This window comes from Panulirus ornatus, chromosome 25 (genome assembly GCF_036320965.1).
Source record: "Panulirus ornatus isolate Po-2019 chromosome 25, ASM3632096v1, whole genome shotgun sequence".
Lineage (NCBI taxonomy): Eukaryota > Metazoa > Arthropoda > Malacostraca > Decapoda > Palinuridae > Panulirus > Panulirus ornatus.
In genome coordinates, this window is record NC_092248.1 from 22,728,498 (window position 1) to 22,800,586 (window position 72,089).

The following is a 72,089-nucleotide window of genomic DNA, read 5'->3' on the forward strand; positions in this document are numbered from 1 at the left end:
AGCTGTAGCACTTCTTCCAGGATATTGACATGATGAATCTTAATGATTAATATAATTTCATAGGAGACCAAGTTGGAGCAAAACCAAAAGAGTATTGGGCCAAAGTTTGCAGATTCAGGCTCTCTGCTTGGTTTTTAGTGTTATGTTATTAAGTAGGTTAATTTTCAGAAAATTTCTTTAATCTCACAGCACAGTAATGTATTACTCAAATAACTGTGATGCCAGCTGCCATGTTCATTGGTGTGCCTAATGATTTTTCCACTCTATAGAGTGTCTTCTAAGGTTTAACTGTTATTTGATTGTTGTATTTTCACAAAACCTAGTGAGGAAAGAGTACATTTTATAAAAGCTGCTTATGATTTGGCCTCTGACAGTGAAAATTATTAATAAATTTGCTCTCCCTCTCATGCTGGTTGTCAAAACTTTGTATATCTCCGATCATTAAGCATAATCATTGCTAAAAACTTTTATGCACTGGAAATGTTTGCTTTCTCATAAGAAGATCCATCATAATGAATCTCAGAGTAAGTGAAATTTTAAAACCATAACTAGCAAATGAATTAGTGACATATTTATGTTACAGAAGGAAATGTTAGAGCCGAAAGACCAGTATATATATATATATATATATATATATAATATATATATATATATATATATATTATATATATATATAGTATATAATTCTTTTCTATCTTTCAAACTATTCGCCATTTCCCGCATTAGCGAGGTAGCGTAAAGAAAACAGAGGACTGGGGCCTTTGAGAGGAATACCCTCACCTGGCCCCAATTCTCTGTTGCCTAAGGAGAAAAACTGGAGGAAAGTGAGTGTTTTCTAGATAACAGGGAGGGATCTGGCAGTGGTGGAACATGGAAGTCGGAAGTGATCATAGGGTGGGGGATGGGGCGAAAGTCTGCGGGCCTTGAAGAATGTGTGGAATTCGAGAACATTATCTCGTAAAGGCAAAAAGGTATCGTTTGAAGGAAAGTGTTCACCAATGTTGTATGGTTGCGCAGGCGTGGCTATGGATAGAGTTGTGCACAGAGGATGGAATGTGCTGGAAATGAGATGTTTTTGAGGACAATGTGTTTGTGAGGGGGTTTGATCGAGTAAGAAACGTAAAGGGTAAGAGAAATGTGTGGAAATAAAAAGAGCGTGGTTGAGAGAGCAGAAGAGGTGTTTTGAAGTGTTTTGGCACATGAGAGGGAAGAGTGAGTGAAAGATTGACCAAGAGGATATAATGTTGTCGTAGGGAAGGGAACGAGGAGAAGAGGGAGACAAATAGAGTGGGAAAGAGTGGAGAGAAAAAGAATTTTGTGGATCGGGGCCTGAACATGCAGAGGGTGAAAGAGGCAAGGAATAGAGCGAATTGGAGCGATGTGGTATACCGGGTGTGACGTGCTGTTCAGTGGATTGAAATCCAAGCATGTGAAGCGTCTGGGGTAAACCATGGAAAGCTGAGTATTACGTATCTTTGCATGTGTTGGACGTATTTATAATACATGTGTATGGGGGGGGGCTGGGCCATTTCCTTCGTCTGTTTTCCTGCCGCTACCTTTCGCAAATAGCGGAGACAGCGACAAATTAATAAAAAAAAAAAAAAAAATAATAAGATATATAATAAATATATATATATATATATATAATAATTATATATAAATATTTTTTTTTTTTTTTTTTTTTTAAACTATTCGCCATTTCCCCTGCGTTAGCAAGTATAGCGCAAGAGAACAGAGGACTGGGCCTTATTTGGAATATCCTCAACTGGCCCCCTGTTCCATCTTTTGAAAATTTAAAATAAAAAAAAACAGAGTGAGGATTTCCCAGACCCCACCGCTCCCTCACCCTTTTAGTCGCCTTCTACGACCCGCAGGTAATACGTGGGAAGAAATTCTAATCCCTTATATAGACCCCTATCCCCAGGGATTTATAAATCTTCAGAAGCAAACACCTGATCCACACTCCTCTAACCACTTCTGAAACACACTGCTCATCCAAACTGATGCACTGTACATGCCTTCAACCCTCTCAATCAATCCCTCCCATATAATTACCATGAATAACTCAACAAACTTATACCTCTGTAATTGAAGCACTCACTCTTATCCCCTTGCCTTTGTACAATGCACAATGCACGCATCCGCCAACCTCAGAGAGCACCTCACCATGAGTCATAACATACATTAAATAACCTTACCAACCAGTCAACAATACATGTCCACCCCCTTTTTTAATAAATTCCACTGCATAAACCATCCCAAACCTGCTGGCTTAGTCGGCTTTCATCTTCCGCAAAGCTTTACTACCTCTTCTCTGTTTACACAAATCATTTTCCCTAACCCTCTCTCTTTTGCACACCACCTCGACCCAAACGACCAATAATCAGCTACTCTGATCACAACACTTCAACAAACTTCAAATACTCACATGTCCATCCTCTCTCACATCCACCGACCTACTTGTTATCAGACCTCACCCATTTACGCCTTCACGTGAGTTCCATATGCTCTTTTGTCTTACCACCCTATTTCCTCCTTCCAGCACATCTTTTTATTCTCCCAAAAATTACTGATAGTCTCTCACCCCAACACTCATTTGCCCTTATTTTCACCTCTTGCACCTTTCTCTTGACCCTTCCTGTCCTCTTTCTTTTATACTTCTCCCACTCATTGCATTTTTCCCTGCAAAAATCGTCCAATGCCTCTCGTCATTCACCTTCACTAATACCTTACTTCTACATCGCCACGTCAACTCCATTGTACCACATCGAACGCAATTTCAACTCTATTCCTTGCCCTCCTTCACCCTCCTGCATGTTCAGGCCCCTATCACTCAAAATCTTTTTCACTCCATCATTCCACCTCCAATTTGCCCCCCCCCTCCCCCCCCCCCCCGCTGGGTCTCCCAATGTCTCGTTTCCCATCCACCTCCGACACATAATATACCTGTTGGTCAATCTTTCCTCACGCATCCACTCCATGTGCCCAAACCATTTCAAAACAAGGCCCTCTTCTGCTCTCTCAACCATGCTATTTTTTTTATTTCCACAACAACACTCTTACCCTTACATTACTTACTCGATAAACCACCTCACAACCACACATTGTCCCTCAAACTATCTCATTTCCAGCACAACCACCCTCCTGCGCACAACTGCTATCCAAGCCCACGCCTCCAACCATACAACATTGTTGGAACCACTATTTCCTTCTAAACATACCATTTATGCATTCCGAGATAATGTTTCATCTGACTTCCACACATTCTTCGAAGCCCCCAGAATTTTTCGCCCCCTCCATCCCCCACCCTATGATCCACTTCATCCCCGCATCCATGTTATCCATCCACTGTCATATCCACTCCCAGATATCTAAAACACTTTACTTCCTCCAGTTTTTCTTCCATTCAAACTTACCTCCCAATTGACTTGACCTCAACCCTACTGTACCTAATAACCTTGCTCATATTCACATTTACTCTTAACTTTCGTCTTTCACACACTTTACAAACACAGTCACCACTCTGCAGTTTCTCCACATGAATCAGCCACCAGCCTCTATCCCATGAAACACCAACTGTCTGCATCTTCCCAAGCTCTCTCATCCACATCAACTTCATAATTGCCCCTCTTTTCAAAACCACTTGCAGTCCACCTCCCTAAACTACCCCATCCATAAACAAATTAAACAACCATGGAGACATCACGCACCCTATTCCCGCAAACCTACATTCACTGAGAACCAATCACTTTCTCTCTTCCTACACGTACACATGCCTTACATCCTCGATAAAAACATTTCACATGCTTCTAACAACTTGCCTCCCACACCATATATTCATAATATCTTCACAAGCACTCTGTCAACTCTATCAATGCCTTCTCCCCGATCCTATAAAAGCTACAAAGACAAATCCTTTGCTTTTCTAAGTATTACTCACATACATTCTTCAAAGCAAACACCTAATCCACACATCCTCTACCACTTCTGAAACCACACTGCTCTTCCCCAATCTGATGCACTGTACATGCCTTCACCCTCGTCAATCAGTAACCCTCCCATATAATTTACCAGGAATACTGAACAAACTTATACCTCTGTAATTTGAGTCACTCACGCTTATCCCCCTTTGCCTTACAATAGCACTATGCATGCATTCCGCCAATCCTCAGGCACCTCAACCATGATCATACATACATAAAATAACCATACCAACCAGTCAACAATACATCACCCCCATTTTAAAATAGATTCCCCTGCAATACCATCCAAACCTTCTTGCATGCCGGCTTTCCATCCTCCGCAAAGCTTTTGTATTACCTCTTCTTCTTTACCAAATCATTTTCCCTAACCACTATAAATAAATGATAATATATATATATAATATATATATATAATATAATAAATATAAATATATATTAATATATGTACAAGCAACAAATGGGGAAGAGCAGTGTGGTTTCAGAAGTGGTAGAGGAAGTGAGGATCAGGTGTTTGCTTAGAAGATGTATGTAGAAATACTTTAAAAAGCAAATGGATTTGTATGTAGCATTTTATGGTTCTGGAGAAGGCAATGGAAAGAGATTCATAGAGAAGCTACTGTGGAAGGTATTAAGAATATAAAGGGTGTGGGAGGTAAGTTGTTAGAAAGCAGTGAAAAAGTCTTTTATCAGTGATGTAAGGCATGTGTACGTGTAGGAAGAGAGGAAAGAGATTAGGTTCTCAGTGAAGTAGGTTTGCAGCAGGTAGGTATGTCTCCATGTTTGTTAAATATGTTTATGGATGTGGTTGTTAGGATGTGAATGCAAGAGGTTATTGAAAGAGGGGCAAGTATAAGTCTGTTGTGGATGAGAGAGCTTGGAATTGATCAGTTGATGTTCGGCTAGATGATCCAGCGCTGGTGGCTGATCTTGTGAGAAACTGCAAAGCTGTGACTAGTTTGTTAAAGTGTGTGAAAGAAGAAAGTTAAGAGTAAATGTTAATAAGAGCAAGTAATTAGGTACTAGTAGGGTTGAGGTCAAGTCAATTGGGAGGAAAGATTGGAATGAGAAAAACTGGAGGAATATAGTGATTTAGAATCTGGGAGTGGATCTGGCAGCGGATTAACCATGGAAAAGTTGGAAGTGATCATAGGGTGAGGGAGGAGGGCGAAAGTCATGGAATTCTTGAAGAAAGTGTGGAAGTCGAGAACATTATCTCGGAAGCAAAAATGGGTATGTTATGAAGGAATAGTGGTTCCAACAGTGATGTATGGTTTGCGAGGTGTGGGCTATGGATAGAGTTGTGCGCAGATGGTGATGTGCTGAAAAGAGATGTTTGAGGACAATGTGTTGGCGTGATGTGGTTTTGACGAGTAAGTAATTAAGTACGGTAAGAGAGATGTGTTGAAATAAAAAGAGGAAGCGTGTTGAAGAGCAGAAGAGGTGTTTTTAAATGGTTTGGCACAAGGAGAGAATGATGAGTGAAAATTGGACCAAGAGGATATATGTGTCTGGAGGTGGAGGGACGAGGATAAGTGGGAGACCAATAGGAGTGGAAAGATGGAGTGACAAAGATTTAGAGTGATACGGGCCTGAGCAAGCAGGAGGAGAAAGGCTGGCCAGGTATAGATGAATTGGATCCGAGGTGGTATACCATGTGACGTGCTGTCATGGATTGAATCAGGCATGTGAAGCGTCTGGGGTAAACCAATGAAAGTTGTGTGGGGCCTGATGTGGAAAGGAGCGTGGTTTTGGGCAGTTAATGCCATGACAGCTGGAGACTGAGTGTGAATGAATGGGGCCTTTGTTATCCTTTTCCTAGCTCTACATTCGCAACGAACATAGAGGGGGAGGGGGATGTTATTCCATGTGCTAGCGAGGTGGCGATGGGAATGAATAAAGGCAGACAGTGTGAATTGTGCTCATAGGGGTTTAAATAGTATTGCTCTGTGAAGTGTAATAAAAATTGTACATAAATATATGTATATTTGCGTTGTTGACGTGTGTGTTTATACATGTGGTATGGGGGTGGGTTTTGCCATTTCTTTCTTCTTGTTTCTTCCATTGCGCTCCTCTCAAAATTACGGGAGACAGCGACAAAGGAAAATAAATAAATAACGTAAAATATATATATATATATATATAGTCTATTCTTTCATCTTTTAGACTATTCGCCATTTCCCCCCGCGTTAGCGAGGTAGCGCTAAGAAACAGAGAACTGGGCCTTTTTTGGAAAATCCTCAACTGGCCCCCACTGTTCCTATCTTTTGTAGGAAAATTTAGAAAAAAAAAAACGAGAGGGAGGATTCCAGCCCCCCGCTCCCTCCCCTTATATACCGCCATCGAAGACAACTCAATGAAACCAGACAAAACAGAAAAAAAGAAAGAATGCCCCCCCCCCATACACAATGTATGTATAAACAAACGTCCACACACTCAAATAAACAAACAAACATGAGCATTTCCATGTTTACCCCAGACGGCTACACAGCCTTGATTCAATCCACTGACAGCACGTCAACCCCGTATAAATACCACAACGGATCCAATCACTCTAACCTAGCCCTCTTTCACCCTCCTGCAAGTTCAGCAAGTAGCCCCGATCACGACAAAATCTATTTCACTCCATCTTTCCACCTCCAATTTGGTCTCCCACCAACAACACCCCCCCCATTTATGGGGGGGGGGGGGGGGGGGGGGGGGGGGGGGGGGGGGACAAAAAATTTGTTAAAAACCAAAAAAAAAAAAAAAAAGGGGGGGGGAAAAAGGGGAAAAAAAAAAAAAAAAAAAGAAAAAAAAAAAAAAAAAGGGGGGGGAAAAGATGAGAAAGAGAAAGAATAAGAAGTATACTGTAAGAGGGAATTGAGTAAGAAGATGGATAGAAGTAATTTTAATAGGATTTTATAAAGAGGAGAGAGAGATTAAAATTTTAGATATTTTTGGGATATATTATATATTAAAAGGTAGGTATAATATATATTTAATAATATATAATATATGTGAATATTAGAGATGTTAATGATATTATATAAAGAGAATATTATATATAATTTAATAGAATAGAAAATTTAAAATTTTTTAAAATTTGAATTAAAAAATAAATTGTTTTGAGTTAATATTAGTTATAAATTAAAAAAATTATTCAAGCCCCCAAATTTTAGCCACATAACCACCAATATCTCTAAACTTACATGTTAATTACATAAAATAAAATAAAATATATAAAAATATTAAATTCCTCCATTTTTCTCCATTCTAACTCACTCCCAATTGACTTGACAATCAACCCTACTGTACCTATTAAACTTCTCTTATCAAATTACTCTTAACTTTCTTCTCCACAAACCTTACCAAACTCATCACCACTTCTGCAGTTTCTCACATGAACAGCCACCAGCCTGTATCATCAGCGAACAACAACTGACTCACTCCCAAGCTCTCTCATCCCCAACAGACATTCATATGCCCCTCTTTCCAAAACTCTGCATTTACCTTCCCTGAACAAACACCATCCATAAACAAATTAAACAACCATGAGACATCACACACCCCTGCCGCAAACCTACATTCAACTTGAGAACCAATCACTTTCCTCTCTTCCTACACGTACACATGCCTTACATCCACGATAAAAACTTTTCACTGCTTCTAACAACGTTCCTCCCACACCATATAATTCTTATACCTTCCACAGAGCACTCTATCAACTCTATCATATGCTTCTCCAGATCCATAATGCTACATACAAATCCATTTGCTTTTCTAAGTATTTCTCACATACATTCTTCAAAGCAAACACCTGATCCACACATCCTCTACCACTTCTGAAACCACACTGCTCTTCCCCAATCTGATGCTCTGTACATGCCTTCACCCTCTCAATCAATACCCTCCCATATAATTTACCAGGAATACTCAACAAACTTATACCTCTGTAATTTGAGCACTCACTCTTATCCCCTTTGCCTTTGTACAATGGCACTATGCACGCATTCCGCCAATCCTCAGGCACCTCACCATGAGTCATACATACATTAAATAACCTTACCAACCAGTCAACAATACAGTCACCCCCTTTTTTAATAAATTCCACTGCAATACCATCCAAACCTGCTGCCTTGCCGGCTTTCATCTTCCGCAAAGCTTTTACTACCTCTTCTCTGTTTACCAAATCATTTTCCCTAACCCTCTCACTTTGCACACCACCTCGACCAAAACACCCTATATCTGCCACTCTATCATCAAACACATTCAACAAACCTTCAAAATACTCACTCCATCTCCTTCTCACATCACCACTACTTGTTATCACCTCCCCATTTGCGCCCTTCACTGAAGTTCCCATTTGCTCCCTTGTCTTACGCACCTTATTTACCTCCTTCCAGAACATCTTTTTATTCTCCCTAAAATTTAATGATACTCTCTCACCCCAACTCTCATTTGCCCTTTTTTTCACCTCTTGCACCTTTCTCTTGACCTCCTGTCTCTTTCTTTTATACATCTCCCACTCAATTGCATTTTTTCCCTGCAAAAATCGTCCAAATGCCTCTCTCTTCTCTTTCACTAATACTCTTACTTCTTCATCCCACCACTCACTACCCTTTCTAAACAGCCCACCTCCCACTCTTCTCATGCCACAAGCATCTTTTGCGCAATCCATCACTGATTCCCTAAATACATCCCATTCCTCCCCCACTCCCCTTACTTCCATTGTTCTCACCTTTTTCCATTCTGTACTCAGTCTCTCCTGGTACTTCCTCACACAGGTCTCCTTCCCAAGCTCACTTACTCTCACCACCCTCTTCACCCCAACATTCACTCTTCTTTTCTGAAAACCCATACTAATCTTCACCTTAGCCTCCACAAGATAATGATCAGACATCCCTCCAGTTGCACCTCTCAGCACATTAACATCCAAAAGTCTCTCTTTCGCACGCCTGTCAATTAACACGTAATCCAATAACGCTCTCTGGCCATCTCTCCTACTTACATAAGTATACTTATGTATATCTCGCTTTTTAAACCAGGTATTCCCAATCATCAGTCCTTTTTCAGCACATAAATCTACAAGCTCTTCACCATTTCCATTTACAACACTGAACACCCCATGCATACCAATTATTCCCTCAACTGCCACATTACTCACCTTTGCATTCAAATCACCCATCACTATAACCCGGTCTCGTGCATCAAAACCACTAACACACTCATTCAGCTGCTCCCAAAACACTTGCCTCTCATGATCTTTCTTCTCATGCCCAGGTGCATATGCACCAATAATCACCCACCTCTCTCCATCAACTTTCAGTTTTACCCATATTAATCGAGAATTTACTTTCTTACATTCTATCACATACTCCCACAACTCCTGTTTCAGGAGTATTGCTACTCCTTCCCTTGCTCTTGTCCTCTCACTAACCCCTGACTTTACTCCCCAGACATTCCCAAACCACTCTTCCCCTTTACCCTTGAGCTTCGTTTCACTCAGAGCCAAAACATCCAGGTTCCTTTCCTCAAACATACTACCTATCTCTCCTTTTTTCACATCTTGGTTACATCCACACACATTTAGGCACCCCACTCTGAGCCTTCGAGGAGGATGAGCACTCCCCGCGTGACTCCTTCTTCTGTTTCCCATTTTAGAAAGTTAATACAAGGAGGGGAGGATTTCCGGCCCCCCGCTCCCGTCCCCTCTAGTCGCTTTCTACGACACGCGAGGAATACGTGGGAAGTATTCTTTCACCCCTATCCCCTGGGATATATACATATATAATATTACTATACACAAACACACACACATACATATATATACATATGAAAAATGTAAGAAACAATTTTCGAAAACAACTTTTAAGCTTGAAATGAATGAAAAAATGAATGTACATAATGGTTCAACCTCTGGCTATGGAAAAGGAAATGTCAATTTATTCACACAAACGTCAATAGCAGTTCTCATCAATTTTTCACACTGTACCCAAAAAGCTTCAATGTCTAAGCTCCCATTTTTCCCCAAATTTTCACTATTTTCTTGTCAAAAACACCATGCTTTGAAAACTATCACTCCGTAACCAAATATAAACTTTTTTACTTCCCCTTTAAAAGTTCGGGGGGAATTTTGTTTTTCCATACACTGCGGCGAGGGCGGCGCGCTGACCCCCAATCACTTTTTAAAAATTTTAAATTTCTGCCCCCTCAAGTAAATTCTCTCGCCACGTGCAGGCCTTCATCGTCAAAAATGGGTTTTTGTTTTCCCAGACGTCTTTTCGGGTGTTTTGCTCTCGTTAGTTTCCTCTTTTAAAACCCTTCTTTAAAACCCTCACCGTCCTCTTCTTGCCCCAAAAAAACTTTTTTGTCCAAAAGTGTCCCGCAGTAAAGGGGTTTGTTAAGCAATTTGGAAGGGGGGGGATATCGGTGGAGGGGGCCCTTTAAAGGGATCTGAGGGGTATGATTGCTGCGGGGTTGGGTTTGGGGGACTTTAGTGGTGCAGGGGGGTTGGCCAACGACTTTCCTTTAAAAGGGCCCAGTTTGTACGGGGTTGGCTGCCGATCGTTTTTACAAGTCCCGGGGGCGTTTCCGTGAGCCGGGGAATTTACCCAAAGAAGCCACGTAAAACTTTTAAAAAGGGAAATACTGAATCCCGGGGATAAAAAAAGAAGAAAATTGAAAAAGCATAATCTTTTTAAAACGGGGGGGTGAAACAGATCAGCATTTCGACCGAAATGCTTATTATTATTTATATATTTTTTTTTTAATATTTTGGGGGAGAATGAGTGAGGAAAGTTTGCCCAAAAAGAGGATTTATGTGTGGGAGGTGGAGGGAAAACGGGAAAGAAGAGGGAGCCAAAATTTTGGAGGGTTGGAAAAAGGTTGGAGTGAAAAAGATTTTGTTTTTTGGGGGCCCGGGAAAAATGAAAGGAGGGTAAAAAGGAGGGAAAGGGAAAGGAGGTGAATTGGAGCGATGTGGGTTATCCCCGGGGGTTTGGCTTTTGCTTTTAAGGGATTAAAAGGGGGGGGGGGGCAGGTAAAAGGTCTTGGGTAAACCATGGAAAGCTGTGTGGGGATGTATATTTTGTTTATTATATTTTATTTTTTATAAATTTAATATATAACAACACAAAACACAACCCAAAACACCACCCCCCAAAACCACCCCACCCCAATAAAGGCCCATTTTTCCCAAAAGGTTTTAACTTACATATACTTATAAAATTTTTACTTTCTTAAAAACATAATTACACAAAACATTGCATATTTTGAACCTGTACATTATCGTATTTTGTTGCCCTTTTTCTTTTCCCCCTGTGCTACACACCCCCTCGGGGGAAACCCCCATTGCCCCCCCCCTGCTTCGGGAAAAGGTTTAAGTGTCAGGAAAACAGAAAAAAAAGGCCACATTCATTTTACCTCAGTTTTTGCTATGGTTTCATTGCACTTTAGCGCTTATCTTTGTGTTTTGCCCGTATAATGTACAATAGGCTTCTGAAAGGCAAAAACTTCAAGAAATTTTTGCTGAAATTTTGGGAAATTTTAAAATAAGATAAAACTTTAAAAGAAAGGAAGGGCCCTTTGGGAAATTTAAGGGGTATTTAAATTTAAACATTTAAATTTTAAAACAGAAGTGATTCAGCATGTGAAAGCGTTTTGTATTTTAAATGCTGAGATTGTGGGGTTAAACCCCATAAATTTCCCAAAAAACCTCTACCGGGAAACAGCAAGAAGCAAAAGGGATTATTCTTGGGGGATTACTTTTTTTAATGTTTTTTATTAAAAATGAAACAGTGAAATTTTAAGGGGGCTTTGCTTTAAACATTTTTTTTTACCTTGTTCATTGGCAGTTTCAGTGCTAAAGGGGTCAAAATTTCCCTTTTCCCGGGTATATTGAAAAGATAAAAGATTTTGTTTGGTTGGATGAAATTTTTAAAAGGGTTTCCTTTTAAAAAAGCCAGTTCTTTTGAAGAAAAGTAATCAACCAAAAAAATGTTTTGTATGCAATTATTTAATTTTTTGTGCCGTGTGTGTGTGTGTGTGTTTTTGTGTGTGCGTGTGTGTCTGTACAGATTCAAAAAGACTAAGCTTGGGGCTTGAGCTCCTTGTTTAGTGACAGGCCCCCCTTTTTTTTGGATGGGGCTTTTCTAGCCCGGCTTTGGTGTATTATGTGGGCCCTTTTTTTGGCCAAAAGGGGCAGCCCATGTGTAACTTTATTGTAGTGGGCTTTAGGTTGTTTTTGGTTTTTGTGTAAAATGTGTTTAAATTTGTTCATCCCAAAAAAAAAAAAAAAAAAAAAAAAAAAAAAAAAAAAAATTTTTTCAAGGGGTTTTTGGGGGAAAAAATGGTTTTGATTTATATTTAAAATTTTGAACAAAAGTTTTTGATGTAATGGCCGCACTTTACATTTTGTATTTTTTTCCCCATCAATTTTGGGTTTTCTGATTAAAGGTTTTTTGGTTTGCCCTTTTTTATTTTTGCAGTATGATTTTTTTTTGGTTTAAATTTTAAATAAGGAAAAAGTTATTTCAAATTAGGGGTTTTTTCGAAATGTTTTGAGGTTTGGGCTGCCCCTTTGGGTTTCCCCAAATGGTGTTGTCCAAAAAAATTTTTAACCACTGAAACCAATTTACTTCCTTTTATCTCAGTTGAAATGGTGATTTATGTGCCCCTTTTATTTTTAAAATTTAAAAAGGGTTTTATTTAAAGGTGAAAGTTTTCCAAAGGGTTGTGAATGGGTTGCTTTTTAGCCAAAATTTTTAGTATGAGTTTTAAAAAAAAGTTTAAATTTTTAAGTTTTTGATTCTTCTTTTTGCAGGTGAGGGAAGGGTTTTTTTTAATTTTTACATGCGGGCGTTTTTTCATTTTCCTTTTTTTCACAAAGGTTTTTTTTGGGGGTTAAGTGTGCCAAAAGTAATTTTTGCCATATTTTGGTAATTTAAAATTTCAGTAATGTGCCAAATTTTAAATTTTAAACTTTATTTTTGGGTGCTGTGCAAAAATTTTTTGAGCCCAAGGGTTTTTTATTTGAAGAAAAAGGGAAAATTTTTTTTAAAAAGACAGTTAACCCCGAATTTCTGCTGCTAGATTTTCTTGTTCCCGAAATTTTTCTCTAAGGAAAAAGACTTTTTGGATAATTTGCCCCCAAACTACTGCAAATTGTAATCACTGTTTTTTTATCTTCGGGTGGAAATCAAAGAACCACATGTTATCTACAGCTCAGCACTAAGCATGCAAGACTAAGTAGGACATTGTAGCTGTAGCTCTTTCTCCAGGGATTATGGACATGAAGAATCTTAATGGATTAAGAATATTTTCATAGGCGGAGAGACCAAGTTGGAGGCACAGAGTTATTGGTCTCAAAGTTTTGGCGATTCTGGACTCTTGCTTGTTTTAGTGTTATGTTATTAAGTAGGTTTTTTTTCAGAAAAATTTCCTTTATTCACAGACAGTAATGGTTATTACTCAGAATAATGTGATGCAGCTGCCTTTTCATTGGTGTGCCTTAATGATTTCACTCTAGAGAGTGTCTACTAAGGTTTACTGTTATTGTTGTATTTTCAAAAAACCTTGTGAGGAAAGTTACATTTTATAAAAGCGGCTTTTGTTTTGGCTCTGACAGTTGGAAAAATTTATAATAATTTGTTACTCTCATTCTGGTTGTCAAAAACTTTGTATATTCTCAGTACATTAAGCATAAATCATTGCTAAAACTTTTATGCACTGGAAATGTTGCTTTCTTCATAGGAAGTCATCATATGAATCTCAGATTAGTGAAATTTAAAAACCATACTAGCAAAAATTAGTGACATTATTTATGTTACTGAAGAAATGTAGCAGCAGATATGACCAGTATATATATATTATATATATATTATTCTATATTATATATATATATATATATATATATATATTATTATATATATAATATTCTTTTTCTTTCTTTCAAAATATTCGCCATTTCCCGCATTAGCGACGGTAAGCGTTAAGAACAGTGGACTGGGCCTTTGAGGGAATACCCTCACCTGGCCCATTCTTGTTCCTATATGGAGAAAACACTATGGTGGAAAGTGAGTGTTTTAGATATCTTGGGAGTGGATCTGGCAGTGGATGGAACCATGGAAGCGGAAGTGTATACATAGGGTTGAGGGGAGGGGGCGGAAATTCTGGGGGCCTTGGAAGAATGTGTGGAAGTCGGGAAACCTTATCTCGGGAAGGCAACATTGGGTAGTTTGAAGGAATAGTGGTTCACAATGTTGTATGGTTTGCGAGGCGTGGGCTATGGATAGAGTTTGTGACAGGAGGGATGGGTGTGTGGAAATGAGATGTCTTGAGACAATGTGTGGTTGTGAGTGGTTGATCGCGTAAGTATTACGTAAGGGTAAGGAGTGATGTGTGGAAATAAAAAGATCGTGGTTGAAGAGAGCGAAAGAGGTGTTTTGACAGTGGTTTGGGCAAATGGAGAGGATGAGTGAGGAAAGATTGGACCAAAGAGGATCTATGTGTCCGGAGGTGGAGGAACGAGGAGAAGAGGGAGACCATATTGGTGGTGGACAAGGATGGAGTTGAATAAAAGATTTTGCGTGATCTGGGGCCTGTAACTGCAGGAGGGGGTGAAAGGCAGGGCTAAGGAAATTGAGTGATTGGAGCGATGTGGTATCCGGTGGTGACGTGCTGTCAGTGGATGGTGGATTGAAGTCAAGGCATTGTGAAGCGTCTGGGGTAAACCATGGAAAGCTGTGTAGGTACGTATATTGACCTGTGTGGACGGATGTATATACATGTGTATGGGGGGGGCTGGGCCATTTTCCTCGTCTGTTTCCGTGCGCCTACCTCGCAAATGCGGGAGACAGCGGACCCAAGTATAAACAATAAAAAAAAATATATATATTATATATTTCTATATATATATTATATATATATATATTTATATATATTTTTTTTTTTTTTGTTTTTAAACTATTCGCATTTTCCCGCTGTTAGCAAGGTTAGCGCTATTGAACAGAGGACTGGTCCTCCTTTTTTGGATTTCCTTCAACTGGCCCCCCTCTGTTCCTTCTTTTGGATATTTAAAAAAATCAAAACGTGGGGATGATTTCCAGCCCCCGCTTCCCTCCATTTTTGTCGCCTTTACGACACGCAGGGAATACTGGGGGATAGTATCCTTAATCCCTAATCCCCAGGGCTATATATTCTTTCAAGCAAAACACCGTGATCCACACATCCTCTACCAACTTCTGGACACACTGCTCTTCCCCAATCTGATGCTCTGTTACAAGGCTTTCACCCTCTCAATCATACCCTCACATATAATTTTAGCCAGGATACTCAACAACTTTATACCTCTGTAATTGTGACTCACTCTTATCCTTCTTGCTTTGTACATGGCACTATGCACGCATTCCGCCAATCCTCAGGCACCTCACCATGAGTCATACATACATAAATTAACCTTACCAACCAGTCAACAATAACAGTCACCCCTTTTTTAATAATATTCCACTGCGAAGATCCATCCAAAACCTGCTGCCTTGTCGGCTTTCATTCTTCCGCCAAAGCTTGTACTACCTCTTCTCTGGTTACCAAATCATTTTCCCTAACCCTCCCTTTGCACACCTACTCGACCCAAACACCCTATATATCTGCCATCTGTCATCAGGAACATTCAACTAACTTCAAAATACTATTCCATTCTCCTTCTCACAGCACCTCTACTGTAGCACCTCCCTGTTACGCCCTGTCAGTGAAGTTCCATTTGCTCTTGTGTTTTCCTTACGCACCCGATTTACCTCCTTCCAGAACATCTTGTTCATTCTACCCTAAAATTTACTGCATCGTCTATCTCCCACCAAACGCTCATTTCGCCTGGGTTTCTCCTCGGGCAACCTTTCTCGTGACCTCTGTCTCTTTCTTTTTACTTCTCACCCAATTGCATTTGTTTCCCTGCAATATCGTCCTAAATGCCTCTCTCTTTCTCTTTGCACTAAGACTCTTCATCGTCATCTGCCCACGTACAACCCCAGCGTTCCACATCGAGCAATTCATCTCTATTCCTTGCCCTCCTTTCTCCCTCCTGCATGTTTAAAAAACCCAAGGAAATGGGGGAAGGGGAATCATAGGGTGGGGGGGGGGGAAAAAAAGTAGGGGGGCATTGAAAAAATTTTTGTGGAAGTCGAAAATTTTTATCTGGGGAAAACCCAAAAAGGGTTTTTGTTTAAAGGGAAATTTGGGTTCCAACAATTTTGTAGGGTTTTGGGGAGGCGTGGGTTGGATAGAGTTTGCACAGGAGGTGGAGGGGTGCTGGAAATGAGATTTTTTGAGGAAAAATGTGGGGTGTGAGGGGGGTTTTGATCGGTAAGAAAATTTTAAAGGGGAAAAGGAGATGTGTGAAATAAAAAGAGCGGGGTTGAGAGAGCAGAAGAGGGTGTTTTGAAGTGGTTTGGGCACATGGAGAGGATGAGTGAGGAAAGATTGACCAAGAGGATATATGTGTCGGAGGTGGAGGGAACGAGGAGAAGAGGGAGACCAAATTGGAGGTGGAAAGATGGAGTGAAAAAGATTTTGTGTGATCGGGGCCTGAACATGCAGGAGGGTGAAAGGAGGGCAAGGAATAGAGTGAATTGGAGCGATGTGGTATACCGGGGTGACGTGCTGTCAGTGGATTGAATCAAGGCATGTGAAGCGTCTGGGGTAAACCATGGAAAGCTGTGTAGGTACGTATATTTGCATGTGTGGACGTATGTATATACATGTGTATGGGGGGGGCTGGGCCATTTCCTTCGTCTGTTTCCTTGCGCTACCTCGCAAACGCGGGAGACAGCGACAAAGTATAAAAAAAAAAAAAAAAAAAAAAAAATATATATATATATATATATATATATATATATATATTTTTTTTTTTTTTTTTTTTTTTTTAAACTATTCGCCATTTCCCGCGTTAGCAAGGTAGCGCTAAGAACAGAGGACTGGGCCTTTTTTGGAATATCCTCAACTGGCCCCCTCTGTTCCTTCTTTTGGAAAATTTAAAAAAAAAAAAACGAGAGGGGAGGATTTCCAGCCCCCCGCTCCCTCCCCTTTTAGTCGCCTTCTACGACACGCAGGGAATACGTGGGAAGTATTCTTAATCCCCTATCCCCAGGGATATATATTCTTCAAAGCAAACACCTGATCCACACATCCTCTACCACTTCTGAAACCACACTGCTCTTCCCCAATCTGATGCTCTGTACATGCCTTCACCCTCTCAATCAATACCCTCCCATATAATTTACCAGGAATACTCAACAAACTTATACCTCTGTAATTTGAGCACTCACTCTTATCCCCTTTGCCTTTGTACAATGGCACTATGCACGCATTCCGCCAATCCTCAGGCACCTCACCATGAGTCATACATACATTAAATAACCTTACCAACCAGTCAACAATACAGTCACCCCCTTTTTTAATAAATTCCACTGCAATACCATCCAAACCTGCTGCCTTGTCGGCTTTCATCTTCCGCAAAGCTTTTACTACCTCTTCTCTGTTTACCAAATCATTTTCCCTAACCCTCTCACTTTGCACACCACCTCGACCCAAACACCCTATATCTGCCACTCTGTCATCAGACACATTCAACAAACCTTCAAAATACTCATTCCATCTCCTTCTCACATCACCACTACTTGTTATCACCTCCCCATTTACGCCCTTCACTGAAGTTCCCATTTGCTCTTTTGTCTTACGCACCCTATTTACCTCCTTCCAGAACATCTTTTTATTCTCCCTAAAATTTACTGATAGTCTCTCACCCCAACTCTCATTTGCCCTTTTTTTCACCTCTTGCACCTTTCTCTTGACCTCCTGTCTCTTTCTTTTATACTTCTCCCACTCAATTGCATTTTTTCCCTGCAAAAATCGTCCAAATGCCTCTCTCTTCTCTTTCACTAATACTCTTACTTCTTCATCCCACGTCAACCCCAGTATACCACATCGATCCAATTCACTCTATTCCTTGCCCTCCTTTCACCCTCCTGCATGTTCAGGCCCCGATCACTCAAAATCTTTTTCACTCCATCATTCCACCTCCAATTTGGTCTCCCACTTGTCTTCGTTCCCTCCACCTCCGACACATATATCCTGTTGGTCAATCTTTCGTCACTCATCCTCTCCATGTGCCCAAACCATTTCAAAACACCCTCTTCTGCTCTCTCAACCATGCTTTTTTTATTTCCACACATCTCTCTTACCCTTACATTACTTACTCGATCAAACCACCTCACACCACACATTGTCCTCAAACATCTCATTTCCAGCACATCCACCCTCCTGCGCACAACTCTATCCATAGCCCACGCCTCACAACCATACAACATTGTTGGAACCACTATTCCTTCAAACATACCCATTTTTGCTTTCCGAGATAATGTTCTCGACTTCCACACATTCTTCAAGGCCCCCAGAATTTTCGCCCCCTCCCCCACCCTATGATCCACTTCCGCTTCCATGGTTCCATCCGCTGTCAGATCCACTCCCAGATATCTAAAACACTTTACTTCCTCCAGTTTTTCTCCATTCAAACTTACCTCCCAATTGACTTGACCCTCAACCCTACTGTACCTAATAACCTTGCTCTTATTCACATTTACTCTTAACTTTCTTCTTTCACACACTTTACCAAACTCAGTCACCAGCTTCTGCAGTTTCTCACATGAATCAGCCACCAGCGCTCTATCATCAGTGAACAACAACTGACTCACTTCCCAAGCTCTCTCATCCACAACAGACTTCATACTTGCCCCTCTTTCCAAAACTCTTGCATTCACCTCCCTAACAACCCCATCCATAAACAAATTAAACAACCATGGAGACATCACACACCCCTGCCGCAAACCTACATTCACTGAGAACCAATCACTTTCCTCTCTTCCTACACGTACACATGCCTTACATCCTCGATAAAAACTTTTCACTGCTTCTAACAACTTGCCTCCCACACCATATATTCTTAATATCTTCCACAGAGCATCTCTGTCAACTCTATCATATGCCTTCTCCAGATCCATAAATGCTACATACAAATCCATTTGCTTTTCTAAGTATTTCTCACATACATTCTTCAAAGCAAACACCTGATCCACACATCCTCTACCACTTCTGAAACCACACTGCTCTTCCCCAATCTGATGCTCTGTACATGCCTTCACCCTCTCAATCAGTACCCTCCCATATAATTTACCAGGAATACTGAACAAACTTATACCTCTGTAATTTGAGCACTCACTCTTATCCCCTTTGCCTTACAATAGCACTATGCATGCATTCCGCCAATCCTCAGGCACCTCACCATGAGTCATACATACATTAAATAACCTTACCAACCAGTCAACAATACAGTCACCCCCTTTTTTAATAGATTCCACTGCAATACCATCCAAACCTGCTGCCTTGCCGGCTTTCATCCTCCGCAAAGCTTTTATTACCTCTTCTCTGTTTACCAAATCATTTTCCCTAACCCTCTATATATATATATATATATATATATATATATATATATATATATATATGTACAGAGCATCAGATTGGGGAAGAGCAGTGTGGTTTCAGAAGTGGTAGAGGATGTGTGGATCAGGTGTTTGCTTTGAAGAATGTATGTGAGAAATACTTAGAAAAGCAAATGGATTTGTATGTAGCATTTATGGATCTGGAGAAGGCATATGATAGAGTTCATAGAGATGCTCTGTGGAAGGTATTAAGAATATATGGTGTGGGAGGTAAGTTGTTAGAAGCAGTGAAAAGTTTTTATCTAGGATGTAAGGCATGTGTACGTGTAGGAAGAGAGGAAAGTGATTGGTTCTCAGTGAATGTAGGTTTGCAGCAGGGGTATGTGATGTCTCCATGGTTGTTTAATTTGTTTATGGATGTGGTTGTTAGGGAGGTGAATGCAAGAGTTTTGGAAAGAGGGGCAAGTATGAAGTCTGTTGTGGATGAGAGAGCTTGGGAATTGAGTCAGTTGTTGTTCGCTGATGATACAGCGCTGGTGGCTGATTCATGTGAGAAACTGCAGAAGCTGGTGACTGAGTTTGGTAAAGTGTGTGAAAGAAGAAAGTTAAGAGTAAATGTGAATAAGAGCAAGGTATTTAGGTACAGTAGGGTTGAGGGTCAAGTCAATTGGGAGGTAAGTTTGAATGGAGAAAAACTGGAGGAAGTAAAGTGTTTTAGATATCTGGGAGTGGATCTGGCAGCGGATGGAACCATGGAAGTGGAAGTGAATCATAGGGTGGGGGAGGAGGCGAAAGTCATGGGATCATTGAAGAATGTGTGGAAGTCGAGAACATTATCTCGGAAAGCAAAAATGGGTATGTTTGAAGGAATAGTGGTTCCAACAGTGTTGTATGGTTGCGAGGTGTGGGCTATGGATAGAGTTGTGTGCAGGAGGGTGGATGTGCTGGAAATGAGATGTTTGAGGACAATGTGTGGCGTGAGGTGGTTTGATCGAGTAAGTAATGTAAGGGTGAGAGAGATGTGTGGAAATAAAAAGAGCGTGGTTGAGAGAGCAGAAGAGGGTGTTTTGAAATGGTTTGGGCACATGGAGAGAATGAGTGAGGAAAGATTGACCAAGAGGATATATGTGTCGGAGGTGGAGGGAACGAGGAGAAGTGGGAGACCAAATTGGAGGTGGAATGATGGAGTGAAAAAGATTTTGAGTGATCGGGGCCTGAGCATGCAGGAGGGTGAAAGGCGGGCAAGGTATAGAGTGAATTGGATCGATGTGGTATACCAGGTTGACGTGCTGTCAGTGGATTGAATCAGGGCATGTGAAGCGTCTGGGGTAAACCATGGAAAGTTGTGTGGGGCCTGGATGTGGAAAGGGAGCTGTGGTTTTGGGCATTATTGCATGACAGCTGGAGACTGAGTGTGAATGAATGGGGCCTTTGTTATCTTTTCCTAGCTCTACCTCGCACACATGAGGGGGGAGGGGGATGTTATTCCATGTGCTGCAAGGTGGCGATGGGAATGAATAAAGGCAGACAGTGTGAATTGTGCGCATGGGTATATATGTATGTGTCTGTGTGTGTATATATATGTGTACATATAGGTATGTATATTTGCGTGTGTGGACGTGTGTGTATATACATGTGTATGGGGGTGGGTTTGGCCATTTCTTTCTTCTGTTTCCTTGCGCTCCTCTCAAATGCGGGAGACAGCGACAAAGGAAAATAAATAAATAAATTAAAATATATATATATATATATATATCTTTCTTTCTTCTTTTAGACTATTCGCCATTTCCCGCGTTAGCGAGGTAGCGCTAAGAACAGAGGACTGGGCCTTTTTTGGAATATCCTCAACTGGCCCCCTCTGTTCCTTCTTTTGGAAAATTTAAAAAAAAAAAACGAGAGGGGAGGATTTCCAGCCCCCCGCTCCCTCCCCTTTTAGTCGCCTTCGAAGACACGCAAGGAAACAGACGAAAGAAATGCCCCCCCCCCCATACACATGTATGTATATACATACATCCACACACTCAAATATACATACCTACATAGCTTTTCATGGTTTACCCCAGACGCTTCACATGCCTTGATTCAATCCACTGACAGCACGTCAACCCCGGTATACCACATCGATCCAATTCACTCTATTCCTTGCCCTCCTTTCACCCTCCTGCATGTTCAGGCCCCGATCACACAAAATCTTTTTCACTCCATCTTTCCACCTCCAATTTGGTCTCCCTCTTCTCCTCGTTCCCTCCACCTCCGACACATATATCCTCTTGGTCAATCTTTCCTCACTCATTCTCTCCATGTGCCCAAACCACTTCAAAACACCCTCTTCTGCTCTCTCAACGACGCTCTTTTTATTTCCACACATCTCTCTTACCCTTACGTTACTCACTCGATCAAACCACCTCACACCACACATTGTCCTCAAACATCTCATTTCCAGCACATCCATCCTCCTGCGCACAACTCTATCCATAGCCCACGCCTCGCAACCATACAACATTGTTGGAACCACTATTCCTTCAAACATACCCATTTTTGCTTTCCGAGATAATGTTCTCGACTTCCACACATTCTTCAAGGCCCCCAGAATTTTCGCCCCCTCCCCCACCCTATGATCCACTTCCGCTTCCATGGTTCCATCCACTGCCAGATCCACTCCCAGATATCTAAAACACTTCACTTCCTCCAGTTTTTCTCCATTCAAACTCACCTCCCAATTGACTTGACCCTCAACCCTACTGTACCTAATAACCTTGCTCTTATTCACATTTACTCTTAACTTTCTTCTTCCACACACCTTACCAAACTCAGTCACCAGCTTCTGCAGTTTCTCACATGAATCAGCCACCAGCGCTGTATCATCAGCGAACAACAACTGACTCACTTCCCAAGCTCTCTCATCCCCAACAGACTTCATACTTGCCCCTCTTTCCAAAACTCTTGCATTTACCTCCCTAACAACCCCATCCATAAACAAATTAAACAACCATGGAGACATCACACACCCCTGCCGCAAACCTACATTCACTGAGAACCAATCACTTTCCTCTCTTCCTACACGTACACATGCCTTACATCCTCGATAAAAACTTTTCACTGCTTCTAACAACTTTCCTCCCACACCATATATTCTTAATACCTTCCACAGAGCATCTCTATGAACTCTATCATATGCCTTCTCCAGATCCATAAATGCTACATACAAATCCATTTGCTTTTCTAAGTATTTCTCACATACATTCTTCAAAGCAAACACCTGATCCACACATCCTCTACCACTTCTGAAACCACACTGCTCTTCCCCAATCTGATGCTCTGTACATGCCTTCACCCTCTCAATCAATACCCTCCCATATAATTTACCAGGAATACTCAAGAAACTTATACCTCTGTAATTTGAGCACTCACTCTTATCCCCTTTGCCTTTGTACAATGGCACTATGCACGCATTCCGCCAATCCTCAGGCACCTCACCATGAGTCATACATACATTAAGTAACCTTACCAACCAGTCAATAATACAGTCACCCCCTTTTTTAATAAATTCCACTGCAATACCATCCAAACCTGCTGCCTTGCCGGCTTTCATCTTCCGCAAAGCTTTCACTACCACTTCTCTGTTTACCAAATCATTTTCCCTAACTCTCTCACTTTGCACACCACCTCAACCAAAACACCCTATATCTGCCACTCTATCATCAAACACATTCAACAAACCTTCAAAATACTCACTCCATCTCCTTCTCACATCACCACTACTTGTTATCACCTCCCCATTTGCACCCTTCACTGAAGTTCCCATTTGCTCCCTTGTCTTACGCACTTTATTTACCTCCTTCCAGAACATCTTTTTATTCTCCCTAAAATTTAATGATACTCTCTCACCCCAACTCTCATTTGCCCTTTTTTTCACCTTTTGCACCTTTCTCTTGACCTCCTGTCTCTTTCTTTTATACATCTCCCACTCAATTTCATTTTTTCCCTGCAAAAATCGTCCAAATGCCTCTCTCTTCTCTTTCACTAATACTCTTACTTCTTCATCCCACCACTCACTACCCTTTCTAATCAACCCACCTCCCACTCTTCTCATGCCACATGCATCTTTTGCGCAATATATATATATATATAAGAGCAGCACAACTTTTATTTCAAAGGTACTTAGGTTTTACATTCTGAGTGCAGCTTCCATTCTGCATTTGCAAACCCTGACTCCATTTTTCCTTTGTATGTTAGTTAGTTGCTCTTCTCTTTTGAGATATTAATGGTAATTTGTATTTCCAGATATTGATAGAAATGTATCAAAGTATAAATGCATCAGATCTGCAACTTGGCCATATCATATGTTAGGTATGTAGAGGTCTTTGGCTTTGCTTTTGCAGAATATGGATTTCAAACCCTAAATAATTAAGTTGAAATAAGATTTCCAGTTAGTGAAATGAAAGTCCCTGAGTGTTTACCAGGGAGTTCCTTTTCTATCATTCTTTTTGGACATAATAAAATGATTTTGAATAGTAGAATTTTGAACTATCAGTCTGAGATGTAGTTTTAGATTTATGGCCAAGCAGTTTTATTAGATGTTTTCTGCTAGATGCAGAGAATTTTTCATATCTGTATCATACACCTTGCAGTATGCTAATTTTTTTGCCTGGAAGCTTTACCACCTTAAGAAGATTGAGGAATGGTGGAGAGGAATTGATTATTTTAAGGACCTTCTGAAGGCAAAGACTTTTTTGGCTTTTACATATGAGTGTGCTTTGTGCAGCCACACCAAGGCTTTAGAAGATCGGCTTTCAAGACTAAGAGGCTTGAGAGCCCAAGCAGGCAAGCTAAGTGCTTACATTGCAAACTCATCTTAGTTTTTGTTTTTTTATGGCCCCATGAATTCTGGTATCTGTTTGGCTGATGGGTCTGAGATAAGGTGGGATTTGGTAACAAGATAGAGCTTTGTTTATCTTGCCTGTAATTATTAATCTAATGATGATTGGTCATTTGCAGTTGTTCAGACCTTTGTTTATTTAGCCTGTAATTAATGATCTAATGATGATTGGTCATTTGCAGTTGTTCTGGAGTCAAAATATATTTTTTTAGTGTTACCTAATTATTTAGAAATGGTGCATGGACATATCATCATAGTCAAGCAGTAGTACCCTCAGCTTTTCTTCTCTTTTTTAAGAAAGACTGTTTTTCAAACCTGGTTACCAGGATAATTTTTTTACCTTTTTCATCCTTGATAGGTAATTATAGGTTCTCAAGGAACTGGAAAGTGCATCCAAATGTACTATCAGTTACAAAAACACATGAAGTTAAGACCTAATCTATTCATTTAAGATGATTTACCCCTGGAGTTGATGAATATCTTAGAAAAACAGAAGATTTACATGAGTCTGAAATTCACTCTCTGATTAAATGTATTTTGCCTAAGTTAATGCTATGTTTCCAGATTTTACTTTGCAGATTTTGTGACAAATTGATTTTTATAATGTTTTATAATCCTGTACAGTATTTGTGTAAGCATGTCATTGTTATATTATGCAACCCCAGGACCCTCTTTGTGGGGCTTCTGTGGCTTTGAGGCTGGACTCCACTCAGGAGCAGGGAAATGGTGGTATGCTTTAGAGTGAGAAAGTCCTTTGCTAGATTTTCTCTTTTTGGTCCATAGACAAAGATACATACTTACTGAGGCTCATGTCTCACTCACAGTATAATCACAAGCAGTTAGAGTTCTTAAACACCTGTATAAGGATATGTTAGATATGGAAATATATAGTCAGGCTTACCAATGGTCTTATTAGCAAAATAATGTTAGCATATTTATGTAACATATTTATTTGCCTTTTCACTTTCTAGTTTCTAAATCTTTGTTTAGACCCAGTGTAATTTTTGGAAAATTATGTATATCACTCTATCATTGTCAATATTAGATTGCACAGCATTAATGTTTAGCAAGTGTCCTTTAGTTTGATATTCAGTAAGAAATGTATAGTTGTGATGCAAGTTATGATGCAAGTTAACATTGAGTAGTTGTATATTTAATTAGTATTTAATTGGTAGTTAAATTTATGATAAAGGTAATGGAAAGGAAAATAGATTTGTACTAGAATTAATTTTTCTAGAAATTAGATAAGGAATATAGGTATCAATTATGTGCTAATTCAAATAGTTAAAAGTTGTACAGTGTTTTCTTCAACTTTGTCATGAAAAGCATTAGAATGTCTAATCACATTTGACATAATATATTTTGTTTTTCTGATATTTGGCACAAAGGCTTAATGCACACACAAACAATTACATGTACAGACAGGAGAAATTTGTGATATTAAGTTAGACTTTCCATTTTTCTTCCATTCCACTAATTTAGTTAATTGACTTGGAGAACTTCAGAAATAATTGTGTGGTTTTAGTTGTTGGGAAACAATTTTACATGAAAATGTTGAAAGCAGTTATAATAATTAAGATTATAAAAATCATACCTTATAAAAGCAAAATTTTATATTGTTATTAAGTTTAAAGTTTTATCATTTGGAAAGAGGGATTTTTTTGTCATGGGTTCTAGTTACCTAAATTCAAGTTTCTTTTCGCGTTGGGTAATTTTTTGAACATTTCACTTTAACATTACATACCAGAGTTTATTTTGTAATTGGTTATTCCACAAAATCACTGACTGTTCCATGCCATAAGTGCTCATTTAACAGTGACATTTCTCTGTTGAAAACACTCTAATGCTTCAAATTTGGGAGTCTGTAATCTGGTAACTTTCTAAACCTTGTTCTTGCAAGAGTACTGATACTTGATGTAATTCTCAGCACTTCATATTAATTGTAATCACCTATCACTACCTTCATCTACATCAAAGAAAAGCTATTTTTTTTTCACTTAATTGCTTCCCATGCTTTGGTATTGCAGCATCATGAACAAATGAACAGTGCACACGTTCACTCTCTATGTCATGCATAATGTAATGAGACCAGATGTTACCATCCTCAGCTCAGCCCCACAGACCATTCCATGGTTTACATTAATTGCTTCATGTGCTGTTCACCCTGTTAACAGCACATCGCCTCTCAGATATCACTTCATTCCAGTTCGTTCTATTCCCTGCATGCCTCTTACTCTCCTGATTGTTTAGGCCCTGATACCTCAAAGCCTCCTTCACTCTTATCATTCCATCTCCTCCTCAATCTACATGCTTCCTTTATCTCCTTCTATTTCTGACATATAGATCTTTTTTGTCAATTTTTCTTTGCCCATGCTCTCCATATGTCTGGACTATTTCAGTTTACCCAAGTTAGCTCCCTCAATCAGACTACTTTTACTTCCACACTACTTTCTCACAATTATTTTTTTACAGGATCAACCTGCCTTACACCACATACCATCCTCAGACATATCATATCCAACCCATCACCATCTTCTGTGTTGCATTCAAGGCCCAAGAAAATCCATGCAGTGCTTTTAGGACTAGTATATCTTGAAGCTCAGCCATCTTTTCCATGACAGACACTGACCTCTTGTTCCACACACTCCTTAATATACCCATGATTGTAATACCTTCTTCCAACCTTTGACTCACCCAGGCAGCAGTTAATCCAACTCTCATGCTTCCCAACCCTAAGTATACTGCAGACCTTCCCCCCATGTTCTGTTCATTTACTTCCATCACCATCCCATCTGTGATCTGATTAAACACCCACTATGGCATCGCACATTCCTGATACAGACCCTTTTTCCCTGAGAACCTCTCACTCATCTCTCTCCCTACTTTTACTTTAAAAGTCCTCACTCTGTGTGGTAACTTTTCGTTTACCTATATATTCATAACACCTTCCACAAGGCCTCTCAGTTAACTGTATCACACACTCTCTTCAGATTAGTAAATGCCACATACAGTTTACTTTGAGTATTTCTCACAGAAATTCCTCAAGTTAAGAGATCAAGAGAACAAAGTGGAATGACATTCAGGTGTGCAGACGAGAAACTGTTACAGACATAGAAGTGATGAAAAGAGATAAAATGAGTGTATTGAAGGACTGTCAAGGTGGCTGATGTGGTGTGTTCAGAATTAAAAGATATGTGGAATGAGAAAGTCTTGGTGAATGGTTTGGTGAAAGGAGAATAGGTTGTGAAAGTTTTGCTTAACATGAAGTGTGGCAAAGTGGCAGAAGAGGCTGGGATTGCTGTTGAGTGTGTCAAGAAAGGGGATGAAATTGTTTGTGTACATGTTATGACAGATAACAGATCTGATGGTTTTTAACAAGGATATATGTACTTTGTCCTAAAAATCGAGGACAAACATGATAGCAAAGCAAAAGGCTTTTCTCCAACCACTTCCTCCTTCATCTCACTTGCTAAGAGCAAGAAGATGAGAAAAAAGTAGCATACCGTACTCATGCAGGGAGGATACTGTCATGGAAATTTCATTGGAAAGTGTGGACTGGAAAAAGTTTCCTTGCACGTATAGTGCTCTTGTATAGAGGCAGAGTGAATGGGAATGCTAGAATTACTGAGATATAAGTCTCCTGGGAGTGCCTTGTAAAGAGCATGGAGAAAGGTGATTAAAAGTGTGTTGGCATGCACAGAACATCTGATTTGGGAGGAGCTTTGTGGCTTCAAAAGAGGTATGAAATATGTGTACCAGGTGTTTGACTCAAAGAACTTGTGCAAGAGAACAAAGCATATCAAAGAAAATTGTAATTACATTAAACAAGTTATCCTGCAAGAACCATGCATATTTAAGAAGCTATCATTGCTTTATTACCGAAGTTTCACTCCATCATCCCCTTGTCTAATGTGTCTGAGCCTGAGTCTTGTTCCTCTGAGCACATCTGGACCAGTTTCTGTGTTAGATGAAATGCTGCTTTTAAGGCATTAGCTTCATTGTAGCAAAATGACACTCATACTTACTCACCTTCAGCCTCAACTAGGCTAGATGCCCACCCAAACACTTCAAATAAGTAGCTGCTTAATGCTTCTGTAGTGTACACTTTAAGATCAGAAACAGTAAAAGATTTATAGTAAATCTAAATGTATATGTAAAATTTTATGAAATTTGCATAATCTTAAATGTTTTGAAAAGAATATTCCATGGGTTAAGCTATTACTTTTTCAGTTTGCAATCAGGTCCCCAAAATTTGGAAAGTTCAGTATCCAGAAATTTCTGGCACCAAGGTTGCCAGATTTGAGACACTAGAGTGCACAAATTTTTTCTTTTCTTTTTTTTAAACTATCCTTCCTTTATAGGTCCTGTTTCCTAATGATAATGGGAAATGGAGAATTTAAAGCTGGATGATACAGCCAAGAATATTTTTTTCACTTCCTGTTAGATGTGTGTTCATGTTAACTTTGTCCCTCATTTTCAGATTGTTTTCTTGTTTTGTTGCCAGTAATATATGAATTCAAAAACAAGAGACAGTTTGTTTGAGATTATGAATGTCAGATTTTGTCCACAAGTCTTCTTCCATTGTATGATTGATTAGCTGATTCAGTGTGATGGGAAACACAGTTATTTGTGGAGTTTTCACATATGCTGAATACCTTGTTCTGTACTGATGAAGATAAATATACTGATGTGTTTTCCTCTCAAGTATTTTCTTGTGTTTATCCCTTCTGCATCTGATAATATTTTGCCCTTTTTTGTTGGATGGTATGTTTCACCTAACAGTAAGTGCTTGATGCTGTTAAGTGGGAATTACCAGAACGATTTTAGTATTGGATTGAACTGTTACCTGTTTGGATTGCAAAGTATATATTGCTTTGGAACTGTAACTGAGCATTTTAACCATTTCTGTCCTTACTGTATCAAAAAGTTGTCTCCATCAGCTTTTTAAAATAATAACAATATTTCAGATATTTGAAAAAATATTTGATCCTTTTAAATCACCATAACCTGCTGGATCAAGTGCTTTATAAATATTTAAACCTTGATGTAATGATTAAGCATATAAATCTTAGTGGGCAATAGCCATTAAAATCCTCTGCATACCTGATGTATGATGTTGTCTCCAGTTTCATTTGCCCCTTGCGCTCCTTAGAGGCTGAGAGTATCTCACACATTTTACTATAGTGCTTCTAACAACTTTCCTCCCACACCATATATTCTTAATACCTTCCACAGAGCATCTCTATCAACTCTATCATATGCCTTCTCCAGATCCATAAATGCTACATACAAATCCATTTGCTTTTCTAAGTATTTCTCACATACATTCTTCAAAGCAAACACCTGATCCACACATCCTCTACCACTTCTGAAACCACACTGCTCTTCCCCGATCTGATGCTCTGTGAAGCGTCTGGGGTAAGCCATGGAAAGCTGTGTAGGTATGTATATTTGCGTGTGTGGACGTATGTATATACATGTGTATGGGGGGGGTTGGGCCATTTCTTTCGTCTGTTTCCTTGCGCTACCTCGCAAACGCGGGAGACAGCGACAAAGTATAAGTGTAAGTATATTTACTATAGTGGAGCAATCAAGTACAATGAATAAATGTAATGGAGCATTCAAGTCAGGTATAATAGATATAAATGAATATATGTGTATATGTTATGTAATTTGAACATGCACCTTTATCTCCTTTCCCTTTGTACAGTGGCACTATGCATGCATCCCGCCAATCCTCAGGAACCTCACAATGAGCCATACATACATTTTATATCCTCACCAACCAGTCAACAACACATTCACCCCTTTTTTTTTTTTATAAATTCCACTGCAATACCATCCAAACCTGCCGCCTTGCCAGCTTTCATCTTCCACAAAGCTTTCACTACCTCTTCTCTGTTTACCAAATCAATCTCCCTGACCCTCTCACTTCGCACGCCACCTCAACCAAAACACCCTATATCTGCCACTCTGTCATCTAACACATTCAGCAAACCTGCAAAATACTCACTCCATCTCCTTCACACATTACCACTACTAGTTATTACCTCCCCATTAGCCCCCTTCATGGATGTTCCTATTTGTTCTCTTGTCTTACGCGCTTAATTTACCTCCTTCCAAAACATCTTTTTATTCTCCCTAAAATTTAATGATATTCTCTCACCCCAACTCTCATTTGCCCTCTTTTTCACCTCTTGTGCCCTTCTCTTGACCTCCTGCCTCTTTCTTTTATACATCTCTCATTCATTTGCATTATTTCCCTGCAAAAATGGTCTATATGCCTTTCTCTTCTCTTTCACTATTAATCTTAATTCTTCATCCCACCACCCTTTCTAATCAGCTCACCTCCCACGCTTCTCATGCCACAAGGATCTTTTGCGCAAGCCATCACTGCTTCCCTGAATACATCCCATTTCTCCCCCACTCCCCTTGCGTCCTTTGCTCTCACCTTTTTCTGTTCTGTACTCAGTCTCTCCTAGCCCCAAAGCGACATTCACTGGGAACCAATCACTTTCCTCTATTCCTACTCGTACACATGCCTTACTTATTGAAAAAAAGTTTTCACTGCTTCTAGCAACTTACCTCCCACGCCATATAATTTTAAAACCTTCCACATAGCATCTCTATCAACACTATCATATGCCTTTTCCAGATCCATATATGCTAAATACAAATCCATTTGTTTTTCTAAGCATTTCTCACATACATTCTTCAGTGCAAACACCTGATCCACACATCCTCTAACACTTCTGAAACCTCACTGCTCTCCCCCAGTCTGATGCTCTGTACATCCCTTTATCCTCTCAATCAATATCCTCCCATACAATTTTCCAGGAATATTCAACAAACTTATGCCTCTGTAATTATAACAATCAATTTTATCCCCTTTGCATTTGTACAGTGGCACTATGCATGTATCACGCAAATGCTCAGTCACTTGACGATGATTCATACATATAGTGAATATCCTTACGAACCAATCAACGACACAGTAATACACTTTTTAAAAGAATTTGACACAATACCCCATAACCCTTTCACTTTGCAACCACCCCAGCTAAAACACCTAATATCTGCCACTCTATCATCAAACACATTCAACAAACATAGAAAATAGTCACTCCATCTCCTTCTCACTTCATCACAACTTGTTATTACCTCCCCATCTGCCCCTTCACCGATGTTCCCATTTGTTCTCTTGTCTTAGCATGTTGTTTAGCTCCTTCCAAAACATCTTTTTATTCTCTCTGAAATCTAATGATACTGTCGCACCCCATTTGCCCCTATATATATAGCTCAAGGAAACGGACGAAAGGATTGCCCAACCCACCCATACACACATGTATATATATACACGTCCACACACGCACATATACCTATACATTTCAATGTATACATGTATATACATACATAGACATACACATATATATGCATGTACATAATTCATACTTGCTGCCTTTATTCATTCTCGTCGCCACCCCGCCACACATGAAACGACAAGCCCCTCTCCCCGCATATGCACGAGATAGCGCTAGGAAAAGACAATAAAGGCCACATTCATTCACACTCAGTGTCTAGCTGTCATGTATAATGCACCGAAACCACAGCTCCCTTTCAACATCCAGGCCCCACAGAACTTTTTATGGTTTACCCCAGACGCTTCACATGCCCTGGTTCAATCCATTGACAACACGTCGACCCCGGTATACCACGTTGTCGCAATTCACTCTATTCCTTGCATGCCTTTCACCCTCCTGCATGTTCAGGTCCCGATCGTCCAAAATCTTTTTCACTCCATCCTTCCACCTCTAATTTAGTTTCCCATTTCCCCTTGTTCCCTTCACCTCTGACACATATATCCTCTTTGTCAATCTTTCCTCACTCATTCTCTCCATGTGACCAAACCATTTCAAAGCACCCTCTTCTGCTTTCTCAACCAAACTCTTTTTATTACCACACATCTCTCCTAATCTTTCATTACTTAATCAAACCACTTCACACCACACATTGTCCTAAAACATCTCATTTCCAACACATCCACCATCCTCCACACAACTCTATCTATAGGCCAAGCCTAGTAACCATATAACATCACTATTCCATCAAACATACCCATTTTTGCTTTCTGAGATAATGTTCTCGCCTTCCACACAATTTTCAACTCCCAGAAATTTCACTCCCTTCCCCACCCTGTGATTCACTTCCGCTACCATGGTTCCATCCGCTGCCAACTCCACTCCCAGATATCTAAAGCACTTCACTCCCTCCAGTTTTTCTCCATTCAAACTTATCTCCCAATTGACTTGTCCCTCAACCCTACTATAACTAATGACTTTGCTCTTATTCACATTTACTCTCAGCTTTCTTCCTTCACACACTTTACCAAACTCAGTCACCAGCTTCTGCAGCTTCTCACCTGAATCAGCCATCAGCGCTGTATCATCAGTGAACAACAACTGACTCACTTCCCAAGCTCTCTCATCCACAACAGACTTCATACTTGCCCCTCTTTCCAAAACTCTTGCATTCACCTCCCTGACAACCTCATCCATAAACAAATTAAACAACCATGGAGACATCATGCACCCCTGCCACAAGCCACCATTCACTGGGAACCAATCACTTTCCTCTCTTCCTACTCATACACATGCCTTACATCCTCGATAAGAACTTTTCACTGCTTCTAACAACGTGCCTCCCACACCATATATTTTCAGTCCCTTCCACACAGAATCTCTATCAACTCTATCATACGCCTTCTCAAGATCCATAAATGTTACATACAAATCCATTTGCTTTTCTAAGTATTTCTCACATGCATTCTTCAAAAGAAACTCCTGAACCACACATCCTCTTCCACTTCTGAAACCCCATTGCTCTTACCCAGTCCGATGCTCTGTACATGCCTTCACCCTGTCAGTCAACACCCTCCCGTATAATTTCCCAGGAATACTCAACAAACGTATACCTCTGTAATATGAGTACTCACCTTTATCCCCTTTGCCTTTCTACAATGACACTATACATGCATTCCACCAATCCACAGGCACCTCACCGTGAGTCATACATACATTAAAATCATTACCAAGTAGTGAACAACACAGTCACCCCCTTTTTTAATAAATTCCACTGCCGTACTATCCAAACCCGCTTCATTGCTGGCTATCATCTTCCGCAAAGCTTTCACTACCTCCTTTCTGTTTACCAAATCTTTCTCTCAAACCCTTTCACTTCCTACACCACCTTGACCAAAACACCCTATATGTGCCACTCTATCATCTAACACATTCAACTAATATTCAAAATACTCACTCCATCTCCTTCTCACATCACCACATCTTGTTATCACTTCCCTATTAATCCCCTTCACCGATGTTCCCGTTTGTTCTCTTGTCTTACGCACTTTATTTACCTTCTTCCAAAACATCTTTTTATCCTCCCTAAGATTTAATGATACTCTTTCACCCCAACTCTCATTTGCCCTCTTTTTCACCTTTTGCACCTTTCTCTTGACCTCCTGCCTCTTTCTTTTATACATCTCCCACTCATTTGCACTATTTCCATGCAAAAATCGTCCAAATGCCTGTCTCTTCTCTTTCACCAATAATCTTACTTCATCCCACGACTCACTACCCTTTCTAATCTGCCCACCTCCCACGCTTCTCATGCCACAGGCACCTTTTGCACAAGCCATCACTGCTTCCCAAATACATCTCATTCCTCTACCATACCCCTTACATCCTTTGCTCTCACCTTTTTCCCGTCTGCACTCAGTCTCTCCAGGTACTTCCTCACACAAGTCTCCTTCCCAGGCTCACTTACTGTCACCACTCTCTTCACCCCAACATTCTCTCTTCTTTTCTGCAAACCTCTACAAATCTTCACTTTCGCCTCCACAAGGTAATGATCAGACATCACTCCAGATGCACCTCTCAGCACATTGACATCCAAAAGTCTCTTTCGTGCGCCTATCACTTAACACATAATCCAATAACGCTCTCTGGCCATCTATCCTACTTACATACGTATACTTATGTATATATATTTTTCAACCAGGTATTTCCAATCACCAGTCCTTATACAGCACGAAAATCTACAAGCTCTTCACCATTTCCATTTACAACACTGAACACCTCATGTACACCAATTATTCCCTCAACTGCCACATTACTCACCTTAGCATTCAAGTCATCCATCACTACAACCCAGTCTCGTACATCAAGTCTATTATCACAATCACTGAGTTCCTCTCAAAACACTTGCTTCTCATTATCTTTCTTCTCATGACCAGGTGTGTATGCACCGATAATCAACCACATCTCTCCATCCACTATCAGTCTTACCCATGTGAATCTAGAAATTACTTTCTTACACTATCATATACTCCCACCACTCCTATTTTAGGAGTAGTGCTACTCCTTCCCTTGCTCTTGTCCCCTCACGAATCCCTGGCTTTACTAGCAAAACATCCCCATATGCATATATATATATATTTTTTTTTTTTTTTTTTTTTTTTTGCTTTCTCGCTGTCTCCCGCGTTTGCGAGGTAGCGCAAGGAAACAGACGAAAGAAATGGCCCAACCCACCCCCATACACATGTATATACATACGTCCACACACGCAAATATACATACCTACACAGCTTTCCATGGTTTACCCCAGACGCTTCACATGCCTTGATTCAATCCACTGACAGCACGTCAACCTAGGTATACCACATCGCTCCAATTCACTCTATTCCTTGCCCTCCTTTCACCCTCCTGCATGTTCAGGCCCCGATCACACAAAATCTTTTTCACTCCATCTTTCCACCTCCAATTTGGTCTCCCTCTTCTCCTCGTTCCCTCCACCTCCGACACATATATTCTCTTGGTCAATCTTTCTTCACTCATTCTCTCCATGTGCCCAAACCATTTCAAAACACCCTCTTCTGCTCTCTCAACCACGCTCTTTTTATTTCCACACATCTCTCTTACCCTTACGTTACTTACTCGATCAAACCACCTCACACCACACATTGTCCTCAAACATCTCATTTCCAGCACATCCATCCTCCTGCGCACAACTCTATCCATAGTCCACGCCTCGCAACCATACAACATTGTTGGAACCACTATTCCTTCAAACATACCCATTTTTGCTTTCCGAGATAATGTTCTCGACTTCCACACATTCTTCAAGGCTCCCAGAATTTTCGTCCCCTCCCCCACCCTATGATTCACTTCCGCTTCCATGTTTCCATCCTCTGCCAGATCCACTCCCAGATATCTAAAACACTTCACTTCCTCCAGTTTTTCTCCATTCACACTCACCTCCCAATTGACTTGACCCTCAACCCTACTGTACCTAATAACCTTGCTCTTATTCACATTTACTCTTAACTTTCTTCTTTCACACACTTTACGAAACTCAGTCACCAGCTTCTGCAGTTTCTCACATGAATCAGCCACCAGCGCTGTATCATCAGCGAACAACAACTGACTCACTTCCCAAGCTCTCTCATCCCCAACAGACTTCATCCTTGCCCCTCTTTCCAAAACTCTTGCATTCACCTCCCTAACAACCCCATCCATAAACAAATTAAACAACCATGGAGACATCACACACCCCTGCCGCAAACCTACATTCACTGAGAACCAATCACTTTCCTCTCTTCCTACACGTACACATGCCTTACATCCTCGATAAAAACTTTTCACTGCTTCTAACAACTTGCCTCCCACACCATATATTCTTAATACCTTCCACAGAGCATCTCTATCAACTCTATCATATCCCTTCTCCAGATCCATAAATGCTACATACAAATCCATTTGCTTTTCTAAGTATTTCTCACATACATTCTTCAAAGCAAACACCTGATCCACACATCCTCTACCACTTCTGAAACCACACTGCTCTTCCCCAATCTGATGCTCTGTACATGCCTTCACCCTCTCAATCAATACCCTCCCATACAATGTGAGAAGGAGATGGAGTGAGTATTTTGAAGGTTTGTTGAATGTGTTTGATGATAGAGTGGCAGATATAGGGTGTTTTGGTCGAGGTGGTGTGCAAAGTGCGAGGGTTAGGGAAAATGATTTGGTAAACAGAGAAGAGGTAGTAAAAGCTTTGCGGAAGATGAAAGCCGGCAAGGCAGCAGGTTTGGATGGTATTGCAGTGGAACTTATTAAAAAAGGGGGTGACTGTATTGTTGACTGGTTGGTAAGGTTACTTAATGTATGTATGACTCATGGTGAGGTGCCTGAGGATTGGCGGAATGCGTGCATAGTGCCATTGTACAAAGGCAAAGGGGATAAGAGTGAGTGCTCAAATTACAGAGTGTATATATATATATATGTATATTATCCCTGGGGATAGGGGTGAAAGAATACTTCCCACGCATTCCTCGCGTGTCGTAGAAAGCGACTAGAGGGGACGGGAGCGGGGGGCCAGAAATCCTCCCCTCCTTGTATTTTTTAACTTTCTAAAATGGGAAACAGAAGAAGGAGTCACGCGGGGAGTGCTCATCCTCCTCGAAGGCTCAGTTTGGGGTGCCTAAATGTGTGTGGATGTAACCAAGATGTGAAAAAAGGAGAGAGAGGTAGTATGTTTGAGGAAAGGAACCTGGATGTTTTGGCTCTGAGTGAAATGAAGCTCAAGGGTGAAGGGGAAGAGTGGTTTGGGAATGTCTTGGGAGTAAAGTCAGGGGTTAGTGAGAGGACAAGAGCAAGGGAAGGAGTAGCAGTACTCCTGAAACAGGAGTTGTGGGAGTATGTGATAGAATGTAAGAAAGTAAATTCTCGATTAATATGGGTAAAACTGAAAGTTGATGGAGAGAGATGGGTGATTATTGGTGCATATGCACCTGGGCATGAGAAGAAAGATCATGAGAGGCAAGTGTTTTGGGAGCAGCTGAATGAGTGTGTTAGTGGTTTTGATGCACAAGACCGGGTTATAGTGATGGGTGATTTGAATGCAAAGGTGAGTAATGTGGCAGTTGAGGGAATAGTTGGTATACATGGGGTGTTCAGTGTTGTAAATGGAAATGGTGAAGAGCTTGTAGATTTATGTGCTGAAAAAGGACTGATGATTGGGAATACCTGGTTTAAAAAGCGAGATATACATAAGTATACTTATGTAAGTAGGAAAGATGGCCAGAGAGCGTTATTGGATTACGTGTTAATTGACAGGCGCGCGAAAGAGAGACTTTTGGATGTTAATGTGCTGAGAGGTGCAACTGGAGGGATGTCTGATCATTATCTTGTGGAGGCTAAGGTGAAGATTTGTATGGGTTTTCAGAAAAGAAGAGTGAATGTTGGGGTGAAGAGGGTGGTGAGAGTAAGTGAGCTTGGGAAGGAGACTTGTGTGAGGAAGTACCAGGAGAGACTGAGTACAGAATGGAAAAAGGTGAGAACAATGGAAGTAAGGGGAGTGGGGGAGGAATGGGATGTATTTAGGGAATCAGTGATGGATTGCGCAAAAGATGCTTGTGGCATGAGAAGAGTGGGAGGTGGGTTGATTAGAAAGGGTAGAGAGTGGTGGGATGAAGAAGTAAGAGTATTAGTGAAAGAGAAGAGAGAGGCATTTGGACGATTTTTGCAGGGAAAAAATGCAATTGAGTGGGAGACGTATAAAAGAAAGAGACAGGAGGTCAAGAGAAAGGTGCAAGAGGTGAAAAAAAGGGCAAATGAGAGTTGGGGTGAGAGAGTATCATTAAATTTTAGGGAGAATAAAAAGATGTTCTGGAAGGAGGTAAATAAAGTGCGTAAGACAAGGGAGCAAATGGGAACTTCAGTGAATGGCGCAAATGGGGAGGTGATAACAAGTAGTGGTGATGTGAGAAGGAGATGGAGTGAGTATTTTGAAGGTTTGTTGAATGTGTTTGATGATAGAGTGGCAGATATAGGGTGTTTTGGTCGAGGTGGTGTGCAAAGTGAGAGGGTTAGGGAAAATGATTTGGTAAACAGAGAAGAGGTAGTAAAAGCTTTGCGGAAGATGAAAGCCGGCAAGGCAGCAGGTTTGGATGGTATTGCAGTGGAATTTATTAAATAAGGGGGTGACTGTATTGTTGACTGGTTGGTAAGGTTATTTAATGTATGTATGACTCACGGTGAGGTGCCTGAGGATTGGCGGAATGCGTGCATAGTGCCATTGTACAAAGGCAAAGGGGATAAGAGTGAGTGCTCAAATTACAGAGTTATAAGTTTGTTGAGTATTCCTGGTATATTATATGGGAGGGTATTGATTGAGAGGGTGAAGGCATGTACAGAGCATCAGATTGAGGAAGAGCAGTGTGGTTTCAGAAGTGGTAGAGGATGTGTGGATCAGGTGTTTGCTTTGAAGAATGTATGTGAGAAATACTTAGAAAAGCAAATGGATTTGTATGTAGCATTTATGGATCTGGAGAAGGCATATGATAGAGTTGATAGAGATGCTCTGTGGAAGATATTAAGAATATATGGTGTGGGAGGCAAGTTGTTAGAAGCGGTGAAAAGTTTTTATCGAGGATGTAAGGCATGTGTACGTGTAGGAAGAGAGGAAAGTGATTGGTTCTCAGTGAATGTAGGTTTGCGGCAGGGGTGTTTGATGTCTCCATGGTTGTTTAATTTGTTTATGGATGGGGTTGTTAGGGAGGGAAATGCAAGAGTTTTGGAAAAAGGGGCAAGTATGAAGTCTGTTGTGGATGAGAGAGCTTGGGAAGTGAGTCAGTTGTTGTTCGCTGATGATACAGCGCTGGTGGCTGATTCATGTGAGAAACTGCAGAAGCTGGTGACTGAGTTTGGTAAAGTGTGTGAAAGAAGAAAGTTAAGAGTAAATGTGAATAAGAGCAAGGTTATTAGGTACAGTAGGGTTGAGGGTCAAGTCAATTGGGAGGTGAGTTTGAATGGAGAAAAACTGGAGGAAGTGAAGTGTTTTAGATATCTGGGAGTGGATCTGGCAGCGGATGGAACCATGGAAGCGGAAGTGGATCATAGGGTGGGGGAGGGGGCGAAAATTCTGGGAGCCTTGAAGAATGTGTGGAAGTCGAGAACATTATCTCGGAAAGCAAAAATGGGTATGTTTGAAGGATTAGTGGTTCCAACAATTTTGTATGGTTGCGAGGCATGGGCTATGGATAGAGTTGTGCGCAGGAGAATGGATGTGCTGGAAATGAGATGTTTGAGGACAATGTGTGGTGTGAGGTGGTTTCATCAAGTAAGTAACGTAAGGGTAAGAGAGATGTGTGGAAATAAAAAGAGCGTGGTTGAGAGAGCAGAAGAGGGTGTTTTGAAATGGTTTGGGCACATGGAGAGAATGAGTGAGGAAAGATTGACCAAGAGGATATATGTGTTGGAGGTGGAGGGAACGAGGAGAAGAGGGAGACCAAATTGGAGGTGGAAAGATGGAGTGAAAAAGATTTTGTGTGATCGGGGCGTGAGCATGCAGGAGGGTGAAAGGAGGGCAAGGAATAGAGTGAATTGGAGTGATGTGGTATACCGGGGTTGATGTGCTGTCAGTGGATTGAATCAGGGCATGTGAAGCGTCTGGGGTAAACCATGGAAAGCTGTGTAGGTATGTATATTTGCGTGTGTGGACGTATGTATATACATGTATATGGGGGTGGGTTGGGCCATTTCTTTTGTCTGTTTCCTTGCGCTACCTCGCAAACGCGGAAGACAGCGACATAGCAAAAAAAAAAAAAAAAAAAAAAAAAATATATATATATATATATATATATATATATATATATATATATATATATATATATATATATATATATATGTATATATATATATATAGCGCAAGGAAACAGAAATAATTTAGAAAACTGAAACTTCTAGCTTGAAATGAAATGAAAAAAATGAATGTCACATAATGGTTCAACCTCTGGCTATGGAAAAGGGAAATGTATAGTTTATTTACACAAACGTCAATAGTAGTTTTCATCAATTTAACCACTGTATCATACTGCCTGGTCCACTTCTCTTATCATGAAACAGGAATATTGGCTTATGATGTTTCTCAATTTTCTTCATTACACAAAGTATAACCATATCTTGGATACTTGAGGGTAGGTAGTTAGTCATCCGCCATAATAATGCCTTGACAGACCAAAAATTTATCTGGACCTCAACTTTTCCAGTACATTTATGAAAAACACCTTTTTGCTTTCCATCTCTATCACTTTGAAAAAAAGAAAGAATAAGGTTCAATGTCTAAGCTACATTTTTTTCCAATTTCACTATTTTCTTGTCAGAGCACCATTTATGAAAACTATCACTCCAGTAACACAACTATAAACATTTACTTCCCCTTTAAAAAAGTTCTGGGGAAGTCTGTCTCGATACTCTGCGGGACACTCTACCACCTGGCGAGGTTTGTGTTGCAATGGTTCATGATTCACAAACGTAGTAGCATCACTGGTGGGCGGAAGAACATTCTTGTAACCACAGCGAGGATCACAGTCCGTGCAACTCCATATATATATATGTATATATGTATATACACTCTTTCGGTAAGTGGTTCCAGGGGCAAGTGTTGTGGGAGCAGCTGAGTGAGTGTGTTAGCAGCTTTGATGCACGAGACCGGGTTATAGTGATGGGTGATTTAAATGCAAGGGTGAGTAATGTGGCAGCTGAGGGCATAATTGTTGTGAATGGGGTGTTCAGTATTGTAAATGGAAATGGTGAAGAGCTTGTGGACTTGTGTGCTAAAAAGGGACTGGTGATTGGGAATACTGGGTTTAAAAAGAGAGATATACATAATTATACGTATGTGAGTAGGAGAAATGGCCAGAGGGCGTTATTAAAATACGTGTTAATTGATGGGTGTGTGACAGAGAAACTTTTGGATGTTAATGTGCTGAGAGGGGCAGATGGAGGGATGTCTGATCACTATCTTGTGGAGGCGAAAGTGAAGATTTGTACAGATTTTCAGAAAAGAAGAGAGAATGTTGAGGAAAAGAGTGGCGAGAATGAGTAAGATTGGAAAGGAGGCGTGTGTGAGGAAGTACCAGGAGAGATTAAGTGCAGAATGGCAAAAGATGAAAGCAATTGACGTAAGGGGAGTGGGGGTGGAATGGGATGTATTTAGGGAAGCAGTGATGGCTTGCACAATAGATGCATCTGACATGAGAGAGGTGGGAGGTGGGCAGATTAGAAAGGGGAGTAATTGGTGGGATGAAGAGGTAAGATTGTTAGTGAAAGAGAAAAGAGAGGCGTTTGGACGAGCTTTGCAGATAAGTAGTGCAAATGACTTGGAGATGCATAAAGGAGAGTGCAGGAGGTCAAGAGAAAGGTGCAAGGGGTGAAAAAGATGGCAAATGAGAGTTGGGGTGAGAGAGTATCATTAGGTTATAGGGAGATAGAATGCGTAAGACAAGAGAACAAAGGGGAACATCTATAAGGGAGCAAACAGTTAGGTAATAGTCAATTAGTGATGAAGTGAGAAGGAGATTGAATGAATATTTTGAAGGTTTGTTGAATGTATTTGATGATACAGTGGCACATACAGGGCGTTTTGGTCGGGGTGGTGTACGAAATGAGAGGGTCAGCGAGAATGGTTTCGTGAACAGGGAAGAGGTAGTGAAAGCTTTGCAAAAGATATAAACTGGCAAGACGGCGGCTTCAGATGGTATTACAGCAGAAATGGTTGGTAAGGATATTCAGTGTATATATGGATCATGGTGAAGTGCATGAGCATTGGAGGAATGCATGCATAGTGCCAATGTACAAAGGCAGTAGGGGATAAAAGTGAATGTTCAAATTACAGAGGTATAAGATTGTTGAGAATTCCTGGGATTTTATATGGGAGGGTATTGCTTGAAAGGGTAAAGGCATGTACAGAGCAGCAGATTGGGGAAGAGCAGTGTGATTTCAGAAGTGGTAGAGGATGTGTGGATCAGGTGTTCGCTTTGAAGAATGTATGTGAGAACTACTTAGAAAAAACAAATGGATTTGTATGTAGCATTTATGGATCTGGAAGAGCATATGATAGGGTTGAGGGAGTTGCTTTATAGAAGGTATTAAGAGTATATGGTGTGGAAGGTAAGATGGTAGAAACATTGAAATGTTTTTACCAGGTCTCTATCGCATGTATAGGAGTAGGAAGAGAGAAAGTGATTGGTTCCCAGTGAATGTAGGTTTGTGGCAGGGGTGCGTGATGTCTCCGTTGTTGTTTAATTTGTTTATGGATGGGATGGTTAGGGAAGTGAACATAAGAGTTCTGGAGAGAGGTGGTTTGATAGAGTAAGTAATGAAAGGGTAAGAGAGATGTGTGGTAATAAGCAGAGTGTGGCTCAGAGGAATACTGTCTGCCCTTATTCATTCCCGTCGCCACCCCGCCACTCATGAAATGACAACCCCATCCCCACGCATGTGCGCGAGGTAGCTCTAGGAAAAGACAACAAAGGCCACATTCGTTCACACTCAGTCTCTGTCTGTCATCTATAATGCACCGAAACCACAGCTCACTCTCCGAATTCAGGCCCCACAGAGCTTTCCATGGTTTACCCCAGACGCTTCACATACCCTGGTTCAATCCATTGACAGCACGTCGGCCCCGGTATACCACTTCGTTCCCATTCACTCTATTCCTTGCACGCCTTTCACCCTCCTGCATGTTCAGGCCCCGATCACTCAAAATCTTTTTCACTCCATCTCTCCACCTCCAATTTGGTCTCCCACTTCTCCTCGTTCCCTCCACCTCTGACACATATATCTTTGTCAATCTTTCCTCATTCATTCTCTCCATGTGACCAAACCATTTCAAAACACCCTCGTCTGCTCTCTCAACCACACTCGTTTTATTACCACACATCTCTCTTACACTTTCATTACTTTCTCGATCAAACAACCTCACACCATATATTGTCCTAAAACATCTCATTTCCAGCACATCTACCCTCCTCTGCAGAACTTTATCTAGAGCCCACGCCTCACAACCATATAATATTGTTGGAAACACTATTCCTTCAAAAACACCCATTTTTGCTTTCCAAAATAACGTTCTCGACTTCCACACATTTTTCAACGCTTCCAGAATTTTCGCCCCCTCCCCCACCCTATGATTCACTTCCACTTCCATATATTCATTTATATATATTTATTTGGCTTTGTCGCTGTCTCCCGCATTTGCGAGGTAGCTCAAGGAAACAGAAGAAAGAAATGGCCCAACCCACCCCCATACACATGTATATACACACACGTCCACACACGCAAATATACATACCTATACATCTCAATGTACACATATATATACACACACAGACACATACATATATACCCATGCACACAATTCACACTGTCTGCCTTTATTCATTCCCATCGCCACCTCGCCACACATGGAATACCATCCCCCTCCCCCATCATGTGTGCGAAGTAGCGCTAGGAAAAGATAACGAAGGCCCCATTCGTTCACACTCAGCCTCCAGCTGTCATGCAATAATGCCCGAAACCACAGCTCCCTTTCCACATCCAGGCCCCACACAACTATCCATGGCTTACCCCATATGCTTCACATGCCCTGATTCAATCCACTGACAGCACGTCAACCCCGGTATACCACATCGATCCAATTCACTCTATTCCTTGCCCACCTTTCACCCTCCTGCATGTTCAGGCCCCGATCACTCAAAATCTTTTTCACTCCATCTTTCCACCTCCAATTTGTTTTCCCATTTCTCCTCGTTCCCTCCACCTCCGACACATATATCCTCTTGGTCAATCTTTCCTCACTCATTCTTTCCATGTGCCCAAACCATTTCAAAACACCCTCTTCTGCTCTCTCAACCACGCTCTTTTTATTTCCACACATCTCTCTTACCCTTACATTACTTACTCGATCAAACCACCTCACACCACACATTGTCCTCAAACATCTCATTTCCAGCACATGCATTCTCCTGCGCACAACTCTACCCATAGCCCACGCCTCGCAACCATACAACATTGTTGGAACCACTATTCCTTCAAACATACCCATTTTTGCTTTCCGAGATAATGTTCTCGACTTCCACACATTCTTCACTGCTCCCAGGATTTTCGCCCCCTCCCCCACCCTATGATTCACTTCCGCTTCCATGGTTCCATCCGCTGCCAGATCCAATCCCAGATATCTAAAACACTTTACTTCCTCCAGTTTTTCTCCATTCAAACTCACCTCCCAATTGACTTGACCCTCAACCCTACTGTACCTAATAACCTTGCTCTTATTCACATTTACTCTTAACTTTCTTCTTTCACACACTTTACCAAACTCAGTCACCAGCTTCTGCAGTTTCTCACATGAATCAGCCACCAGCGCTGTATCATCAGCGAACAACAACTGACTCACTTCCCAAGCTCTCTCATCCCCAACAGACTTCATACTTGCCCCTCTTTCCAAAACTCTTGCATTCACCTCCCTAACAACCCCATCCATAAACAAATTAAACAACCATGGAGACATCACACACCCCTGCCGCAAACCTACATTCACTGAGAACCATTCACTTTCCTCTCTTCCTACACGTACACATGCCTTACATCCTCGATAAAAACTTTTCACTGCTTCTAACAACTTGCCTCCCACACCATATATTCTTAATACCTTCCAGAGAGCATCTCTATCAACTCTATCATATGCCTTCTCCAGATCCATAAATGCTACATACAAATCCATTTGCTTTTCTAAGTATTTCTCACATACATTCTTCAAAGCAAACACCTGATCCACACATCCTCTACCACTTCTGAAACCACACTGCTCTTCCTCAATCTGATGCTCTGTACATGCCTTCACCCTCTCAATCAATACCCTCCCATATAATTTACCAGGAATACTCAACAAACTGAGATGTGTGGAAATAAAAAGAGCGTGGTTGAGAGAGCAGAAGAGGGTGTTTTGAAATGGTTTGGGCACATGGAGAGAATGAGTGAGGAAAGATTGACCAAGAGGATATATGTGTAGGAGGTGGAGGGAACGAGGAGAAGAGGGAGACCAAATTGGAGGTGGAAAGATGGAGTGAAAAAGATTTTGTGTGATCGGGGCCTGAACATGCAGGAGGGTGAAAGGAGGGCAAGGAATAGAGTGAATTGGAGCGATGTGGTATACCGGGGTTGTCGTGCTGTCAGTGGATTGAATGGGGGCATGTGAAGCGTCTGGTGTAAACCATGGAAAGCTGTGTAGGTATGTATATTTGCGTGTGTGGACGTATGTATATACATGTGTATTGGGGTGGGTTGGGCCATTTCTTTCGTCTGTTTCCTTGCGCTACCTCGCAAACGCGGGAGACAGCGACAAAGCAAAAAAAAAAAAAAAAAAAAAATATATATATATATATATATATATATATATATATATATATATATATATATATATATATTTTTTTTTTTTTTTTCTTTCTTTCAAACTATTCGCCATTTCCCGCATTAGCGAGGTAGCGTTAAGAACAGAGGACTGGGCCTTTGAGGGAATACCCTCACCTGGCCCAATTCTCTGTTCCTTCTTTCGGAAAAAAAAAAAAAAAAAAAAAACCGAGAGGGGAGGATTTCCAGCCCCCCGCTCCCTCCCCTTTTAGTCGCCTTCTACGACACGCAGGGAATACGTGGGAAGTATTCTTAATCCCCTATCCCCAGGGATAATATATATATATATATATATTTACAACATTGAACTCCCCATGTACACTAAGTATTCCCTCAACTGCCACATTACTCACCTTTGCATTCAAATCACCCATCACCATAACCCGGTCTCGTGCATCAAAACTGCTAACACACTCAATCAACTGCTCCCAAAACACTTGCCTACCATGATCTTTCTTCTCATGCTCAGGTGCATAGGCACCAATAATCACCCATCTCTCTCCATCTACTTTCTGTTTTACCCATATAAATCTAGAGTTTACTTTCGCACACTATCACACACTCCCACAACTCCTGTTTCAGGAGTGGTGCTACTCCTTCCTTTGCTCTTGTTCTCTCACTAACCCCTGACTTTACTCCCAAAACATTCTCAAACCACTCTTCCCCTTTACCCTTGAGCTTCGTTGCACTCAGAGCCATAACATCCAGGTTCCTTTCCTCAAACATACTATCTATCTCTCCTTTTTTCTCATCTTGGTTACATCCACACACATTTACAGCCCAATCTGATCCTTCAAGGAGGATGAGCACTCTCTGCGTGACTCATTCTTCTGATTCCCCTTTAAGAAAGTTAAAATACAAGGAGGGGAGGGTTTCTAGCCCCCTGCTCCCATCCTCTTTAGTCGCCTTCTACGACACGTGGGGGAATGCGTTGGAAGTATTATATTTATCATACTTAGTTGCTGTCTCTCGCGTTAACGAGGTAGCGCAAGGAAGCAGATGAAACTGTGGGTACATGGTGTTCTACAGTGTACATGGTGCCCCTCAGCGTATATGGTACCCCTCAGTGTGCATGATGCCCATTAGTGTACACGGTATCACTCAGTTTACATGGTGCCCCTCATTGTACAGGATGCCACTCAGTGTATGTGGTGCCCCTCAGTGAACATGGTACCTTTTTTAGTGTCCGTGGTGTCCTCAGTGGACAGGATGTCCCCTAGTGTATATGAAGCCCTTGAATGTACGTACAAGGTGCACCTCAATGTATATGGTACCCCTCAGTGCACAGATGCTCCCCTGTGTACGTGATGTCTTAAGGGTAAATGCCGCCCATCATCGTAAATGGTACCCCTAAAGGTACATAGTGACCCTTAGTGTATATGGTGCCCATCATTGTACGTGGTGCCACTCAGTGTTTATTGTTGCCCTTTAGTGTAGAGGGTGTTCCTCTGTATATATGGTGTCCCTCAATGTACGTGGTGTCTTGCAGTGTTCATGATGCCCCTCACTGTACATAATGCCCCTAGGTGTACATGGTGCCCCTCAATATACATGGTTCCCCTCAGTGTACACGATGCCCCTCAGCGTACATGGTGTGCCCACGGGTACATGGTGCGCCTCAGCTTAAATGGCGCCCCTCAGTGTACATGGCGCCCCTCAGTGTACATGGTGCCACTCAGTGTACATGGTTCCCCTCATTGTACTTGGTGTTTCTTAGTGTAGAGGGTGCCATTCAGTATATATGGTAAGCCTCAGTATACACGGTGCCTTTCAGTGTACATGATACCCCTCGGTGTACATGGTGACCTTCATTGAACGTGGTACCTTTCAATGTATATGGTGTCCCTTTGATTACATAGTGCCCTTCAGTGTACATGGTGCTATTCTGGGTACATGGTACCCCTCAATGTACATAAGGGCCCTCAGTGTACATGGTGCTACTCTGAGCACGTGTTACCATTCAGTTTTCATGGTGCTTCTCAATGGAGAGGGTCCCCCTTAGTGTATATAGTGTCCTCAATGTACATGGTACCCCTCAGTGTGTATGATGCCGCTCAGTGTACATGATACTCCTCTGCTTACACAGTGTCAATTAGGGTACATAGTGCCCCTCAATGTACTTAGTGCTCCTCAGTGTACATGGTGCTCTTCAGTGTATATGGTGTTCTTTATCATACATGGCGGGCCTCAGTGTACATGATACCCTTCAGTAAACATGGCCCTCCTGTAGATATATGGTGCCACTTTGTGTATATGATGTCCCTCAGTGTACATGGTGCTCCTCAAAGCACTTTATGCCTCTAAGTGTACACGGTGCCCATCAGTGTATACGGTGATACTCAGTGTACATGTTACCCCTCAGTGTATAAGGTGCCCCTCAGTGTATAAGGTGCCCCTCAGTGTACATGGTGCTCTTCAGTGTACATGGTCCTCCTCGGATTACATGCCCCTCAGTGTATATGGTGTTCCTCAGTGTACATAGAACCACTTAGGGCATATTGTGCTCATTGTAAATGGTGTCCCTCAGCGCACATGGTGTCCCTCAATGTACATGGTGCCTCTCAGTGTAATTGGTGCCCCTCTGTGTACATGGTGCCCGTCAATGCACAAGGTGCCTCTGTGTACCTGGTGCCTTCAATGTACATGGTGCCTCTCAGTGTAATTGGTGCCCCTCTGTGTACATGGTGCCCCTGAATGTACAAGGTGCCTCTGTGTACCTGGTGCCTTCAATGTACATGGTGCCCCTCATTGTACATGGTGCTCTTCTGGGTAAACAGAGCTCCTCTGTGTACATGGTGCTATTCTGTGTGAATAGTGCCCCTCTATGTGCATGGCGCCCCTCAGCGTACATGGTGCCTCTCAATGTATTTGGTGCCTTGCAATGTTCATGATGCCCTATAATGTACATGGTGCCCCTCTGTGAACATGGCGCTCGTCTATGTACAAGGTGCCCCTCTGTGAACATGTGCCTCCCTTTGTATATGGTGCCCTTCAATGTACATGTGTAAGGTTGTGTTGATAGGAAGGAAATCAGGTCTTCTTCGTGAGTGGTACTCAATGAGGATCAGGCGGCCTTTGTAGATTTATTACAAAAAACGTGTACGTCCATCTGTAGTACTCTGGGCTATAGTCTTATGACACACTACGACACACTCTAGTGAACAGTGTGACGATGCTGGCCAGTGTGTCCCCTCGGGTCACACTGGCAGGGGTTATATGGGAGTCCGTCAACACCCATTCAACAACGTGTTCAAATAACAGATCAGCTCTTACGTGTTCAAACATCCTGATTAACAGTAGCCCGTGGGAACAGTGAGCCCGTGGCAACATGCATCTAACTCTATGTAACTCACAGTAAAATGATCGTAACAAATACCTAATGAAAAATTAATGGTAGTGTGCGTGAGTCTTACATTTTGCTCGGCTACAACCTGGCTCAAGCTCCTGCCAGCCATGAAAAGTTATTGTTGTTCATGACATAATACTGAATATAAGAGTACAGAAATAAGCAAATTGTAGTTATTTACAAGAGTTATTCCTGTATCAACTAGTATGCTTGATAAGATAGATAATACACTTTACAATTGTTAGAGTATTAAAAGATATATATATATATATATACATATATATATATATATATATATATATATATATATATATATATATATATATATATATATATATATATATATATATATATATATATGGTGTAAACAAAATCAGTATGCAAATGAAAAAAAAATAGAAATTCAAACAACTCATTCAATACATATTATTCTGGAGTTAGCTTTCTCCTTCAGTAAGGAAGTGCTGCTGCGACTACCTTCTGAACATCCAATGTGGCTGTAGGGAATTGTATATTAGACACCCCCTGTCGTAGACGACAATATAAGATGAATACTAGGAATAATAATATGAGTGCAATAGACAACGAAATAATTGAAAATCCAGAAATATGAAAAGTGTACTTAAAAGGTACAAAAGCCAAAACATCGATTGGAGAATGTAAACCGTCGTGAACCATAGATGGAAGATGTTGAATACTTACTTCATTGATGATGGATAAGTTGATGCTTTGGCGAATTCGTTCTATACTCGGGATAGCTCTATCAATTTGTCCCCCAAAAAATGATCATGAGTGCCGAACAGTTTGAAACTGGAACTGTTAAGAGTACATTGTTTTCCTAAATGTGTCTCAGAAACAAATAAGATTTGGGATGATTAGGTGGGAAATGAATATGAACATTTTGCGGGTCTGGGAAAAACAGTACGTGATACTTGTCCATACTTTCAATCCAAGGTTCATTAACAACAATTTCCTTAAAGGAACAGGAATGAAGAACATTTTGTTGATGCCCCAAAAGTAGTTGGTCCTCACATGAGTTTGTAAATTATGAAAAACCAAGGTATTGGGGGCAAATCAAGTTGTCAAGCAATGGTTTATGGCACAATGCTAAATCATGCAAGGAGAGATGTGCAATCAACGAGGAATTAATATTCTATAAGAGAAAGTTCATGTTATCAGCAAGGACGATAGTCTTTTGCAACTCTTTTGTATGATTAAAATCGAATGGTATTACGTTCACAAGGCTGTAAGTATTGGAGTCAGTATGTGGATAATGACTGCTTCGAGGATCACGTCAACCGTTAGTAAGGAGTAATAACTGGCTACGTGATGTAGAGGGAGAGCTGGGGTCCACCAGAATTGTGTCATTGCTTGGTCAATAATACGTGTGAGTTCCGAGAAGGGAAAAAATGGTGTGACAACTTGGTTTACCAGATTATTAACATCTTCCAATAAGTCAGTGAAATAATGTGCATAATAAGTGATTTGGGTATATAAACTATCAACATATGTGCAAATAGTCACTATAGCATGTATAGTATTAACAGACTTTGATAGTAGTTCTACTTGTTGTGTCAAGTTATTAACAGTTAACATTATGTAATTCAAATATCTAGAATGTTGTTTTAAGACCTTAGCCTCAGCTTTAATAAACCTGTTGTTAAGAAGTTGTTGAAATTGTAAGGATGTAATCTAATTCCTAACTGAATTAAGTTCTTCCTGAGTAGCAGTACCAAACAAGTATGTTTGGAGGGACCCTACAAAATTAAGCAAACCTCTTTTGCTTCTCCTCTGCTTTTTTGTGTTCATCCTGGTATTAGTATTTACTGGAGATTCAATGTCTTGTATTATGTCATACAGAATCACACAGGTACTATTCAATGTCCAGGTCCACTGGTTTAACAAAGTTGGAGGAGGAGCAACATTAGAGTTTCTGATGGACGCACTGGTGTAAAACTTGAGTAAGGTAGACCGTAAGCCAGGTACGGCCTCCATTAGTTTCACTAAATTATCGTAAGTGTAGGGCAGACCCTCCAGGCCCAACTTAACTGAGACTGTGTCCCTCACGAGGCGGACCTGGCGGGGAGTCGTCAGAAGGGCTCCTGGTACTGCCATGGTGTCATATAACAGGAAGACACCATAAGGATATGAGAAGGAAGAACCTGGAAAAGGATAAACTTAGCAACTTCTTAAAGGCGAGGTCTTAATGAGTACTGATGTGTCTGTGGTGGTGTTGCTAGGGCATTCGGTTCTGGTGTGGGGGACAGTCTGAACAGTGGTAGAAGTTGGTTGGATGACATTGTTTGAGGTTTGAGGAGTACTGTCTGTTGTGGTACCATGATGATCATGTCCAGAACATTGTAAAACTTTCAGGTGGTCCTCATGTTCTTCACGAATGTCACCTGTATCTAGATGTCGAACCCTGAACTTATGTCCCTTTAAATGAGCTAAGACTCTACAGGGGCCAGAACATTTTGGGTCAAGTTTAGGAACCTCACTTCTTGAGTTAAATTCCTGCACCATTACCAAGCGTCCGGGAGCCACGTACCTTTGATGGTTTCGTGGATTTATTAACCTGATCCGTGAAGGTTGTCGTAGCTTCACTTAGATTTTCCTTGATCCTTTGATGAATCAATTAAGTCGTGCGATATTTTTCCTTTACAATTGATTTCTGGACCGCTGGAAATGAAGGAGGGGACGCTATTATGTCATACGGCAACACTTTATCAAAACCGTCTAAGGCGTGGAAGGGTGTGTCTCCAATTGACTTATGATATCCAGAGTTTAATGAACATTGGACATTAGACAGGTATTCATCCCATTCATCATGATCAAAATTAATGTTGGTGCGAAGACACTGGAGGATCTTACGGTTCAATCTTTCTGCCAGGCCATTCGAGGCTGGGTGATGTGCCATTATATTACATTTACTTATGTTATACAATTTACAGAGTTCTTCTAATAATGAGTTATTAAATTCCCCTCCATTATCTGTGACTAAAATCTTCGGCTCATTATGTCTGTCTAAGATATATTTTTTGAACGCCTTAGCGACCGTGGCTGCGTCTTTATTTTGAACTGGGACTAATTCACAATAATTCGTGAAGGCATCAGTAATTACCATGGACCTAGGGAAACCTCCTAATATGTCCATATGAACTCTTTCCCATGGGTATGAAGGTAAAGGATATTTCAACACATTTTGCGGGGTAGTGGGACTTCCCTTGTGTGTGTTACATGTTTAGCACCTCAAAATATGATCTTTAATGTTTTTCTGCATTCTTGGCCAGAAATACCTCAAACGAGTTTGCTTATAGCATTTATCTGCGCCTAGGTGTGCGGCCTGCGGTGAATCATGTGCTAACTTCAAGAAATCCTGTACTAATGCTATTGGAATTACTGTTTGTTTAACAACACGGACGGGCACTCCAAATTTCGCGTCCCTGCACAAGACTCCCTCACTGTGCTAAATACAATTCTCTGACTGGAACAACTGTCTTAGCATCCAAGGAAGATCTTATACCCTCTAGGAATTCTATGACAGGACCCTAGACTGGGTCATACCGTTGATGCTGTCTCAACCTTTCTACATCAAAATCTACGGGGCTATTATTTACAGTGACTGTACCAACTCTGCGGGAAAGCGCGTCTGCAACTACAGTGGATGAGCCCGAAACAAAACGAAAATCTGGGTCAAATGTTTGTATAGTTAAAACCACCTCCGAAACTTTCCTGTAGGATCTTGTTTTTGAAAAATACCTAACAGTGATCTGTGATCTGCATAAACTGTGATAGGGTAACCATATATGTATTCCTTAAAATGTTTGAGTGCCCAAACAACTGCAAGACCTAATTCAGTTATTGAGTATTTCGATTCCGTCTTTGAACATGAACGGCTCGCATAGGCTATGGGAAAAAGTCTACCCTTATTTGACTCTAGCATAAGTACAGCTCCAAGACCCTGTTTACAAGCATCTGTGTGCAAAATGAAGGTTTTCTCAAAGCTGGGAAATCGAATTCAAATCACCCATCACTATGACCCGGTCTTGTGCATCAAAAAAGCTAACACACTCATTCAGCTGCTCCCAAAACACTTGCCTCTCATGATCTTTCTTCTCGTGCCCAGGTGCATATGCACCAATAATCACCCATCTCTCTCCATCAACTTTCAGTTTTACCCATATCAATCTAGAATTTACTTTCTTACACTCTATCACATACTCCCAGAACTCCTGTTTCAGGAGTAGTGCTACTCCTTCCCTTGCTCTTGTCCTCTCACTAACCCCTGACTTTACTCCCAAGACATCCCCAAACCACTCTTCCCCTTTACCCTTGAGCTTCGTTTCACTCAGAGCCAAAACATCCAGGCTCCTTTCCTCAAACATACTACCTATCTCTCCTTTTTTCTCATCTTGGTTACATCCACACACATTTAGACACCCCAACCTGAGCCTTCGAGGACGATGAGCAGTCCCTGCGTCACTCCTGTTTCCCCTTTTAGAAAGTCAAAATACAAGGAGGGGAGGGTTTCTGGCCCCCCGCTCCCGTCCCCTTTAGTCGCCTTCTACGACACGTGAGGACTGCGTGGGAAGTATATATATATATATATATATATATATATATATATATATATATATATATATATATATATATATATATATATATATATTTTTTTTTTTTTTTTTATACTTTGTCGCTGTCTCCCGCGTTTGCGAGGTAGCGCAAGGAAACAGACGAAAGAAATGGCCCAACCCACCCCCATACACATGTATATACATACGTCCACACACGCAAATATACATACCTACACAGCTTTCCATGGTTTACCCCAGACGCTTCACATGCCTTGATTCAATCCACTGACAGCACGTCAACCCCGGTATACCACATCGCTCCAATGCACTCTATTCCTTGCCCTCCTTTCACCCTCCTGCATGTTCAGGCCCCGATCACACAAAATCTTTTTCACTCCATCTTTCCACCTCCAATTTGGTCTCCCTCTTCTCCTCGTTCCCTCCACCTCCGACACATATATTCTCTTGGTCAATCTTTCCTCACTCATTCTCTCCATGTGCCCGAACCATTTCAAAACACCCTCTTCTGCTCTCTCAACCACGCTCTTTTTATTTCCACACATCTCTCTTACCCTTACGTTACTTACTCGATCAAACCACCTCACACCACACATTGTCCTCAAACATCTCATTTCCAGCACATCCATCCTCCTGCGCACAACTCTATCCATAGCCCACGCCTCGCAACCATACAACATTGTTGGAACCACTATTCCTTCAAACATACCCATTTTTGCTTTCCGAGATAATGTTCTCGACTTCCACACATTCTTCAAGGCTCTCAGAATTTTCGCCCCCTCACCCACCCTATGATCCACTTCCGCTTCCATGGTTCCATCCGCTGCCAGATCCACTCCCAGATATCTATAACACTTCACTTCCTCCAGTTTTTCTCCATTCAAACTCACCTCCCAATTGACTTGACCCTCAACCCTACTGTACCTAATAACCTTGCTCTTATTCATATTTACTCTTAACTTTCTTCTTTCACACACTTTACCAAACTCAGTCACCAGCTTCTGCAGTTTCTCACATGAATCAGCCACCAGCGCTGTATCATCAGCGAACAACAACTGACTCACTTCCCAAGCTCTCTCATTCCCAACAGACTTCATACTTGCCCCTCTTTCCAAAACTCTTGCATTCACCTCCCTAACAACCCCATCCATAAACAAATTAAACAACCATGGGGACATCACACACCCCTGCCGCAAACCTACATTCACTGAGAACCAATATATATATATATATATATATATATATATATATATATATATATATATATATATATATATATATATATATATATATATATATATATATATATATGTATATATAAATATATATATATATATATATATATATATATATATATATATATATATATATATATATATATATATATATATATATATATATATATATACACACACACACACTTACACATACATATATCCACATGTACATAAGTCATACTGTCTGACCTTATTCATTTCCGTCGCCACCCCGCCACATAATGAAATACCAACCCCGTCCCCCTGCATATGCGCGAGGTAGCGATAGGAAAAAACAACAAAGGCCACTTTCGTTCACAATCAGTCTCCAGCTGTCATGTATAATGCACCAAAACCACAGTTCCCTTTCCACATCCAGACCCCACAGAACTTTCTATGGTTTACCCCAGACGCTTCACATGCCCTGGTTGAATCCATTGACAGCACGTCGACCCCGGTATACCACATCGTTCCAATTCACTCTATTTATTGCACGCCTTTCACCCTCCTGCATGTTCAGGCCCCGATCGCTTAAAATCTTTTTCACTCCATCTCTTCACCTCCAATTTGGTCTCCCACTTCTCTGACACATATATCCTCTGGGTCAATCTTTCCTCACTCATTGTCTCCTTGTGACCAAACCATTTCAAAACAACCTCTTCTGCTCTCTCGATCACACTCTTTTTACCACCACACATCTCTCTTACCCTTTCATTACTTACTCGATCAAACCAGCTTACCCCACATATTGCCCTCAAACATCTCATTTCCAAGACACCCGCCATCTTTCTGAAAACCCTATGTATAGTCCACGTCTCGGAACCATATAACCTTTTTGGAACCACTGTTTCTTCAAACATGCCCATTTTTGCTTTCAGAGATAATTTTTTCACCTTTCACACATTTTTTCAACGCTCCCATAACTTTCCACCCCTCCCCCACCCTCTGACTCACTTCTGCTTCCATGGTTCCATCCGTTGCCAAATCCACTCGCAGATATCTAAAACACTTTATTTCCTCCAGTCTTTCTCCATTCAAACTCACCTCCCAATTGACTTGTCCCTCAACCCTACTGTATCTAATAACCTGGCTCTTATTCACATTTACTCTCAGCTTTCTTCTTTCATACACTTTACCAAACTTATTCCTCTTCTTCTGCAGTTTCTCACCCGAATCAGCCACCAGCGCTGTATCATCAGCGAATAATAGCTGACTCACTTTTCAAGCCCTCTCATCCACAACAGACTGCATACTCGCCCCTCTATCCAAAACTCTTGCATTCACTTCCCTAGCAACCCCATCCATAAACAAATTAAAGAACCATGGCGACATCACGCACCTCTGCTGCAAACCGACATTCACTAAAACCATTCATTTTCCTCTTTTCCTACTCGTACACATGCCTTACATCCTCGATAAAAACTTTTAACTGCTTCTAGCAACTTACCTTCCACACCATATATTCTTAATACCATCCACAGAGCATCTCTATCAAGTCTATCATATGCCTTCTCCAGATCCATAAATCCTACATACAAATCCATTTGTTTTTGTAAGTATTTCTCACCTACATTCTTCAAAGCAAACACCTCATCCACACATCCTCTACCACTTCTGAAACCACACAGTTCTTCCCGAATATGATGCTCTGCACATGTCTTCACCCTCTTAATCAATGTCTTCCCATATAATTTCCTAGTAATACTCAACAGACTTATACCTCTGTAATTAGAACACTTACTTGAATCCCCTTTGCCTTTGTATAATGGCACTATGCATGCATTCTGCCAATCCTCAGGCACTTCACCATGAACCCTGCATACATTAGATATCCTTACCAACTAGTCATCAGTACAGTCACCCCCTTTTTTAATAGATTCCACTGCAATACCATCCAAATCCGCTACCTTGCCGGCTTTCTTCTTCCGCAAAGCTTTCACTACCTGTTCTCTGTTTACCAAATTGTTCTCCCTAACCCTCTCACTTTGTACACCAGCTCGACCAAGACACCCTATATCTGCCGCTCTATCATCTAATACATTCAACAAACCTTCAAAATACTCACTCAATCTCCTAACATCACCACTTCTTGTTATTACCTCCTCATTAGCCCCCTTCACCGACGTTCCCATTTGTTCTTTTGTCTTACGCACTTCATATACCTTCCTCCAAAACTTCTTTTTATATTCCCTAAAATCTAATTATACTCTCTCTCCCCAACTTTCATTTGCCCTCTTTTTCACCTTTTGTACCTTCCTCTTGACCTCCTGCCTCTTTCTGTTATACATTTCCCACTCATTTGCACTATTTCCCTGCAAAATTCGTCCAAATGCCTCTCTCTTCTCTTTCTATAATAATCTTACATCTTCATCCCTCCAATCAGTACCCTATATAATCTGCGCACCTCCAACGCTTCTCATGACACAAACATGTCTTGCGTAAGCCATCACTCCTTACCTAAATACATCCCATTCCTCCCCCACTCTCCTTATGTCCTTTGCTCTCACCTTTTTTCCATTCTGTACTCAGTCTCTCGTGGTACTTCCTCACACAAGTCTCCTTCCTAAGCTCACTTACTCTCATCATTATCTTCACCCAAACATATTCTCTTTCTTTATGAAAATCTCTACAAATACTCACCTTCGCCTCCACACGATGATTATTAGACATCCCTCCAGTTGCACCTCTCAGCACATTAACATCCAAAAGTCTCTCTTTCGTGCGCCTATCAATTGCCACGTAATCCAATAACGCTCTCTGGCCATCTCTCCTACTTAATAATTATACTTATGTATATCTCTCTTTTTGAATCAGGTATTTCCAATCACCAGTCCTTTTTCAGAACACAAATCTATAAGCTCCACCATTTCCATTTACAACACTGAACACCCCATATACACCAATTATTAACTCAACTGCCACATTACTCACCTTTGCATTCAAATCACCCATCACTATAATCCGGTCTCTTGCATCAAAACTGCTAACACACTCACTTAGCTGCTCGCAAAACACTAGCCTTTCATGATCTTTCTTCTTATGCCCAGGTGCTTAGGCACCAATAATCACCCATCTCTCTCCTTTACTTTAAGTTTTACCCATATCAATCTAGAGTTTACTTTCTTACACTCTATCACATACTCCCACAACTCCTGTTTCAGGAGTAGTACTACTCCTTTCTTTGATCTTGTCCTGTCACGAACTCCTGACTTTACTCCCAAAACAATTCACCTAATTAGTAATATCCATCCATGATTCTTTAGTTCCTCATACACAGACTATATCACCAAGTACCTGAGTGTTTATTTTGAAGAAGTAAAGGAACGCCAGTAGCTCTCGCACTAGATCAATGTCAGCCACGTATCTTTCTTTCTCCAGGAGGAGAGGCGGCAGGTGGTGCTCGGGCTGAAGCATATGCAGAGCGCCATTTACTTGCTTTTCCTGGGCTTCGGCCTCGCCCTTGACACCATACTGGGAGAAAACCTTCCCCTCTCCTGCTGCAAGATTCGCTAACGCCCCCGTGTAGTAGTAATTCAGACCAAGAATACAAGGTCTTGAGTTAAGTATTTGAATAAGATATTGTGGCTTGCATGACTAGATCGCTACTACTACATCCATAAGATACAAAGAATTGCCTAGAGACGCAGCTTACTTTTGTCCATAAGTCAATACTACACCACGGTCATAAGTAAGAGAACATAATACGTATTGAAGGAATATGTGCATAAAATTATATGTGCCTGACTATCTGTCTATTTGCTTCTATTCATTAGAAAATTTTTTACGGTTATATCACGGAATGCACAGGATATTTGGAGAATAGTAATCTATCACCAGATTTACCAGAACATCAAGAATTCTGATCATAGTTATATACAACCATTAGATGTAGACTGCACCGTACGAGACCCCAGGTGTTCGAGAAAATTGCATTTCTTCAAGGACAAGTTTTCATGAGTCCAAAGTTGCGATGAATCTTTTTCTAAAACATGATTTTTTACCATTGTTTCCCTTACATTTACTATCCGTGTTCTTCTGAGACTGTCAGTGGAAGAATATAGTTACTCACCGTGGAACTGGGTGTATCATTACCCTTGTGAATAGAGAAGTGATAATTCAAGAACTGGTATCAAGTATAGAGATGTAGTTGTATAGGAAAGTGTAGCAGGAAAAGCTTTACTAACCCAGTATCAGCAGCTGTACAACAATCCAGTACCTCATATATATTACATATTGGCTGTGTTGTACAATGCTTTCCCGTAATGTGCTCTTCCTGGACAGGTTTCGTGCTCTTACGATATTACATTGTGTTTTTGCTTTATATCACAAAAATAACGGATAAAATGACACAAAAAAATAGACAAGAAAATATTTTTGTTACGAAACACATCATATAGATTCGTGTACTCTACATTATGTTAATTCCATAAAAGAATTTTTTTCCAAGCTATACTGCTATATTCTAGATAATGTACAGATTTGCCATCTCAGAAGCTCAGAAAAAACATTACGAAATGAATTTTTGTCTCATTACTGGTTTTGGAGAATCATTCTGAAAACATTGATATGTTTCACCAATAAACTTTTAATCACTATTATTTCATATTTCTTTGCTGTTTTCCACAAAGCAGGTAGTGCTAGAAACATATGAAGAATGGCCTCACTTGTTCATATCTACTCTCCAGCTGCAATGTACAACACAACAAAACCATAGCTCTATCCACCACCAAGCCCCAAATATTAGTCCGTGGATTTCCCTAAACGCTTCATATGTTCTAGTTCACCCTAGTGATAGCACATCACTGAATTCACTTTATCCCATGCACACCTCACACTTTCCTGTATGTTCAAGCCTGAACACTAAAAGCACTTTTCACTTCATTCCTCCACTTCTTCCTCAGTTTTCCCCTTTTCCTTGTTACCTCCACGTGCTAAATTTATACCCTCTTATTCATTTTAGCCTCATCCTCTCCATGTGCCCAAACCATCGTAGGAGACCATCTTCAGCTCGCTCATACATGCTGGTCTATTTTCCACACCTTACACTTACTCTGTCCTTCCATACTCAGTCAAACTTAACGCCACATGTTGCCTTCAAATATTTCATTAAAAGCACATCAATCCTTCTTCGAATACTCTCATCATCAGCCCATGCCCTAGATCACTACAATACTATCGAGACTGTTATATCATCAAACATACTCGTCTTTGCCTTATCTATTACCAGGTATGTAGAATATTTCATATCCTCCATGTTGACTCCATTTAGACTCACTCTAACCAACCAGTCTCTTTCCGCTGCAAAATCTAATAATCTTCCTTTTATTAACATTAACTCTCGTCCTTCCACTTACCAGTTACTGCAGTTTCTCATTCATTTCTACCACCAGATCAGTTTCATCAGCAAAGAGCAACTGATTCACCTCTCACGCCTCTCCCATCCTCAACAGACTGCATACCAGTCCCTCTTTCCAAGATCCTCATAGCCATCTTCCTCACCATCCCATCCAAAAAAAGATCAACCGAACAGGTTCGTATTGCACACCCCCACGTAAACCCACCTACATCTGGAACCTTTCAGCCTTTTCCTTCCTGCTCATATACATGCCTTTATTTTTTGATAAGTACGAGATTTGTTGAGCTTCAGAGGGCAAATAGAGAAATGGGTTTGAGCGAAATGATATCAGCAGGCAACCTAAAGGCAAGCAAGCAGTAAAAAGAAGAGGTAAAAGGGCAAAAATGAAAATTATCCTCGCTCTTTACAGCTCACTGGTGCGTCCCCCTCTTGTTTACCAATGGCGTCCTAGCTACGTGTCTTCATTGTATATCAACTGACTGTTATATTTCTCTCTTGTGTATCCCCTGATGATGTGATTATTACACGAAAGCGCGCTTGAGTTTCGTTTCACTCAGAGCCAAAACATAAAGGTCCCTTTCCTCAAACATACTACCTATCACTCTTTTGTCTCATCTTGGTTACATCCACAAACATTCAGACACCCCAATCTGAGCCTTCGAGGAGGATGAGCACTCCCCGCGTGACTACTTCTTCTGTATCCCCCTTTTAGAAAGTTTAAATACAAGGAGGGGAACGTTTCCAGACCCCCGCTACAGTCCCATTTAGTAACCTTCTACGACACGTGAGGAATATATATAAACATATATATATATGTATATATATATATATATATATATATATATATATATATATATATATATATATATATATATATACATATATTTTTTTTTTTTTTTATCGAGGATGTAAGGCATGTGTACGTGTAGGAAGAGAGGAAAGTGATTGGTTCTCAGTGAATGTAGGTTTGCGGCAGGGGTGTGTGATGTCTCCATGGTTGTTTAATTTGTTTATGGATGGGGTTGTTAGGGAGGTGAATGCAAGAGTTTTGGAAAGAGGGGCAAGTATGAAGTCTGTTGTGGATGAGAGAGCTTGGGAAGTGAGTCAGTTGTTGTTCGCTGATGATACAGCGCTGGTGGCTGATTCATGTGAGAAACTGCAGAAGCTGGTGACTGAGTTTGGTAAAGTGTGTGAAAGAAGAAAGTTAAGAGTAAATGTGAATAAGAGCAAGGTTATTAGGTACAGTAGGTTTGAGGGTCAAGTCAATTGGGAGGTAAGTTTGAATGGAGAAAAACTGGAGGAAGTAAAGTGTTTTAGATATCTGGGAGTGGATCTGGCAGCGGATGGAACCATGGAAGCGGAAGTGAATCATAGGTGGGGGAGGGGGCGAAAATCCTGGGAGCCTTGAAGAATGTGTGGAAGTCGAGAACATTATCTCGGAAAGCAAAAATGGGTATGTTTGAAGGAATAGTGGTTCCAACAATGTTGTATGGTTGCGAGGCGTGGGCTATGGATTGAGTTGTGCGCAGGAGGGTGGATGTGCTGGAAATGAGATGTTTGAGGACAATGTGTGGTGTGAGGTGGTTTGATCGAGTAAGTAACGTAAGGGTAAGAGAGATGTGTGGAAATAGAAAGAGCGTGGTTGAGAGGGCAGAAGAGGGTGTTTTGAAATGGTTTGGGCACATGGAGAGAATGAGTGAGGAAAGATTGACCAAGAGGATATATGTGTCGGAGGTGGAGGGAACGAGGAGAAGTGGGAGACCAAATTGGAGGTGGAAAGATGGAGTGAAAAAGATTTTGTGTGATCGGGGCCTGAACACACAGGAGGGTGAAAGGATGGCAAGGAATAGAGTGAATTGGATCGATGTGGTATACCGGGGTCGACGTGCTGTCAATGGATTGAATCAGGGCATGTGAAGCGTCTAGGGTAAACCATGGAAAGTTGTGTGGGGCCTGGATGTGGAAAGGGAGCTGTGGTTTCGGGCATTATTGCATGACAGCTAGAGACTGAGTGTGAACGAATGGGGCCTTTGTTGTCTTTTCCTAGCGCTATCTCGCACACATAAGGGGGGAGGGGAATGTTATTCCATGTGTGGCGAGGTGGCGATGGGAATGAATAAAGGCAGACAGTGTGAATTGTGTGCATGAGTATATATGTATGTGTGTGTGTGTGTGTATATATATATATATATATATATATATATATATATATATATATATATATATATATATATGTGTGTACTTTGAGATGTATGGGTATGTATATTTCCGTGTGTGGACGTGTATGTATATACATATGTATGGGGGTGGGTTGGGCCATTTCTTTCGTCTGTTTCCTTGCGCTACATCGCAAACGCGGGAGACAGCGACAAAGCAAAATAAATAATATATATATATATATATATATATATATATATATATATATATATATATATATATATATTCCTGGTGATAGGGGAGAAAGAATACTTCCCACGCATTCCTCGAGTGTCGTAGAAAGCGACTAAAGGGGACGGGAGCGAGGGGCCAGAAACCCTCCCCTCCTTGTATTTTAACTTTCTAAAATGGGAAATAGAAGAAGGAGTCACGCGGGGAGTGCTCATCCTCCTCGAAGGCTCAGATTGAGGTGTCTAAATGTGTGTGGATGTAACCAAGATGAAAAAAAGGAGAGATAGGTGGTATGTTTGAGGAAAGGAACTTGTATGTTTTGGCTATGAGTAAAACGAAGCTCAAGGGTAAAGGGGAAGAGTGGTTTGGGAATGTCTTGGGAGTAAAGTCAGGGGTTAGTGAGAGGACAAGAGCAAGGGAAGGAGTAGCACTACTCCTGAAACAGGAGTTGTGGGAGTATGTGATAGAGTGTAAGAAAGTAAATTCTAGATTGATATGGGTAAAACTGAAAGTCGATGGAGAGAGATGGGTGATTATTAGTGCATATGCACCTGTGCATGAGAAGAAAGTTCATGAGAGGTAAGTGTTTTGGGAGCAGCTGAATGAGTGTGTTAGTGGTTTTGTTGCACAAGACCGGGTTATAGTGATGGGGGATTTGAACGCAAGGGTGATTAATGTGGCAGTTGAGGGAATAATTGGTATACATGTGGTGTTCAGTGTTGTAAATGGAAATGATGAAGAGCTTGTAGACTTATGTGCTGAAAAAGGACTGGTGATTGGGAATACCTGGTTTAAAAAGAGAGATATACATAAGTATACTTATGTAAGTAGGAGAGATGGCCAGAGAGCGTTATTGGATTACGTGTTAATTGATAGGCGCGCGAAAGAAAGACTTTTGGATGTTAATGTGCTGAGAGGTGCAACTGGAGGGATGTCTGATCATTATCTTGTGGAGGCTAAGGTGAAGATTTGTATGGGTTTTCAGAAAAGAAGAGAGAATGTTGGGGTGAAGAGAGTGGTGAGAGTAAGTGAGCTTGAGAAGTAGACTTGTGTGAGGAAGTACCAGGAGAGACTGAGTACAGAATGGAAAAAGGTGAGAACAAAGGAGGTAAGGTGAGTGGGGAGGAATGGGATGTATTTAGGGAAGCAGTGATGGCTTGCGCAAAAGATGCTTGTGGCATGAGAAGCGTGGGAGGTGGGCAGATTAGAAAGGGTAGTGAGTGGTGGGATGAAGAAGTAAGATTATTGGTGAAAGAGAAGAGAGAGGCACATGGACGATTTTTGCAGGGAAAAAATGAAAATGAGGGGTAGATGTATAAAAGAAAGAGGCAGGAGGTCAAGAGAAAGGTGCAAGAGGTGAAAAAGAGGGCAAATGAGAGTTGGGGTGAGAGAGTATCATTAAATTTTAGGGAGAATAAAAAGATGTTCTGGAAGGAGGTAAATAAAGTGCGTAACACAAGGGAGCAAAATGAAGGGGGCTAATGGGGAGGTGATAACAAGTAGTTGTGATGTGAGAAGGAGATGGAGTGAGTATTTTGAAGGTTTGTTGAATGTGTTTGATGATATAGTGGCAGATATAGGGTGTTTTGGTGGAGGTGGTGTGCAAAGTGAGAGGGTTAGGGAAAATGATTTGGTAAACAGAGAAGAGGCAGTAAAAGCTTTGCGAAAGATGAAAGCTGGCAAGGCAGCAGGTTTGGATGATATTGCAGTGGAATTTATCAAAAAAGGGGGTGACTGTATTGTTGACTGGTTGGTAAGGTTATTTAATGTACGTATGATACATGTTGAGGTGCCTAAGGATTGGCGGAATGCTTGCATAGTGCCATTGTACAAAGGCAAAGGGGATAAGAGTGAGTGCTCAAATTACAGAGGTATAAGTTTGTTGAGTATTCCTGGTAAATTGTATGGGAGGGTATTGATTGAGAGGGTGAAGGCATGTACAGAGCATCAGATTGGGGAAGAGAAGTGTGGTTTCAGAAGTGGTAAAGGATGTGTGGATCAGGTGTTTGCTTTGAAGAATGTACGTGAGAAATACTTAGAAAAGCAAATGGATTTGTATGTCGCATTTATGGATCTGGAGAAGGCATAGGATAGAGTTGATAGAGATGCTCTGTGGAAGGTATTAAGAATATATGGTGTGGGAGGCAAGTTGTTAGAAGCAGTGAAAAGTTTTTATCGAGGATGTAAGGCATGTGTACGTGTAGGAAGAGAGGAAAGTGATTGGTTCTTAGTGAATGTAGGTTTGCGGCAGGGGTGTGTGATATCTCCATGGTTGTTTAATTTGTTTATGGATGGGGTTGTTAAGGAGGTGAATGCAAGAGTTTTGGAAAGAGGGGCAAGTATGAAGTCTGTTGTGGATGAGAGAGCTTGGGAAGTGAGTCAGTTGTTGTTCGCTGATGATACAGCGCTGGTGGCTGATTCATGTGAGAAACTGCAGAAGCTGATGACTGAGTTTGGTAAAGTGTGTGAAAGAAGAAAGTTAAGAGTAAATGTGAATAAGAGCAAGGTTATTAGGTACAGTAGGGTTGAGGGTCAAGTCAATTGGTAGGTAAGTTTGAATGGAGAAAAACTGGAGGAAGTAAAGTGTCTTAGATATCTGGGATTGGATCTGGCAGCGGATGGAACCATGGAAGCGGAAGTGAATCATAGGGTGGGGAAGGGAGCGAAAATCCTGGGAGCCTTGAAGAATGTTTGGGAGTCGAGAACATTATCTCGGAAAGCAAAAATGGGTATGTTTGAAGGAATAGTGGTTCCAACAATGTTGTATGGTTGCGAGGCGTGGGCTATGGATAGAGTTGTGCGCAGGAGGATGGATATGCTGGAAATGAGATGTTTGAGGACAATGTGTGGTGTGAGGTGGTTTGATCGAGTAAGTAATGTAAGGGTAAGAGAGATGTGTGGAAATAAAAAGAGCGTTGTTGAGAGAGCAGAAGAGGGTGTTTTGAAATGGTTTGGGCACATGGAGAGAATGAGTGAGGAAAGATTGACCAATAGGATATATGTGTCGGAGGTGGAGGGTACGAGGAGAAGTGGGAGACCAAATTGGAGGTGGAAAGATGGAGTGAAAAAGATTTTGTGTGATCGGGGCCTGAATATGCAGGAGGGTGAAAGGCGGGCAAGGAATAGAGTGAATTGGATCCAACCATAAACAAATTAAACAACCATGGAGGCATCACACACCCCTGCCGCAAACCTACATTCACTGAGAACCAATCACTTTCCTCTCTTCCTACACGTACACATGCCTTACATCCTCGATAAAAACTTTTCACTGCTTCTAACAACTTGCCTCCCACACCATATATATATATATATATATATATATATATATATATATATATATATATATATATATATATATATATATATATATATATCACATGTTTATATGTGAACATCTGTTTAAACAGTTACATGTGAAAACCTTTTTCCTTGGCAGGCTTCATTTAGTTTTAAACTTTGCACAATTTATGGGATTCGGTCTTGGATCGACTGCTTGTTCAGCCAAGCTGTCAAGGAATACTGGACCAGGTGGACGACAAGGAACCCAAGCGCCTAATGGAGATGCTACCCAACAGTGAATTCCTCAACACAAGAAGAAAGGAAATTGTGACGACAAGTGTGGGTCGTTGCCTTGTAAACTGTCCTCGTAACGACCCTGCCCAGAGCGGGGTAATACAGCTGTTGACATGGTCGCCACGGAGCTGGTGGACGTCAAGCAGCTCATCACCCACCGCTTCAAGTTCCAGGAGGATAGAAGGCGTATGAGACGTTGCGAGACGTGTTCGAGACCTCGAACTCGTGTGTTTGATGATTTTAGAACACTGGAACGTGAAAGGAACAGAAAAGAGCGTTGAAGCAGACAAAATGAGTGAGATGGCTACTGCTTGTGAATCGCCTCCAAAGAGTGTCCTTAAGTTTGATGATGACTCAGAATTTCTTTCAGCATAAACAGTGCAGTTAGTAACTCTGGGACTTTCCCATAATTGAGAACATTTCTCATGTCAGGTTTTGTGGGCTGAAAAGGCAGCTTATATTGAAATTATTGTTGCAAAACTATCTCAATAAATATCATCCAGATCTTTGTGATGAATGTTAAATATTGAAAGTGTAATGAGAGATTTTAACTATGTGTAATGTTTCGTGTACATTAGCACATTACTGGGAAGATGTGCTGAAGAGGAAGCAAGATAAAGTTCAGTAATTTCAAGAGAATCAGTCTGTCCTGGTTGTCTTAGTTTTTTGATGCTTAACATTTGGTGAAGTAAGGCATTTACATCATAAGTTTTGATTTAATGAAAGTATTTTCCTTATTTTCAGTGTATTAAGAATATTTTTTTGGTACACATGAATTAATGTATATGACTGTGTATATATGTATATGTGTATGTGTGTGTACGTGTGTGTGTGTGTATATATATATATATATATATATATATATATATATATATATTTTTTTTTTTTTTTTTTTTTTTTCATACTATCCGCCATTTCCCGCGACAGCGAGGTAGCGTTAAGAACAGAGGACTGGGCCTTTGAGGAAATATCCTCACCTGGCCCTCTTCTCTGTTCCTTCTTTTGGAAAATTAAAAAAAAAGAGAAAAAAAAACGAGAGGGGAGGATTTCCAGCCCCCCGCTCCCTTCCCTTTTAGTCGCCTTCTACGACACGCAGGGAATACGTGGGAAGTATTCTTTCTCCCCTATCCCCAGGGATAATATATATATATATATATATATATATATATATATATATATTTTTTTTTTTTTTTTTTTTTATACTTTGTCGCTGTCTCCCGCGTTTGCGAGGTAGCGCAAGGAAACAGACGAAAGAAATGGCCCAACCCCCCCCATACACATGTATATACATACGTCCACACACGCAAATATACATACCTACACAGCTTTCCATGGTTTACCCAACGCTCACATGCCTTGATCATCCTTGCCCTCCTTTCACCCTCCTGCATGTTCAGGCCCCGATCACACAAAATCTTTTTCACTCCATCTTTCCACCTCCAATTTGGTCTCCCTCTTCTCCTTGTTCCCTCCACCTCCGACACATATATCATCTTGGTCAATCTTTCCTCACTCATTCTCTCCATGTGCCCAAACCACTTCAAAACACCCTCTTCTGCTCTCTCAACCACGCTCTTTTTATTTCCACACATCTCTCTTACCCTTACGTTACTCACTCGATCAAACCACCTCACACCACACATTGTCCTCAAACATCTCATTTCCAGCACATCCATCCTCCTGCGCACAACTCTATCCATAGCCCACGCCTCGCAACCATACAACATTGTTGGAACCACTATTCCTTCAAACATACCCATTTTTGCTTTCCGAGATAATGTTCTCGACTTCCACACATATATATATATATCATTTATATTTTACTTATTTTGCTTTGTCGCTGTCTCCCGCGTTTGCGAGGTAGCGCAAGGAAACAGACGAAAGAAATGGCCCAACCCACCCCCATACACATGTATATACATACACGTCCACACACGCAAATATACATACCTATACATCTCAATGTACACATATATATACACACACAGACACATACATATATACCCATGCACACAATTCACACTGTCTGCCTTTATTCATTCCCATCGCCACCACGCCACACATGGAATACCATCCCCCTCCCCCCTCATGTGTGCGAGGTAGCGCTAGGAAAAGACAACAAAGGCCCTATTCGTTCACACTCAGTCTCTAGCTGTCATGCAATAATGTCCGAAACCACAGCTCCCTTTCACATCCAGGCCCCACTCAACTTCCCATGGTTTACCCCAGACGCTTCACATACCCTGATTCAATCCACTGAGAGCACGTCAACCCCGGTATACTACATCGATCCAATTCACTCTATTCCTTGCCCGCCTTTCACCCTCCTGCATGTTCAGGCCCCGATCACTCAAAATCTTTTTCACTCCATCTTTCCACCTCCAATTTGGTCTCCCACTTCTCCTCGTTCCGTCCACCTCCGATACATATATCCTCTTGGTCAATCTTTCCTCACTCATTCTCTCCATGTGCCCAAACCATTTCAAAACACCCTCTTCTGCTCTCTCAACCACGCTCTTTATATTTCCACACATCTCTCTTACCCTTACATTACTTACTCGATCGAACCACCTCACACCACACATTGTCCTCAAACATCTCATTTCCAGCACATCCATCCTCCTGGGAACAACTCTATCCATAGCCCACGCCTCGCTACCATACAACATTGTTGGAACCACTATTCCTTCAAACATGCCCATTTTTGCTTTCCGAGATAATGTTCTCGACTTCCACACATTCTTCAAGGCTCCCAGGATTTTCGCCCCCTCCCCCACCCTATGATTCACTTCCGCTTCCATGGTTCCGCCCGCTGCCAGATCCACTCCCAGATATCTAAAACACTTCACTTTCTCCAGTTTTTCTCCATTCAAACTTACCTCCCAGTTGACTTGACCCTCAACCCTACTGTACATAATAACCTTGCTCTTATTCACATTTACTCTTAACTTTATTCTTTCACACACTTTACCAAACTCAGTCACCAGCTTCTGCAGTTTCTCACATAAATCAGCCACCAGCGCTGTATCATCAGCGAACAACGACTGACTCACTTCCCAAGCTCTCTCATCCACAACAGACTTCATGCTTGCCCCTCTTTCCAAAACTCTTTCATTCACCTGCCTAAGAACCCCATCCATAAACAAATTAAACAACCATGGAGACATCACACACCCCTGCCGCAAACCTACATTCACTGAGAACCAATCACTTTCCTCTCTTCCTACACATACACATGCCTTACATCCTCGATAAAAACTTTTCACTGCTTCTAACAACTTGCCTCCCACACCATATGTTCTTAATACCTTCCACAGAGCATTTCTATCAACTCTATCATATGCATTCTCCAGATGCATAAATGCTACATACAAATCCATTTGCTTTTCTAAGTATTTCTCACATACATTCTTCAAAGCAAACACCTGATCCACACAACCTCTACCACTTCTGAAACCACACTGCTCTTCCCCAATCTGATGCTCTGTACATGCCTTCACACTCTCAATCAATACCCTCCCATATAATTTACTAGGAATACTCAACAAACTTATACCTCTGTAATTTGAGCACTCACTCTTATCCCCTTTGCCTTTGTACAATGGCACTATGCAAGCATTCCGCTAATCCTCAGGCACCTCACCATGAATAATACATACATTGAATAACCTTCCCAACCAGTCAACAATACAGTCACCCCTTTTTTTGATAAATTCCACTGCAATACCATCCAAACCTGCTGCCTTGCCGGCTTTCATCTTCCGCAAAGCTTTTACTACCTCTTCTCTGTTTACCAAATCATTTTCCCTAACCCTCTCACTTTGCACACCACCTCGACCAAAACACCCTATATCTGCCACTTTATCATCAAACACATTCAACAAACCTTCAAAATACTCACTCCATCTCCTTCTCACATCACCACTACTTGTTATCACCTCCCCATTTGCGCCCTTCGCTGAAGTTCCCATTTGCTCCCTTGTCTTACGCACTTTATTTACCTCCTTCCAGAACATCTTTTTATTCTCCCCAAGATTTAATGATACTCTCTCACCCCAACTCTCATTTGCCCTCTTTTTCACCTCTTGCACCTTTCTCTTGACCTCCTGTCTCTTTCTTTTATACATCTCCCACTCAATTGCATTTTTTCCCTGCAAAAATCGTCCAAATGCCTCTCTCTTCTCTTTCACTAATAATCTTACTTCTTCATCCCACCACTCACTACCCTTTCTAATCAACCCACCTCCCACGCTTCTCATGCCACAAGCATCTTTTGCGCGCTCCATCACTTATTCCCTAAATACATCTCATTCCTTACCCACTCCCCTTACTTCCATTGTTCTCACCTTTTTCTATTCTGTACTCAGTCTCTCCTGGTACTTCCTCACACAAGTCTCCTTCCCAAGATCACTGACTCTCACCACCCTCTTCACCCCAACATTCACTCTTCTTTTCTGAAAACCCATACAAATCTTCACCATTGCCTCCACAAGATAATGATCAGACATCCCTCCAGTTGCACCTCTCAGCACATTAACATCCAAAAGTCTCTCTTTCGCGCGCCCGTCTTTAACACGTAATCCAATAACGCTCTCTGGCCATCAATCCTACTTACATACGTATACTTATGTATATATCTCTTTTTAAACCAGGTATTCCCAATCACCAGTCCTTTTTCAGCACATAAATCTGCAAGCTCTTCACCATTTCCATTTACAACACTGAACACCCCATGTATACAAATTATTCCCTCAACTGCCACATTACTCACCTTTGCATTCAAATCACCCATCACTATAACCCGGTCATGTGCATCAAAACCACCAACACACTCATTTAGCTGCTCCCAAAACACTTGCCTCTCATGATCTTTCTTGTCATGCCCAGGTGCATATGCACCAATAACCACCCATCTCTCTCCATCAACTTTCAGTTTTACCCATATTATTCTAGAATTTACTTTCTTACATTCTATCACATACTCCCACAACTCCTGTTTCAGGAGTACTGCTACTCCTTCCCTTGCTCTTGTCCTCTCACTAACCCCTTACTTTGCTCCCAAGACATTCCCAAACCACTCTTCCCCTTTACCCTTGAGCTTCGTTTCACTCAAAGCCAAAACATCCAGGTTCCTTTCCTCAAACATACTACCTATCTCTCCTTTTTTCACTTCTTGGTTACATCCACACACATTTAGACACCCCAGTCTGAGTCTACGAGGAGGATGAGCACTCCCCGCGTGACTCCTGTTTCCCATTTTTAGAAAGTTAAAATAAAAGGAGGGGAGGATTTCTGCCCCCCCCCCCCCTCCTGTCTCCTCTAGTCGCCTTCTACGACACATGAGAAATGCGTGGGTAGTATTCTTTCACCCCTATCCCCATGGATAATGTATATATATATATATATATATATATATATATATATATATATATATATATATATATATATATATATATATATATATATATATATATATGTACGTGCATATATACGTGCATAGTGCCATTGTACAAAGGTGAAGGGGATAAGAGTGAGTGCTCAAATTACAGAGGTATAAGTTTGTTGAGTATTCCTGGTAAATTATATGGGAGGGTATTGATTGAGAGGGTGAAGGCATGTACAGAGCATCAGATTGGGGAAGAGCAGTGTGGTTTCAGAAGTGGTAGAGGATGTGTGGATCAGGTGTTTGCTTTGAAGAATGTATGTGAGAAATACTTAGAAAAGCAAATGGATTTGTATGTAGCATTTATGGATCTGGAGAAGGCATATGATAGAGTTGATAGAGATGCTCTGTGGAAGGTATTAAGAATATATGGTGTGGGAGGCAGGTTGTTAGAAGCAGTGAAAAGTTTGTATCGAGGATGTAAGGCATATGTACGTGTAGGAAGAGAGGAAAGTGATTGGTTCTCAGTGAATGTAGGTTTGCGGCAGGGGT